General features: G+C 39.0%; 1 protein-coding gene across 1 annotated transcript; it reads left to right on the forward strand.

Annotated features, from left to right (window-relative positions):
- On the forward strand, nucleotides 1,811-25,518 carry SHFM1 (split hand/foot malformation (ectrodactyly) type 1). The gene is made up of 3 exons (XM_005678951.3): nucleotides 1,811-2,022; nucleotides 20,336-20,429; nucleotides 25,321-25,518. Exons 1-3 carry the CDS (start codon nucleotides 1,947-1,949, stop codon nucleotides 25,361-25,363), a joined length of 213 nt encoding a protein of 70 aa, XP_005679008.3. The 5' UTR covers nucleotides 1,811-1,946; the 3' UTR covers nucleotides 25,364-25,518.

Raw genomic sequence — 72,089 nt, forward strand, 5'->3', positions numbered from 1 at the left:
AAATTTTATAGCACTTCAAAAATGGAGATAGATATACATCCTATAACACAAAATTCACCATTTTAAAGTGTACACTTCAGTGGATTTTAGTATATTCACTATACTGCAACCATCATTACTATACAGTGTGGACTTTTATCATTCCACAAAGAAACCTTCCACCTATCAGCAATTAGTCCCAAATCTCCCTTATCCATTTCTTAGTGGTCATTAATGTTTCTATCTCTTCAGATATGACCTTTGGAATATCTTTTATCTATGCACAAAATGGCTGTCTCAGATATGTGATCTGGTTTTCATTCTTTTCTGCCTAAATGAAACTGCCTGCCCAAAACTTCACCTTGCTGTGTGGGTTGCCAGGGGCATATGTAATACGTATAACCGAGGGTACAATAGAGAGTATGAAACTCTAAGAGACCTCACTCTAAGAGACCTTTACTTCCAATTTTAAATTTTCCTCATCTTTTCTTTCATTAATTTGGTATTTAGTTATATAACATGCCAAATTACATACACTTTGAACTTAATTTGAAGACAACTAATGTTTTCAGTAATCAGTACAAATAAAAACAGTATTATAAGAACCGATTTAAAAAAAATTTACATCTAAGTTCCCAAATCCTGGTCCAAATATGTGCTCTTACTTCATTCCATTGTCTGTATGTGCACACATTCTGTTCAGTTCTCAGACAATTTTACTTTAAAATAAAGATTCAAATGTATTACATTTCACTATGATTTACCTGTTTACATGTCTCTGAATGGAATATGAACTCCTTGAAAGAAGGCCTTTATCTTTGTTTGATTTTCAGCACACTGCCTGGTACATGGTATAAAATACTGTTGAATGAAGGAATGAGATTTAAATACATTAACAATGCATCAAAACCTACAATAATACCCAATTATTAATTGGGTATTACAAAACAAGTCCTCTATACTACTACCTGTGTCAGTCGCTTAGTTACATCCACTCTTTGCAACCCCATGGACCGGGCTCCCCTGTCCATGGAATTCTCCCGGCAAGAATACTGCAGTGGGTAGTTACTCCCTTCTCCAGGGGATCTTCCCAACCCAGGGATAGAACCCAGGTCTCCTGCATTGCAGGCAGATTCTTTACCGTCTGAGCCACCAGGGAAGCCCAATATTGTATACACATATCATCATAAAGTTATATGTAGTTCACAACTATATTTAAAATAATACTCAATATTTGAAAAATTTTAAATGACATATTTAGAACACCATAAAATGTCACATGTATAGAGTTTTACATAGTATTCTAATACCTTGTAAATTAGTTATTACATACACATATACACAGCACACTGTTTAGCAGGGTATTTACCATAGCTTTCGCACAAGACAAGAAAACTGAGCAATGAAAAAGCTTGAAGATTAAAGGCAGGCAAACAAACTTGCCTTTGGATTGTTTAGCACTACCTGAGTGATGCAGGCTATTCTTTCTGAATCTGAATTTTCTGTGATGTGGAGACATTTCATTTCATGGTTAGGGAACTGGTTTAAGGATGGAGTTAATCTAATTTAAGAACCTGCACTCGGCCGACCTTTGACGAACTTTAGCCGATACTTCATCCCTCAGCCTAAACCAAGTAACGGTGTTTATTTTTTCCACACATTATGAGTCTTTTCCAGTCAGGGAGACCTACCCTGTTTCTCAATTTGTCAAGTCAGAGAGTCCTGGTAAAATGGTAAAGGCACAAAACAATCCATCTTTCTAACTCTGAGTAACTGCTAAACCCTCAGGAAGCGCTGGGCGGACCTCCAGTATCCCAGCATTCCTTGCGTTACCCGGTTGCTCTTCTCCCGTATCTCTATGGTAGAGTCAGCCTAGAGGCGGCAACGGCGGAGGCGGCTGTGGTGAGGAAGAACGAGGGCTCGAACTTTCCTACTGGCCTGAGAGCTTTTGGGCTCCTGGGGTCACGATGTCAGAGAAAAAACAGCCGGTAGACTTGGGTCTCCTGGAGGAGGACGACGAGTTCGAGGAGTTCCCTGCGGAAGGTAGGCCGCGGCCCCTGGGCCTCGTGGACCGTGACTCAGGCCTCCGAGTGGAGGCGGTGCGAGTAGAAGGGCCCGGCCGGGGGGCGCCGGGGGGAAGTGAGGACCGTGCTACTGGGACTCGAGGCTCTCTGCTCGCTCGACCATTCACGGCTGGCTTCGGGACGGAGTGTCACGGTGGGATTCACCTCAGCAGTGAGGCTAAATGTTCTGTTTCCTCACTGGGAGGAGCCCCAGTGGCTCCCCAGCCCAAATCCGGGGTGGTGTGTCCTATTACGCTTCAGCTCGGTTACCCGCCACCTCGTTCGTATCTACGGAATCTCTTTTCCCTTTATTTATTGTTGTCGTTACTGTTATTATTTGTTTTAGCAGTCTTCCTTTGCCTTGAACCCTTCCACAGTTAAATTGTTCCTAGTTAGACCAGTGCTGCTTACTTTCAGGATTTCACATATGAAGCCTGTTGAGTAGAATGGGAGGATCAGGTGTTGGTGCTTAATACCCGTCATTGCCTTTCTCTTGTTCCTCATTCATTTTTGATCACTTAAAGTTTTAGGACTTATAAAATCCTAAGCCGTCTGCATTTTTGTTAGCTTCTTGGTTGCCAAGAGGAACTTTAGTTATCTCATTGTAGGTAATAGCAAATAGGTAACAGTGATTGAGTGGTTGCTTGTCTTGAGTGTTTTGCTTGTATTAACTTAATTCATTTTCACAAGTCTAGTAAGTAGTAACTGTTATTAACATTTTTCAGATAAACGAACAGAAGCTTAGAAAAGTTAAGAAACTTGCCCAGTGTTGCATAACTGGCTCGAAAAAATGGACAGCTGGTTCAGTTGACACTAGCACTCTTTAACTCTTTAGCCCTATTGGTTCTGTTTGTTAGATCGTTGTTTCCAGTTAGATTTCCAAAATTAATTGGTTTTTATGGACTAATTGTTAGGCATAGGGTAAATATTTGTCTCCTAATGAAAGGAGTGGCTTTTCTGAAAGTGGTAGAGAATTGGGGTTGATGGTGAACAAATCTGTTACATTAAACAGTTATTGAGTCACCAAAATCTTCCTAAGTTGTACTCCTCCTGTGCATAAAACCACATAGCTGTAACATTTGTTATTTTTATTTATAGTGTGTTCTGTTTAGTGGAAGAAGACATTAGAGGCTATACTACACAAACTCATAAACTAAAAAGTACATTTATTTTCAGTTCTGGGATTCAGTTTGTATTGTTTTTTGTTTTGGTAGTGGATTTTTCTGTCCAGACATAGTTTCTTGATCTCACTTTCAAGTTGGTTCATAATCCTTAACTGTTAGCTGCCTGGTAGAAAATTGGCTTATTGAGATTAGTATCTGCTTATAACTCAAACTTAATATTTGATATAGTTAGCGTTTATTCATTGTTTATCAGATACAATATTAGGCACTTTATCTACATTTTATACTCTTAATTTTCACAACTCTAAGGAAACTGAGGCTCAGAGATTGTAAAAGCGTGTCATGAAGTGATTGTCAGGATCTGAAAGGTCTTTGAGCCCCCAACCCAAGCAAAGTTCAACCTAAATCTCTTGACGTTTAGCAAAGTGCCTGGGACATGGTAGATGGTCAGTAAATGCTTGTTGAATGAATGAACCTGTGTTTAAGATAAGTACTTGAGAATTGACTGCTTAAAAAGTATGGTGGCTCAGATATTAAAGCATCTGCCTACAGTGCAGGAGACCTGGGTTTGATTCCTGGGTCGAGAAGGTCCCCTGGAGAAGGAAATGGCAACCCACTCCAGTACTCTTGCCTGGAAAATTCCATGGACAGAGAAGCCTGGTAGGCTGCAGTCCGTGGGGTTGCAGAGAGTCAGACAGGACTGAGTGATTTCACTTTCACTTTTTCAAAGATAATTGTGTACCTGATGATACATATGATGTTTCAGCAACTTTGATCAGTTTTTGCAGAATATGTTATTCTTGTACTAAGTTTATGTTGTGAGCATCAATTTATCCAAAATATTGGTAGTTACATATGTTTAAAAAATCTTATTAAAGTTAAAAGGAAAAGCAAAAGAATTTTTTTCCCTCTAAACAGACTGGTTTTCTCTCTCACAATAGACTGGTTTGTTAGCATTAGTAACTCATCATTTATTGGTCACCTTACAGAAAATTTATCATCTTCAGGTTTGAATATGTAGAACTTAATTCATTCAGTAAACTTTCTGTTGAGAATGAGAAATAACATTTGAAATGCCTTTGCATGTTCAGATTTTTATATGTTCTCCAGCTTATATTTCAAACAGGTAAAGTTAGAGAAGTACTGTTCAAAGCAGTACTTTGAAACTGGCCCGCTTTCAATCTTTCAGTATTTCAGTTTTCAGATCAGCTACTAGTGCCCTGAATTACTTTCAAGTCTTTTCCTTTCTTTGGAGATTCTTTTCCTTGTGATTGTGTTTATGGTAAATATGCCATTGATAAACTTGCTAGCAGGTAATGCTTAAAATTGCATATAATCATCTGTGTGGTTTGGAGGAGGTCTTACTTTCAATGGCCTGTTGGGTTCTATGCTCCAGAAAGTGGATGATGTCCATTATCTAGGGTAGCTTTCAGTTAAGAGCCTGTTTCATGAAAGCCATTACTGAAACTGTATCTTTGGTTTGACTAAAGGATTGTAGGTCTTTTGAGGGTGGTGGTGTTTCATCTCATTCTGGATAAGAATGTGTTTGGTAGGGTGTCAATTCAATTATAAGGAAAGGGAATTTCTGTTCTAGAAAGGAAACTAAAATAAGGTGTTTTCATGGAGACTTCTTTGTTTCTTCTGAATAGGTCTTCTTCAGGGTGAGATGTAACATGTAGGGTGATTTTCTGAAGGTGCAAGGGAACAGATGCTCCTTTTTATAATTTAGAATGAAAATAAAAATAATCCAATGAGATCTAATTAAACTGAAAAGCTTCTGCAGCAAAGGAAACCATAAACTAAACAAAAAGATTACAGATGAGAAAATATCTATAAATGAAGGGACACACAAGGGATTACTCTCCAGACTATTTTAAACTTTAAAACTGTGGATCTGTATTACATTGTTAGTCCTCAGGATTCTAATTGGTGGATATGTAATCTGGTCATAAACAGGAACTGTTAAAAATCACATTTAGGATTTTTGTGAGTTCTGCAGCTTCTTGACTATTTAAACTGCTTGAGTATAGGCTTTATTGGAGGGCTTTCTACATTTTGAGAATGATCATAATAGTTTTGGAGGCTTGGAATGGTTAGAATTTTAGAACTGGAAAGCAACTTAAAGTCCAGAGAACCTAGCACTTGTTAAGATCTTATATAGCTAGGTTAGTAGTAGCAGGGTGGCGCCTAAAATTGAACTACTCTGTAATATATTTGAAATTTTAAACAATCTTGCAAATCAGACATAAAAGCTATTAAAATATTTTCATTAATCTCATTTCTCTAACAGTGAGAAGTGGGTGTGAATAAAAATGGGAAGAGCAAGTGGGCCTTTAAGTTCTTTTATTCACTTCTTCCTGTGCCAGAATTGAGAGGCTTTTTTCCCCCTTTTTTGAGGGAAAAGAATATTTAAAATGAACCTGATTTTGCCTTCAGAAGCAATGATGTTTATAAGAAAATACTGTTATGCTTAGTAGTCTGTACCTTTTCTATAAATCAGTGGAACTGCTGTGCTAGCTGAAGCAGACTGTGTGCTAAGTCGATTCAGTCATGTCCGCCTCTCTGCGACCCTATGGACTGTAGCCCGCCAGGCTCCTCTGTCCATGGGATTTACCAGGCAAGACGACTGGAGTGGATTGCCATTTCCTCCTTCAGGGGATCTTCCCAACCCAGGGACTGAACATGCGTCTGGTGGTTCCCTAATGCTAGTATTAGCATTGTGGAATAACTGAGGCACTTTGGCCTGTGCCTAACAAAATAGGATATCTTACAGTGTGGTTCTTAACCAGGGGAGTATTTTTGGATATCACATTCACTTGTCTAGTGAGAAAGTAAAATAACTGTTAGCATATAGTGGGTAAAGGTCAAGGATTTTAAACACCTGCTATGCATAGACCAGTCTTGCACAAGGAGGAGTTATCCTATGAAAAATGTCACTGAGAAATACGTATGTGAACATTGGATACCAACTGAGCTAAATCCTCAACAAGAAGGTTCCTTAAAATCTTAAATGTTACAAGTAGATACAGCTAGTATCATGCCAGTTACTATACTAGTCAGTTTACCTAGAACCAGAGGGGCTTTGGTATAGCGGACACATAAATTAAATCACATTTAAATTAATTGCATGGTAGTAGCAAGAAACATAGAATTATGTTAACTAAAATCTTCCAAGAAAAAAGATAAATAATAGTGAGGGACTTCCCTGGTGGCCTAGTGGCTAAGACTGAGCTCCCAGTGCAGGGGGTGTGGGTTCCATCACTGGTCAAGAAACTAGATCCTGCATACCACAACCAAGAGTTCCCATGCTGCAACTAAAGATCCCGCATGCAGCAACCAAGAGTTCCCATGCTGCAACTAAAGATCCTGCATGCCGCAACCAAGAGTTCCCATGCTGCAACTAAAGATCCCGCATGCAGCAACCAAGATCCGGCACAGCCAAAGAAATAATAATAATAAAAAGAGTGGGCCATGCCTCGGCCTTTTATATATATATATATATATATATATATTTTTTTTTTTTAATATAATACATGCTAAAGTATGTATGTGATTTCTGTACATGGAAATCATATGCAAGAAGAAAGTTTTGAGCCCCACGATGGAATCTAGGATCAGACTTAGGTTCAGAATCCACCATTCATCAACTTTTAACTTGTCAACTTGTAGTAGTTACTTTAATTCTTTAAAATATTTTTTCAGCAGAATATATAGGATGATTGTATAAGTAGCTATTTATTTAAAAGTTAAACCTATAGAAAGATATAAATTTAAAAGTGAAAGCACTGTTTCTCCTGCTTTCCCCAAAAACAACTCCCATGCTTCAGTATAACCAGTTAAACGGTTCTTTTAATATCCTTCTAGAGTTTATATATGAAATATATGTGTGTGTTTGTGTATTTCCTCACAAAGGACAGTATTTTATAAACTGTTTTTCTACTTGCTTTTACGTTATATATTTTGGACATGTGTCACATTAATATAAACATCTATCTCATGCTTTTTAATAGTTGTGTTCTACTAGTCCATTGTATGCACATTAAATCTATAAATATCTATTGATATCTAGTGATTTTAGGTTTTTTGTATGCTTGTTTTTATGTTGTTTTTTTCTGTTACAGGATATATTGAGGTAAATATTCTTACGTCTTTGCTTTTGTTCTTATTTGTAAGATAAATTCTTAGAAGTTGTTACATCAAATAATTCCTTTTTAATTTTGAAATATAATTGTTATTTTAAAAAATTACAAACTTACAGAATAATTGAAAGTATAACACAAACAACTCCCCCCGCCCCAGCTACTTGAGAGTAAGTTGCCAACCTGATGTTGTTGATCACCTCTACATATTTTAATGTGTATGTCCTACAGAGACATAACCTCAATACAATATACAAAATTGGAAATTAACACACAGCTGTATAACTATCATCTAATCCACAGGTACTTTTCAGGTTTCTCTAGTTGTAGTAATATTTTGATTAAAATCATGGATTACATTCAGTTGTCTCTTCTTCTGCGTACCTCTTTTTCAGTCTACAGCAGGTGTCTCTTTTGACTTTTATGATTTTGATATTTTTGAAGGTTACAGGCAAGTTATAATATGTTTCTCAACTTAGATTGGGCTCATATTTCTATATGATTAGATTTAGGTTCTATACTGTGGTAGGAGTATCATAGTAGTGATGTTGTGTTTCCATTCCATCCTATCAGGTGGAAAATGATAGTTATTCCAACTAACATGGAATAGTTGGAATAACTATCCAACATGATAGTAATCAGTTCTGTTCTACTAGTTCATTGTATGCACATTAAATATTCTATAAGTATTTATTGATATCTAGGTGGTTTTAGATTTTTTGTTTGCTTGTTTTTATGCTTTGTTTTTTCTGTTACAGAATATATTGAGGTGAATATTCTTATATCTTTGCTTTTGTTCTTATTTGTAAGATAAATTCTTAGGATAGTTGGATAGTTATTCCAACTATCATTCCAACTATTAACAGTGGAATAAATTAACACTCATTTATTCCATTGTTGATAATCTCTTTATTAAGTTAGTGTCTGTGATTCTTTTCTATTGTTAGATTACACATTTTCCCTTTGTAATTAATAGATATTTTACCGAGAGGGACTTTGAACCTATGTAAATACAGTTTTCCACTCATTATCAGACTTTCAGTTTATTCGTTTGTGTATTTGAATCAGTACAGATTCATGGATTCTCATTCAGTGGGTTATAATTTGTTGCAATTATTTATTTTGATCTTTAGATTGTCCCAAATTTGAACATCAGAAATCCCATCAAGCTGTCTTCTGTGACCTTTTGATGTCACCATCATTCTTTGTGTATTTCATAACATTCTGATACAACAAAGTATTTCAAGCTAATCTTATCTTTTCCTGTTCCAGTCCTGGAATCAGCCATTCCTTTAAGCTGCATTCGTTTTGGTGGAGAATGATACTTGGATGGCAAAGTCTTACCTCCAGTTGTGCTAATGACTTTTGAGACGCTCTCAATGGAAGGAGCTAGGAAATACACAAGTGTGTGTGTGTGTTGTGTGTGTGTGTATATATATATATATACACACACTCTTTTACATCTATTTGTAAGTATGTGCTTGTATAAAACCAGGAGTTCAGATAGATATCTCTAGTTTACAATTCAACACCATAGAGCTCATTCTAGTTTATTCCCTTTCCACATTTGTGACTTTCTTCCCCAGTAGTGAGAAACCTGGCTCCTGTTATCATAAATAATTGTCTCGTGGGTGATTATCATTCTTAACCAATGTTTGTTGCCCTCTCTCCACCCCACACATCCCCTTGTTCTCTCACTTGGGCTTCAACATTTTATGCCAGGCCACTGTCACCTCTCCTTCCTCTAGTCTTAGATGGTTTCTTTACTCTGTCTTGACTATGACACAGCAACCACACAACACTGCCCCTCCACGGGAATGCGCTCCTGGCTCTGCTTGGGCCCCGACGCCTTATTCAGAACCAGGTACCTTTTGAATTTTGACATAGTCTCAAATTGCCATTTACGAGTGTTAGTTGCTCAGTCGTTTCAGACTTTTGCAAACCCCCATGGACTGTAGCCCACCAGGCTCCTCTGTCCATGGGATTCTCCAGGCAAGAAGACTGGAGTGGATTGCCATTTCCTTCTCCAGCTATAATTCACCTTTTCCCTCAGGTTGCCTACACTCCATATTAAACATTTTAGTCTTTGCAAACCTGAGGGATGGAAATGGAATTGCATCATTTTGATTTGGGTTTATTTCTTTGAGTGACATTAACCATTGCATTTTTTCTTGAATTGTTACCTTCTTAATCCTCAGTTCCTTCATGTAATTTGTGTATAATAATTAGAGTCATGTAAGGATTATATGATTGTATTAGTCTGTTTGAGCTGCCATGACAAAATACTGTAGGTTGAGTGACTTAAACAATAATAATTTATTTTCTTGCAGTTTGGATTGTGGGAAGTCCAAGATTAAGTTCAATACCTGTTCAACCTGGCAGGGGTTCTCCTCCTGGCTTGCAGATTGTTGCCTTCCCACCATATCCTTACAGGATAGAGAGAGCGAGCTCTCTGGATTCTCTTCTAACAACACTAATTTCATTATGAGGATTCTACTCTCATGATTTCATACTACCCTCATTACCTTCTAAAGTCCCCATCTCCAAATACCATCACAATGAGAGTGATTAGGGCTTCAACATATAAATTTCAGGGTTTGACACAAGCATTCAGTCCATAAGAATGATATATTTTCTGTACAGCATAGAGTTTGGCACAAAGTTGGTATTCAGTGAACATTAGTCCCCCCTTTTTTTCTCCCTCCTAATCTTAAGGATTTGGATTTTTGCATGTTTGGTATTTATTTAACTTGAACCATTTTTGACAAATATTTTGTATTAGATGTATCCAAAATTAAGCTTGTTGAGTTTGTAGGGTATTTGATTATTTTTTAGTATTAAAAACTTACTAATTAAAAAACATTGTGAAAAGTTTTTCCAAAAATACTTTAAAAATAGTTGGTTATTTACATAAAATATGAAGATATATACTGGCACACATTGTTTTAAGAATGTGTACGGGAGATATAAAGAAATACAGTGGAATGAAAAAACGCCAAGTCAAGATACTAGTGCTTGCCAGAGCTTTGTGAGAGGTATGACTCAGGATATTAAACAGTAAAACTACTTGGAAAAACTATTTGCTTATTTATTTAACTTAGTGGAATGAAGAAGTATTAAGCAGTTGTGATTTAAATAGCGTTCAGTGTTACGTAGTAATGTTTTTAAGCATAATCCATTGAAAGATGTGATGAACAGTGAAAACGAGGAAAAAATAGAAGTTTCGAAAACTATACTTATACTCTTCTGAAGTATTAAAAATTCACCAAATACTTTTTTCCCCAAGTTTCTGTTCTATTATTGATGTAATGCTTGGTAGAAATAGTATTATCTTTATTCTGGACCCAGATTCTCTTTTTTTACCTCCATCACCCCTTAAGTTTCCTTGCAATGGTTAGCACGTAATAAATAACTTACTAATTGGATATATGTTTGTAGACTGCTTCCTATAAATCTGGCACTGAAAGGTGCAGAATGAGAATGATTCTAGCTGCCATTTATCAGTACAAAGTGCTTTAAATAGTCTTGTGTAATCCCCATAGCAGCCTAATGACAGTTTTATAATTGGGGTTCAGCAAAATAACTTAACCAAGGACAAAGTTAACTAGAAGCTGCACTGAGTCAAATTTGACTCTTTAGGTAGATATTTGTCTTTGAATTCAGTGATATAAATGTCAGTGGAGATACGGACCAGTAAGTTTTCATGCCAGGCTTGCGCTTTTTAGTATTTTGCAGGTGCTTATCCTGTGGGGAGGGCTCCAAGCCTTTCTCTCCCCACCCCCAATTAAACCAGAACACCTTTGCTTTTGACTGTGTTTATCTGTTGGATTTTTTTTTTTTGCTTCGTTTCCTTCCAGTGAAAGGGGAATTACTGGTGGTGTGGGGATTAAGCCATTGATAGTAAAGTGCAGCAGCAGGTTAAAAGAAGGAGAAATTATTTCCAGTTGTGTACCACGTGAGGCAGCAACATTTGAACAGAGCTTTCAAAATGTAGAAATGTAGGAAAGGGATTTCCAGAAAAAAAAGAGGAGTAGATACTTGGAGGTAGAAAATCAGTGTGTACGTGTGTTTTATTTGACTGTGAAGTAGTTACACATGCAGGTAGTTTGGGGCCTAATTGTGGAAAGCTTTAAGCCACATGACCAGTGTGGACCTGATCCTTAGGTAGATGAGAAGGGGGGAGGATTGTTTGTTTGATATGTTTAAGTTTCCTTAGGCAATAGGCAGTTTAGGAAAAATTAACCCAGCAGAATGAATTTGAAAGGATAGAAAGAAAGAGTCAGGGAAGCTAATTAGCAAATTGTTCAAATAGCTTAGTTAGGACTAAGGGCCTGTAGTAGGTTATTAGGAAAGAATGATGCAGAAATAGCAAGGAAGCTTTGGCAACTGGTTAGATACAGAGTGTGGGAATAGGAAAAATCAGGGATTGTGATTTTTCACTTCCATGACTAGTGGAAAGAGTGATAGTGGAAAAGATAAGACTAGTTAATGGCTTTGGGGAATTTTATAGAATTAAAGAGAAGTAAAGCACTAATCAACAAAGAGGACCAAAGTCAGTGTGTTTGTAGTGAATCTGATACACACACACACACACACACACACACACACACAACATAGATTGTTGTTGTTCAGTCGCTGTTATGTCTGACTCTGATCTCATGAACTGCAGCATGCCAGGCTTCTCTGTCCTTCACTGTCTCCCAGTGTTTGCTCAAACTCACGTCCATTGAGTTGGTGATGCCATCCAACCATCTCATCCTCTGTTGCCCGCTTCTCTTCCTGCCCTCAATCTTGCCCAGCATCAGGGTCTTTTCCAGTGAGTTGGCTCTTCGCATAAGGTGGCCAAAGTATTGGAGCTCCAGCATCAGTCCTTCCAATGAATATTCAGGGTTGATTTGTTTTAGGATTGACTGATTTGAACTCCTTGCTATCCAAGGGACCCTCAAGAGTCTTCTGCAGCTCCATAGTTCAAAAGCATCAGTTCTTTGGTACTTAGCCTTCTTTATGGTCGAACTCGCACATCCATACATGACTACTGGAAAAAACCATAGCTTTGACTATATGTACCGTTGTTGGCAAAGTGATGTCCCTGCTTTTTAATATACTGTCTAGGTTTGTCATAGCTTTTCTTCCAAGGAGCCAGCGTCTTTTAATTTCATGACTGCAGTCACAGTCCACAATCATTTTGGAGCCCAAGAAAATAGTCTGTCACTGTTTTCATTTTTTCCCCATGTATTTGCCATGAAGTGGTGGGACTAGATGCCATGATCTTAGTTTTTTGAATGTTGAGTTTTAAGCCAGATATGTTTAATTATTGATGAAAGGAATTATGTTTGAACTTCCTTTTTTAAAAAATGTAAGAAAAATTACAGATGATTATGTAAGTTATCTTGGGCCTCTGTTTCAGATTCTGAACCACAAACAGTTGAAAGTTCACCAGTAGTCTGGTAGCACCATCGTTTAAGACTTGCTTTTGGTTGTTTGCTCTGAAGTTCTCCACTGACATTTTTGATCCTTGTTGGAGAAAATTTAGATATAGTACAGTGGTACTATGCTGCTTTTGATTTCCTAGCTACTGGGTATGTAGATGTTTTTGTATCATGATAACCTACAGAACTGAAATTTTATTTTAAAAAGTTTGATACATTTTATGCAAGTTAAGCAGGAACATGTGTAAATTTATCTCAGAATGACTAGATATAGTGTGGCTTTATTATCATATTTATGACTGTAATGATGCCATTTGCAACTATTGGTGTCTCACCTATGGTGGTGAATGTACAATTTAAAACTTTTTTGAACTTTCCTTTGTTTCTTTTATATTTTTCTTCTTGTAATGTTCTGTATATACATGCACTTTTTTTATTTGAAGGAACTTTGTTGGAGATTAGTTTGTTTATATTCAGAGTAGTTTTACTGTTAAGGAATAAATGAGAGTTTGATGCTCCTGAAAAGTGCTGTAAAATAGAACATTTGCAACCCTCTTTGGTATAAATAGAATTTCCTCTTTACTTTTCTCCAAAGTGGTATACTTCATACTTTGAAGAAATGTCAGAATGTATGTTGGAGAGTGGGGAGAGTAAATACTTTTAAAAACATTGAGAGAAAAACTTTTTCATACTTAAATGTCAAGGTGATACGTAGATGAAGTATTGGGATCTTTGATAACTATGATTTTTGAAATCTAAAGCTAGTCAAAGATATAATTCTCACTGGCAACTGTGAACAAAGCCAAATTTGGGGCAAAGTCTCAAATAATTTAGGATTGCTAGAAACTTATGTATTAGGCATCTGTTATTGGTTATTTCCAAGTCTGACTTCTTAAAATATGGTAATTTTTTACCAGTACACATCTGGAGGTCTGCACACTGAAGTAAACACAGCTGAGGTTATTTAAATGATTAATCACAACCTTGGCAGTGCATTTAGTGTTGAAGATACAGTGTGTACTTTATAGTCATCTGCATAGTGAAGGAGGGCATTAGATATAAATCAGGTATCCTTGTTTAATTTTTATTATTTTGCCCTTAAAAAAAAAGTATTTCTGAGTTTAATGCTTTAAAAGTAGTTAAGATTGCTTGGTTATCAATGCACTGTTATAATGGAAAAGTAAACACAGTTCAGAGATGTTTTGCAAGAGAAGTCTGACAAATTCAGAGGTTAATCAATCACGTTTTTATGTTGCATACTCATTTAGTTGCACTGACATATATTGTAGTTTATATATATTGTAACATGTATAGTATGGAGGACTTATAAGAGTTGGAAATAAATTTGGGGATATTATACTCTAAATGTTTTATGTAATATAGTTCATTCAGTACATTCCTAGATAATAAAGAAAATCTTTATTTACAGTTTTTGTTTAAAATAGGTTATAGATTCTGGTTTGTCTTTGTATGCTCCCTAGTGTCATAATTATGAAGTACTATATAATAATACCTAAGAAATATAGAGCTATTGTCATGAGTCTTTTTGTGTGTGTGTGTTCTACCTAAAATCTTGCTTGCAATACTGTTTTTTCTCCATTCGTGAGCCAGTTTCTTTTTCTTGGGACTTTATTTCTACTTTCTTTCTTTTCCTTTTCTTGCCATTAAAGTTACATGAAAGGGTTGTAACAGAGAAAGAGATGTGTGACTCTTATGCTAAATGATCATCAGACTTCAACTTGATAAAGTGAAATTGTGCTAGTCTTAAAATTTTTTTAAAGACACTGTTCAGGGACTTCCTGGCAGTCCAGGATTTTAGACTCCATGCTTCCACTGCAGAGAGTGTTGGTTTGATCCCTGGTCAGGAAACTAAGATTCCTGCATGCTGCAGTGACGCTCTCCCCCCAAGAAAGATAGTGTTCAAACTAGTATTTCCCATATTATTAATATGTGAAAGAGTTAAGAATTGGACCTCCTACAAAATAAGTTATCAAATCTTTTATGTTTCTTATTCTAGATTGCTTCTTATCTGAAACAATAAAGTACAAATTAACAGTATTTTTTTAGTTGCTTAAGGTTAAAAGAATTAAAGCCAACTTGAAGATATTTTAATGACACAAGTAATAATAATATTAAAATCAGTGTTTTATTGTATTTATTTATTTTTTTTTTTTGGTCATACCTCACGGCTTGTGGAATCCTAGTTCCCCAACCAGGGATTGAACCCAGGCCTTTGGCAATGAAAGCATGAAGTCCTAACCACTGGACTTTCAGGGAATTCCCTGAAATCAACATTTTAAATCATCTCATAATTAGATTAAAAGTTCCTGTGGGCCCTGTATTTTAATTGTTCTCGAAAGGGTAAACTTACAAGAGGTTTGGTGTCTTGGAACCTTAAAGATCAGTTGTGACTTGAGCCTATGTCATCTCTTTTACTCAAGATCATGTATTGTATTCTAATTAATGTATTTATGTATCAAATTAATCAAATCATAATATACTCTAATTTTTGGAATATTAAACTATTAGATATCTTTATAAAGATTCTTTAAAATATTAGTAAAATAGATGCTTCTTTTGACAATTCCCATTTCTATGCTTAACTCAAATATGTTTAAAATCTGGAATTTGAGGTCATGAAATAATGTTAGAAAAAAAATCAATAAACATTTTCTTGTAAAATAGTCTTCTCTTTCTCTCTCTCTCTCTCTCTCTTTTTTTTGGTAGAGGTAATGGTGGTTTCCAAAGAGGGGTATACTATATAGTGATCTCTAAGGCTTTCTCTGTTTTCAAAACTCTGAAATTTTAAATAATCTTCAGTCATTTTATAAAAACTTCAGGTATAAAGCCAGACTTCGCTATTATGATTTAATGAAATGATTTTGTATGAATTTTTTATACTGGACGGTGTTAGTATAATTAAATCAAGAAACAAAAAATCCTAAGCCGTCCATTAGTACTATTAGATAGCTCAGGGCTATAGGTTATAGGAAGACTGGAGGGGATGAGGATGAATAACATTTTATAGTCATTATTCACTTGCTATAAAAAGGATTTTGGTGTTTTTTAGTTGCCAAGTCATGTACGACTTTTCATGACCCCATGGACTGCAGCATGCCAGGCTTCCCTGTCCATCACCAACTCCTGAAAGTGGCTCAACCTGATGTCCATCGAGTCAGTGAAGCCATCCAACCATCTCATCCTCTGTCATCCCCTTCTCCTCCTGTCTTTAATCTTTCCCAGCATCAGGGTCTTTTCCAGTGAGTCAGTTCTTCACATCAGGTGGCCAAATTATTGGAGCTTCAGCATCAGTCCTTCCAATGAATATTCAGGGTTGATTTCTTTAGGAATGACTGGTTTGAACTCCTTGCAGTCCAAGGGACTCTTAAGAATCTTCTCTAGCACCACAGTTCAAAAGCATCAGTACTTTGGCAGTCTGCCTTCTTTATAGTCCAGCTCTCACATTCATACATGCCTCCTGGAAAGACGATAGCCTTGACTAGATGGACCTTTGTTGGCAAAGTGATGTCTTTGCTTTTTAACACACTTGTCTAGGTTTGTCATAAAAGAGATAATGGATTGCGTTTTTCCATTATAAGTTCAACATTCAAGAATTTGAATTTCTGTGATTTGAAGTGGCTTATTGAATTTTAATTAAAAGATAAAATCATGAGGTTGACTTTTGGTGATTTACTATTAGAGAAATATATCTACTCTTGAGCTCCTTTTTAATTTAAAATTTGATCTCAGCCTGCAACCCATACCATCTTAATGTTCCTGTTGTATACTTAATGCTGCAATTTGTGTCCCCTTTATTTTTGCCTTAAAACAGCTTCCTTCTTTCTGAGATTTCTTTGCTCTTAGAAGAACAAAAAGAAAATTTTTATATAACAATTTAGAGAGTAAACAGTATATTATTGATTGCGATGACAGTATGAGAATAACAGTACTCTTTTATCCCTATACCTAACGATTAACTCTTAACTAAGTCAGTTTGCTTGTTTATAAATGTTCAGAAATGTTATTATTTAATCTTTAACCCTGGAAATAGATCGTGTTTTGTGTTTTTTTTTGTTTTTTGGCCAAACTGTGTGGCTCCCAGGACTTTGTCCTCTGACAAAGCATGGAATCTGTGCCCTCTACAGTGGAAGCACAGGGTCGTTAACCACTGGACCTCCCGGGAAGTCCCTCGATACACTTTTTTTTTTTTTTTTTTTCAAATTTGGTTGCATTAGCTTTCTGAGCACTCTTCCCATAGACTGAAGGAAATCCTGAATGTGATTTTCTTTTCTCTTAACTTCTTAATCTGTACTTACTATGAACTATAGGTGGATCCATAAACAGAATAAAAAATTTCAGTTTGAAAGGTACTTCTCTAAGAAAGGAGAACATGTAAGGGTATCTCAAGCCCAGTCAACTTAATTTTGAGGTGTAGTTAATATTTAGTATTGTTGTTAAGGACCTCAGAGAATAGTAATAGGATTTGAATTTAGATCATTAAAAATATTTCCTCCTTGAGAATAATAATTATTACTGGAATATACAAAAATGTTTATGCAGATAAAAATCAGTATTTTCGATTATTGAAAGTTTACTAATGAATGCCTTATTCACTACCCTATACAGATGATTGAAACACAAGTGAGCACACACATTGCCATTGCCAATACATTTGCCTAAGCTTCCTAGGAACCTGAAATAAATTGCCTGAGAGAAACTTCCATCTTTTCAGGCACTGATATCGTAAAGAAATTTCCCACATGATCTCTCTTCAGGGAGCACTCAAAGAGATGATCATGTATTCTTACAGTAAATATGGTTGAGAATTTTACATGACTCATTCACAATACATGATATTATTGATCTCTTCTGTGTTGAAATTTATACTCTTGATTCTACTGGAACCACCCACTGCCCTGAGATTGACCACTTGAAGGAAGAGAACTTGAGAAACGTAGTTCTACTTACCCAACATTTTTTTGAGTGCCTACTGTGAGTTTTCCTGGTGGCTCAGATGATAAAGAATCTGTCTGCAATGCAGGAAACTCGGGTTCAATCCCTGGGTCAGGAAGATTCCCTGGAGAAGGGATTGGCAACCCACTCTAGTATTCTTGCCTGCGAAATCCCATGAGCAGAGGAGCGTGGCGGGCTAGAGCCCATGGGGTCACAAAGAGTCCGACATGACTGAGTGGCTAACACACTATGTGCCCAGTACTCAGCTCTAGATATTAGAGTTCCAAATTTAATAAAATATGCTCCTACCTGAATGTTTTGAGTAGTTGCTTATGGAAATAGTGGTAGTCATTTTGGGCATCAGTGGAAGATAAGTATAGAGTAGGAAGGACAGAAAAAGACCACTAATAATTCATGATAGTAGTTACTTATTAGAAACATAGCTAAGAACATTTCAATCTTAAAAAAAAAATCAATAAGAAAAGGAATGAGTTAGGCTTTTCTTATAAAGCACATACAGATTTTAAGCTATTCAGCAATGGTTCATATTGATACTTATTTATCATATTATGTACCTAACAAAATATTTTAAATGCCATTTGTCAACATCATGAAAATCCTTTCATGATGAACAGAATACTTACATTTACCTGGTTTTCCAAACCAGAAACTTGGGAGGCATCTTAGCTATCCCTTCTCCTTCAACTCTCAAAATTATTCATTAAGTCCTTTTCATTTCAACTCAAAAATCTAGTTATTCTCCCCCTCCCTATTATTACTGCCATTATGTTAAAAGAGATTAGTCCCTTCATGAACTATTGAAAAGTGTTACTATGCTGTGTCCAACTCTCTGTGGCCCCATGGACTGTAGCCCACCAGGCTCCTCTGTCCCTGGCATTTCCCAGGCAAGAATACTGGAGTGGGTTGCCATTTCCTTCTCCAGGAGATCTTCCTAACCAGAGATTGAACCCAGGTCTCCCACATGCAGGCAGATTCTTTACCATCTGAGTCACCAAGGAATCCCTACTAGGACACATTTAAGCATGTGACACATGCTTACTGTTTTTGGAGGGGATGGGATCAAACAAAAATATGCAAGATCTGATTTAGTTCTTTTGAATCTTTCACAACCAGTTGTGCATATGCACAGCAGGTAATGTGTAGCTTAAGAGTATAGAGATAAATAAAAGTTTTTACTCTTAAGGAGCTTTAGATACTCGGAAAGGATATAGACATATAAACTGAGAATTAGATTGTACAGTATATAGGTGTTGTGATAGAGATATACATGTAAGAGGGGACCTTATATCTGAAGGAAGAGAAGACAGGGAATTAGGAAGGCTTCCAGAGGTGATATCCAGACTGGTTTTTTTAAAAGCTGTTTTTCTCAGATTTTGAAACTTTTAACCCTGTAGAAGTTTTTGAGGGCACAAAAAGGGGTTGTATAATGGGTGAAGGGATCAAAAGATACACATTTGCAGTTATTTAAGTCATGAGAGTGTCATGTATAGCATGCTTACTGTAGTTACTAACACTCTGTGGCATGTTTGAAAGATGCTAGGAGAGTAGATCTTAAAAGTCCTCATCACAAGAAAAAAGGTTATATATGCTGGTGATAGATTTTAATTCGACTCATTGTGGTGATCATTTCTCAGTGTATACAAATATCAAATAATGTATGCTAACACCTACTGTTATATGTCAATTACAATGTTACATGTCAGTTATACTTCAAAAAAAGGGCAGCAAACACCCACATTTCATCAGCTAACATTTTGTCATATTTACTTTGTTTCTATCAAAGCATGATATAATGTATATATGTGGATATATATTATATATATTTGAGAAGCATTTGCAAGTAAGCACAACAAAATGACACTTGGTTCTTAAATACTTCAGCTCTAAGACAATTTTACAACCATATTTAAGAAAATATTCTGCTTTTTACTATTTGTGTATGAGTTATCTTTTAAAAAAATAATGTTATTTATTTATTTTTGGCTTTGCTAGTTCTTCAGTACGCATGCCCTTTTCTCTGTCTGTGGTGAACAGGCTCCTCATAGCAGTGGATTTTCTTTTGTGGAACATGCTGGGGTGTGCAGGCTTCAGTAGATGCAGCTCCAGGGCTGCAGAACATGGGCTGAATAGTTGGGGCTCACTGGTTTAGCTGCTCTGTGGTATATGGGATCTTCCCAGACCAGGGGTTAAACTCATGTCTCTTTCATTGGCACTGGCTCACCACTGAGCCACCAGGGAAGCCCTGAGTTATCTTTTTTTTTTTTTCCAGCAGTTTTGAATTCCAGGCTGATATCTTCCTGCTGCTCAACTTACTTTAGTGTTATTGGTGCTGTTTTGAACAACTGTGTAATAGGCCTTATAAAAATAAGCCAAAGGAAAAATCAACAGTAAAATATCCTCCTGAAGTTATAATGAATTTTCATGGCAAATAGAATGTTTTGTATTAACTACTATTTTAGATTATCTGCAAATTAAAAAATTGAGAAGACAAGATAGCATCAATTGAGATGTAAAGAGGAAGATTAGATGTTTTGAATTGAGAGATTCTTAAGTAGCAAGTTTTCTGAAGCTTTGTCTTTATGGAAATAATGTATGAGAAATACTTAGCCTCTGTTTCTGTTTTTTAGACTGGGCTGGTTTAGATGAAGATGAAGATGCACATGTCTGGGAGGATAATTGGGATGATGACAACGTAGAGGATGACTTCTCCAATCAGTTAAGGTAAGTTTAAGTCAAAAATTATATAGCTTAGTATTGTAAGTACGGAATTTGTAAAATATATGACAATTGACCATTGAAATATTTTTGAATTATGGAAAATAAGATACATTGCCTTCATCTCTTGTGTTTCTAAACATGAATTCTTTGGGTAATTGCAGAGAACTTTTGTTCTTTCTGGTCTCTTTATAAAGGTAGTTAAATTGAAGCATATTTGTCTTTTTCATCCTGGTGGGTTAAATTCTGTCACTGTTAATTTTCTACCAATATTGAACAACTCAGCAGAAATTAGAATCGTGAATTACTCAGACTCAATATATTAGTGATTCTCAAACGGGGATGGAGATTGAGGTGTTGGGAATGTACTTTTTCATATTCATGTACAGTTCAGTTCGGTTGCTCAGTCGTGTCCGACTCTTTGCACCCCCATGAACGGCAGCACGCCAGGCCTCCCTGTCCATCACCAACTGCCAGAGACTACCCAAACTCATGTCCATTGAGTCGGTGATAACCATCCAATAATCTGATCCTCTGTCGTCCCCTTCTCCTCCCGCCCTCAATCTTTCCCAGCATCAGGGTCTTTTCAAATGAGTCAGCTCTTCACATCAGGTAGCAAAAGTATTGGAGTTTCAGCTTCAGCATCAGTCCTTCCAATGAACACCCAGGACTGATCTCCTTTAGGACGGACTGGTTGGATCTCCTTGCAGTCCAAGGGACTCTCAAGAGTCTTCTCCAACACCACAGTTCAAAAACATCAATTCTTCTGCACTCAGCTTTCTTTATAGCCCAGCTGTCACATCCATACATGACCACTGGAAAAACTATAGCCTTGACTAGACGGACCTTTGTTGGCAAAGTAATGTCTCTGCTTTTTAATACGCTATCTGCTGCTGCTGCTGCTAAGTCGCTTCAGTCGTGTCCGACTCTGTGCAACCCCGGAGAATGCAGCCCACCAGGCTCCCCCGTCCCTGGGATTTTCCAGGCAAGAACTGGAGTGGGTTGCCATTTCCATCTCCAGTGCATGAAAGGGAAAGGTGAAAGTGAAGTCACTCAGTAGTGTCCGACTTCTAGCGACTCAGTGGACTGCAGCCTACCAGGCTCCTCTGTCCATGGGATTCGTCAGGCAAGAGTACTGGAGTGGGTTGGTCATAACTTTGCTTCCAAGGAGCAAGCATCTTAATTTCGTGGCTGCAGTCACTATCTGCTGTGATTATGGAGCCCCCCAAAATAAAGTCAGCCACTGTTTCCAGTGTTTCCCCATCTATTTGCCATGAAGTGATGGGACCAGATGCCATGATCTTAGTTTTCTGAATGTTGAGCTTTAAGCCAACTTTTTCACTCTCCTCTTTCACTTTCATCAAGAGACTCTTTAGTTCTTCGTCACTTTCTGCCATAAGGGTAGTGTCATCTGCATATCTGAGTTTATTGATATTTCTCCCAGCAATCTTGATTCCAGCTTGTACTTCCTCCAGCCCAGCATTTCTCATGATGTACTCTGCGCATAAGTTAAAGCAGGGTGACAGTATACAGCCTTGATGTACTCCTTTCCCTGTTGGGAACCAGTCTGTTGTTCCATGTCCAGTTCTAACCGTTGCTTCCTGACCTGCGATCTGGTATTCCCATCTCTCTCAGAGTTTTCCACAGTTTCTTGTGATGCACATAGTCAAAGGCTTTGGCATAGTCAATAAAGGAGAAATAGATGTTTTTCTGGAACTCTCTTGCTTTTTCGATGATCCAGCAGATGTTGGCAATTTGATCTCTGGTTCCTCTGCCTTTTCTAAAACCAGCTTGAACGTCTGGAAGTTCAGAGTTCACATATTGCTGAAACCTGGCTTGGAGAATTTTTAGCATTACTTTACTAGCATGTGAGATGAGTGCAATTGTGTGGTAGTTTGAGCATTCTTCGGCATTGCCTTTCTTTGGGATTGGAATGAAAACTGACCTTTTCCAGTCCTGTGGCGACTGCTGAGTTTTCCAAATTTGCTGACATATTGAGTGCAGCACTTTCACAGCATCATCTTTTAGGATTTGAAGTAGCTCAACTGGAATTCCGTCACCTCCATTAGCTCTTTTTGTAGGGATGCTTCCTAAGACCCACTTGACTTCGCATTCCAGGATGTCTGGCTCTACGTGAGTGATCTCACCATCGTGATTATCTGGGTCGTGAAGCTCTGTTTTTGTACAGTTCTTCTGTGAATTCTTGCCACCTCTTCTTAATATCTTCTGCTTCTGTCAGGTCCATACCATTTCTGTCCTTTATTGAGCCCATCTTTGCATGAAATGTTCCCTTGATATCTCTAATTTTCTTGAGATCTCTAGTCCTTCCCATTCCATTGTTTTCCTCTATTTCTTTGCACTGATCGCTGAGGAAGGCTTTCTTATCTCTCCTTGCTGGAACTCTGCATTCAAATGGGTATATCTTTCCTTTTCCCCTTTGCTTCCCTTCTTTTCACAGCTATTTGTAAGGCCTTCTCAGACAGCCATTTTGCTTTTTTGCATTTCTTTTTCTTGCTGCTGCTGCTGCTAACTTGCCTCAGTTGTGTCCCACTCTGTGCGACCCCATAGATGGCAGCCCACCAGGCTCCCCCATCCCTGGGATTCTCCAGGCAAGAACACTGGAGTGGTTTGCCATTTCCTTCTCCAATGCATGGAAGTGAAAAGTGAAAGTGAAGTCACTTAGTCGTGTCTGACTCTTAGCGACCCCAGGGACTGCAGCCTACCAGGCTTCTTTGTCCATGGGATTTTCCAGGCAAGAGTACTGGAGTGGGTTGCCATTGTTTTAATCCCTGTCTCCTGTACAGTGTCACAAACCTCCGTCCATAGTTCATCAGGCATTCTTTTTATCAGATCTAGCGCCTTAAATCTATTTCTCATTTCCACTGTATAATCATAAGGGATTTGATTTAGGTCATACCTGAATGGTTTAGTGGTTTTCCCCAGTTTCTTCAATTTAAGTTTGAATTTGGCAATAAGGAGTGCATGATCTGAGCCACAGTCAGCTCCCAGTCTTGTTTTTGCTGACTGTATAAAACTTCTCCATCTTTGGCTGCAAAGAATATAATCAGTCTGGTTTTGGTGTTGGCTGTCTCGTGATGTCCATGTGTAGAGAGTTTATAAATCTAATTGGTCTCCACCTCCTGTCATGAAGGAAGAGAGACGCACAAAGCTGAATGAATTTGGTGACTTACTACCTAAATCTTAGATTGAATCTTGGGTGGTTTTTTTCTTGTTGTTGTAAAATAAGGGAGAATGAATAATCTACATTGATTTTGTTTAAAGGCAGTAGAAGTTACTGTTTAAGATACTACATCCATTTTAAATAGGAAACATGTGAAGGACAGGTATTACAATCTTCAGTTTCCTGGAGTGGGGGAAAATGGAAACATTTTAGTTAAATTTAAGGAAGGAAGGGATAGAATCAGAAACTTGTGCTGATCTCTTGACTCCTAATCCAGTGTTTTAGCACCAGCCCATACCATCCTCTACACCTGAGCAGAAGACAAAGATGATTCATATGAATAAGCTCTAGCGTTAATATTATTCATGGACGTTAGGTCAGTATTTATATTATAAATACCTAAAAATTTTTAAGAAGTGAAAGAGTTTGGGGAAATGAATAACATATATCATTCCTACCATGTATTTTTTTTTCCTAATATGTAATTTTTGCATTGCATTTACATTAGATTGTGTGATAGTGTCTAAGCTAAATTATGCTTGAGAACTAATGTCTTTTTATCTTAGATATAATGATATAGTTGTGCACATTAATCATACTTAACATTTATACAGTGTTTTATAAATTGGCCCTCACATAATTTTGTTGTGAACTTTTATAAAATCTAAATTGCAGCAGATCAGTTCCTGGTGATACTTGGAATGGTAGTTTAAATAACTGAAATTGATTATACGACTAAAAACCTTTTTATGCAAATGTTTATACAATGCAGATCAGCAGGACTGAAATTTCAGGCTGAAAAAATTACTTACAATTGTAAAAAGTATCTTTTAAAAGTGTTTGTACCAGTACACGTTTTTGAAATTTTTATCCGTATTTAAAGTTAGGAAAGGGAAAGGAGATGGTGGAACAAATGGAGTGAGTAGCATGGAAGCATGTACCATATGTAAAATAGATAGCCAGGGGAAAAATGCTGTATGACTTGGGCAGCGCAGACCAGGCTCTGTGACATCCTAGAAGGGTGGGAGATGGGAGGGGGAGGTTCAAGAGGAGGGGGACATATATGTACCTGTGGCTGATTTATATTGATGTATGGCAGAAACTAACAATATTGTAAAGCAGTTATCCTTCAGTTAATAATAAGTTAAAAATGAAGTCTTATTTAATATTTTGTATTACTGTATTTAGTTTGCTTACATATAATTAATACAGAAATTCTCACACACCCTTAAATTTGCTTAATAACTTTTGGTTAGGGTGATACATGTCAGTGTGAAAAGTAATCTCTTTATTCTTTATGTATAAATAACAGTACGATTATAAAAATACCTGAAAGTTTGGTAGCAGTGTCTCGTGTTCTTAGCCATATGGTTAATGATACTCAAAGTTTATGCTTTGTATTTATTATGAACAGAATAATTACGTAGTATTTGGAAAATATCACTAATTCCCTCACATTTCTTCCATAAATAGATTTATCAGAAAAATAAGGAATAAAAAACATAGGTTTATTAATGGGAAAGCAAAGTTTCATTGTCATTATGTTGATACACATCCAGTTTCCTTCTTAAGGACTAAAGTAAAACTATTTGATAGTATTTTAAATTGATGTTCAGGCTGTTAGCTCATTTATTTATTAATTGTGTTATTTTTAAAAATCTTGTTTCTTTATCATGAAGAATGCCTAGTGATATTGTTCTTTTGTCTTTCTTATAGAGCTGAACTAGAGAAACATGGTTATAAGATGGAGACTTCGTAGCATCCAGAAGAAGTGTTGAAGCAACCTAAACCTGAACTATTGACTAAATTCTAGAACAGAGAACCCAGGATGGGATACTTAAAAATGTTTATTTCATTACCTGCTTTGATTTATTTTTGTTTTTGTAACGCAAAAAAATAAATGTTTTGATCTAATTTTGGTTTGGTTCAGAAGTCTTCATCTTTTGACTGTAATTATTAATTTTCTCATTGTGCTTTTTTCAGAACTTTATTATAAACAGCAAGATTTTCTTGTAATGAATTTTTTTTTTTAATGTTAACTGAGGCTCTAAGAGGTTAAGTGATTTTGAGGCTAGAATTCATCTGATTGCCAATTCAGTACTTCTCTTAAACCACGTAGATTAAATGTTGGTCTTATTTATAAGGTACTTCTTTTAAGTTACATTTAACCTTAATTTCATCTTTATTTTGAAACCTTAGGCATTTACTGACATTTCTAAGGTGACCCTTCATAACCTGTGTTTTTAAAATATTAGTCATTTTAAATTGCTGTAATTAGTTTCTGAGCCATTAATAATATTAATAGTTGATAAAATATTATTAGTACTTAACATGCAGAGTGGTTTGACCACAGTTCTAAGAATGATGTCTCTGTCAAAACTGAGGAAGTGGACTCAAGATATTTTGTTAACATATATACATTCTTATATACTACCTAATAGATTCAGTTAGTACAATTAAATTTCTGCACGGGGTTACTATTGCCACATCAACTTTTGTGAGTGGGGAGATTTAATTTGGTAAAGGATTCTTATAACATTCAGAATGGAGCTAATATATATAGCTTTTATTAGGAATATTTTCAAATTTTAATGTGTTATTTGTTTATAAGTAGAATCATTGGTACTCTTGAATAGTTTAAAATCTAAAATTTATGTATCATGAGATAGTATTGACATGAAAAAGTGGGTTGGACACTTGAAATATCATTTGAGGTGTGCCTTGAAATTATTTTGGACATAGATGATTTTATTCTTCTAAGACAAGCATGCCTCTGCTTTGTCTACTAGATGGAACTACTAGATGAACAGATGGAATAAAGAATAAGAAAGAACTTTGGAAACTATTTTTCAAAATGATATTTTTAATCATATAATGAGGCACAGGCAGCCATACTAATGTAGCCTGTGAAGAAATATGATGTACGTGTTCTCAGTATTATGATCAGTGATTACAAGGGCATCATTAGACTCCATGTCACCCTGATAGTGTCAGATTAGTACACAGGGGGATTGCCATCTCCTATGCCTTGCATTTAAATTGGTGAGGTACAGTTTTGAAATTTCATAGGATTTGGACAGAGATTTTAAATGGGTTGCCTCTAGTTTCTCAATGTTTTATTCTTAATAAGTTTTCAAAATTCAGTTTAGGTGGCTTTCTCTGAGTACCTGATAATTGGTATTTGGCATCCGGATGATGAAGCACATCAGTGGTTGAAGATTAGACCAGCCAGACAGCTGAAGAAAGTTCTGTTTATGGATTTTATGGTTAGTTGATATTCTTTAACTTTGGATCTTCACAATGAGTCTGTGAAGCAAGCAAGAAGGGCCTGTTTATTGTAAACATTTTATCAAATAGAAAACTGGATCTCACAGAAAAATAAGAGGTGAAAGGGTCCAAGGTTGCTTTTGAATTGTCAGATATAGACTCGAACCCAGGTTTTTAACCTTATAATTTTTCATAATCACTTAATTCTAGTTGAATCATTTTAAATTAAAACTGTAGGTATAATAGTGGTCCGTTTTTTTGTTTGTTTTTTTAAAAGAGTTTTACTCTTCTATTTTTTCTAAATTTTATCTGTTTTTTGGCCACACTGCAAATCCCTGCGCCCTATAGTGGAGGGTGTTGGAATCTTAACCACTAGGCCACCAGTGGAATCCCTGATGGTCAGTAATTTTCATCAGGCCTTGGATTAGTCACACTACTACCACTGAATGTTTAACTTAGAGGGCTATGGTAATGAGCCCTCTTTTTTTAAAAATAGTGTGTTAATAATGCTTTTTTTGTGTTTCAAGATCTGCCTCATTTTTTAAAGGTACTTGTATCTTATCTCGCCCATGCTTAACCTTAAGTTAAATGATGGAACATTATTCACTTATTGGCAGTGAGCTGACAGTTTGCACTACTTATAGTCTACCCCAGTGGCTCAGCAGTAAAGAATCCGCTTGCCGCTGCAGGAGACTCTGGTTTGATCCTTGGGTCAGGAAGATTCCCCTGGAGGAGGAAATGGCAGTTTACTCCGGTATTCTTGCTGGGAGGAGAAATGCCATGAACAGAGGAGCCTGGCAGGCTACAGTCCATAGGGTTGCTAAAAGACAGGACTGAATACGCATGCAATCCACTCACATATATGACAGTAAGGAGTTGGGCTAGAGTTCCAGAGTTCTCTAGCTGCCTTAGTGGCTTCTGTTGCACTCCACTTTTAAATCTTGGTATGGGTCCAGACCCTGCCCTAGGTCCACTTCTTGCTTTATCCATAAATTAATAATCTCATCCCGTCTCAGGTGCTTAAAACAACAACAATCGCTCTGTGATTTGATTCTCTATTCTTGGTCTTGGCCTCTTCCTTAAGCCCCAAGCTCATATATTCAGCTGACATATATTCAAACTCAAACTCATATATTCAGCTGACAGCTGCATCACCTCTCCAGTGTCTAATGGGTATCTTAAAGATAACTTGGTGAAGAGAGAAGCCTTGATAATCTTAAACCTGATCTTTCCTCTAGTCTTCTGCATCTCAGTGGCCCCTTAGTCCCCATGCTGAAGCCAGCACTGTTAGAACTTTTCTTGAATCCTTTTTTCTCCCAGTATTCAGTCCATTGAAAAAAACTTGTCACTGTCTCCAAAGAATATCCTGTGTAGTTGTTACCATTGCTTGCCTACTAGCAGCGTCCATTTCCCTCTTCCTCTTCTAACAGATACGCATTTCCCCCTCTCAGATATCCATCCTTCATTCACAGAGACCATGTGACTCAAGGCAAGCCAACCCCAACCCCAGTTCATCTTCTGTATGAATGAATGAATGAGGGATGGACTGACTTTCCAAGTGTGAGCTAGTGAAACAATGGACCAGAGTCAAAATTGCAAAGAGGAATTCTGGCTCTTGAAATGGCACATAAAGGGAGGCTCTTCCTCTGCATATGAGTAAAGTGAAGTCGCTCAGTCGTTTCCGACTCTTTGTGACCCCGTGGACTGGAACCTACCAGGCTCCTCCTTCCATGGGATTTTCCAGGCAAGAATACTGGAGTGGGTTGCCATTTCCTTCTCCAGGGGATCTTCCCGACCCAGGGATTGAACCCAGGTCTCCCGCCTTGCAGGCAAAGGCTTTACCCTCTGAGCCACCAGGGAAGGGAGCATCTAATCTGTTGGAAGTGGCCGTCATCTAGCAACCATACCAGTTTGAGGGTTAAAGTGATTAGAAAGCCTGGAGAAAATGGTTCTTTGATGTCATTGAACCTGCTCTAGCACTAGGCTTCCTGTAAAAGAAGCCTACAAATTACCTGGACATTTAAGACATCTTAGGTTGGAGATTTGGTTTCTAATGTATGTCCAGAATCTTATCTACTTCCACTTACTAGTCTAGTCTACCACCATTGTTCACCAGGACTTACTGCAGTGGTCACCTAACTGGTCTCTGCTTCTGCTTTCTCTGCCTGACAGTCTTGTGGGGAAAACATCGTGGTCTTGTTAAAATTTAGATCATGCTACACCTTAAATACCATCAGGGGCTTCATAATTTGGCTTCTCCTTATCTCAACTTACATCACAATTTTCAGTAATGTCATATTTTGGTCACAATGAATTTTAAAAAAGCTCACCTTAGCAGAAAATGATTATACTACACGTACTTGGCTTGAACAGGGGAAGGGCCTACGAGCTGTCACCTGGAATGCTTGCCTTCATCATCCATACAAGTCAGGCCTTTCCTAGCCACTAAGTCTAAAGTTAGTTCCGTTACTCAGGAGTGTCCACTCTGCAGCTCCGTAGACTGCAGCAGGCCGGGCTTCCCTGTCTATTACTAACTCCTGGAGCTTGCTCAAATTCATGTCCATTGAGTCAGTGATGCCATCCAACCATCTCATCCTCTATCCCCTTCTCTTGCTGTCTTCAATCTTTCCAGCATCAGGGTCTTTTCTGACAAGTCAGTTCTTCGCATAAAGTGGCCAAAGTGTTGGAGCTTTTGCATCAATCCTTCTAATGAATAATCAGGACTGATTTCCTTTAGGATGGACTGGTTGGATCTCCTTGCTGTCCAAGGGAATCTCAAGAATCTTGTCCAACGCCACAGTTCAAAAGCATCAATTCTTCAGTGCTCAGCTTTCTTTATGGTCCAACTCTCACATGCATACATGTCTACTGGAAAAACCATAGCTTTGACTATATGGACTTCGTTGGCAAAGTAATGCCTCTGTTTTTTAATATGCTGTCTAGGTTGTCATAGCTTTTCTTCCAAGGAACAAGTATCTTAATTTCATGACTGCATTCACCGTCTGCAGTGATTTTGGAGCCCAAGAAAAAGTCTGTCACTGTTTGCATTGTTTCCCCATCTATTTGCCATGAATGATAGGACCTGATGCCATAATCTTCATTTTTTTGAATGTTGGGTTTTAAGCCAGTTTTTTCAGTTTCCTCTTTCACTTTCATCAAGAGGCTCTTTAGTTCTACAATAAGGGTGATGTCATCTGCATATCTGAGGTTATTGATATTTCTCTGTATATCCTGGCAATCTTGATTCCAGCTGTGTTTCATCCAGCCTGGCATTTCACATAATGTACTCTGCATATAAGTTAAATAAGCAAGGTGACAACAATATACAGCCTTGATGTACTCCTTTCCCAATTAGGAACCAGTCCGTTGGTCCATGTCTGGTTCCAATTGTTGCTTCTTGATCTGCAAACAGATTTCTCAGGAGGCAGGTCAGGTGGTCTGGTATGCCCATCTCTTTAAGAATTTTCTATAGTTTGTTGTGACCCACACAGTCAGAGGCTTTAGCATAGACAGTGAAGCAGTAGATGTTTTTCTGAATTCTCTTGCTTTTTTTGTGATCCAACTGATGTTGGCAATTTGATCTCTGGTTCCTCTGCCTTTTCTAGTTCAGTTCAGTTGCTCAGTTGAGTCCAACTTTGCGACCCTGTGAAGCACAGCACACCAGGCCTCCCTGTCCATCACCAACTCCCAGAGTTTACCCAGACTCATGTCCATTGAGTTGGTGATGCCATCCAACCATCTCATCCTCTGTTGTCCCCTTCTTCTCCAGTCCCCAATCTTTCCTAGCATCAGGGTCTTTTCAAACGAGTCAGCTCTTCGCATCAGGTGGCCAAAGTATTGGAGTTTCAGCTTCAACATCAGTCCTTCCAATGAACACCCAGGACTGATCTCCTTTAGGATGGACTGGTTGGATCTCCTTGCAGTCCAAGGGACTCTCAAGAGTCTTCTCCAACACCACAGTTCAAAAGCACCAATTCTTCTGCACTCAGCTTTCTTCACAGTCCAGCTCTCACATCCATACATGACCACTGGAAAAACCATAGCCTTGACTAGAAGGACCTCCAGTCTAAATCCAGTCTAAAGTAGTTGATCCATAAGAGGTTACCTGCTTTAAAAAAAAAAAGCTCTTCAATAATGATTTTCCATTAATGTTGCAATGAAAATGATTAGAAATGTGTGTTTTCAGAAAGTAATGGTGAACAATGACCAGAATATTGATTTGGCTTTGCTCTCTTATGTAGTTGCCTTGGGTGGGATTTCATTTTATAGTAGCTATAGTTTGAATCCACTTGTCAGGTGGAATCACTGTATTATTACTCTTTTTGTTCCACAGATGTCATGGAGTTAAATGAAGTTAATATTTCTGCCCTCTTTGTTATCCTTCGACTACTGTTTATTATTCAGGAAGTATTAGAACAGTATCAGTGATGGCAATAAGGTAGGATGACATCTTAGAGTAAGATGACTATTAGAGATAGTCTTGTGATTTTTTTTCCCCCCCATGGAGATTATAGTTGTAGGTAGGACCATGAGCTAATATGGCAGTGGTACATGGGAAATTGAAAACTCTAAATTGATATCTTCACCTGGGCCAGCACACCTTTATTTATAATGTAATATTGTGTATTTTTCCTCTTGTTGTTTTTGTCCTTTGTTTATTTTTGATCTCCTATTCTAGGTTGTGAATTCTTTAAAGATAGAACCCCTTTTGTATTCATCTTATACTTCCTTGTCTTAGTTTGGCTTCTCTCAGAAGCAGACCTAGAGATAAGGATTTGAATGTGAGTAGTTTATTACAGAAGTCATGAAAAACTGGGGGAGTAAGGAAAGAAATGGAGGGCAGCTAATAAAGAGTATTTATCAAGCAAATTACCACAGTGACCAAATAGACCTTAATTCTACCTGGGGATTTTGGGAGGCTGTTTACAACATACCTCAGTTACTTGAACCTGGAGGCTGCAGGCCAGCTATTTATCTACCAGCTCCAGTCCATCATTGGTTGAGGGTTAGTTGTTAGTTTCCCAGTAAATCATGGTTTAGCCCATGTGCATGTTGAGTAGATTTCTGGCTGCCAGGGAAAGATTTCAGGCAGAATCATAGCTGCTGACAGTTAGAAATGGGGCTGTCATCCCTGGAAATGGTAAGTGATGAAGGAATAAGGGTGGGACTTGACAACAACTGCACATCCCTCGGCTGTACCTAATGTGTCTTAAGAGATTTACTAAAAATCTTGAAAGCCATTGATTCCGATATCAGAAGAAGGATCGGCAGAATCAGCATAGACCAGGAAGTAGAGTAGAGATACTGTATCTTTTAACAGTAAGAGATAACTTTTGCCAGCCTTCTGGTTATCAGACACAAATCTTTATAATAAGTAAATAGACATTTAATTGCTACCTTCAGGAAAATACATTGCAGAAAAATTTTCATAACATTTTGCTTTGACTAAAATATGGCATCATTGAAACCCAGTAAGATTCAATAGATTGAACTGTGTTTATATTTTCAGGATTAATCTCTTGTTTAAGGTGAAATGATAAGCTTTTTTCTACATTAGTGTTAATAAGTAAATAAAGATTTTGCTTAGAATGTTTGAATTTTATGGTTGGCATTTTATGTGTAGAAACCTGTGGTCCAAGGTAATTGAAAGTATCTTCATGATTTTGATATATCTAAGTAGAGGAATGGACAGAACACTGATTTTATGAGAAGAGCAATTTTTCTTTGCTAAGGTCACTATCACTAACTACAAAGATGATTATTTGTTTATGTCATTTACTATTTGTCAGTAATTGCCCCTTTGGTAATTAAAAAATAGATAGATGCTAAATTACTTTAGCTTTGGAGACATATTTATCTTTCCTCTGAAGCAATTCTATAGAAAAAAATTATACAGGAGAAGAATGTCTTGCTGAAATTTATCAGTTATAAGCAAAATGTTAAATGCTATTGATTTATATATTGGAGAGTTTTCTTCATATTTTGCAATTTAGCTTGTTAAAATAGTAAAATGTTTTAGAAGCTAAATTTCCACTCTTTGACCCAGTAGTCTTTGTCTATATATAGTTACTAGTTGTCAATAGTGTAAGGGATTGATTTCTGTTTGATTTTATTGTTTTTCAAATTAAAATTGATTATTGATAGACTAATAAATAATCCAAGTATTTTTAAAGTCACTAGAAGAGAGCATATATGCTTTTCCTTGGGAATTTTTTTTCCCTAATTTTTCCTGTTTGAATGAAATTAGTAGTCTTGTTTTTAGAACTGTCACAGGGTACAGGTCCTGGGAGCCTGCGTGGTGTGAGGATGGAGATCCACACATCCCTCTTTGTTTCAGTCACAAGTTTTTTTACCTTTTCCGCTTTAGCCATTGGGATTCAATGTAAGATTTTACTTGGCAAAATTGATTCTGCTGCCTTTCTTCTAACGTTTGATAACAGTGATCTAGATTTTCTACAATATTGGCAGTTTCTCCTAAATACTACCAAGTAAGTTAGATTTTACTTTCTGTCCAGATTTAGGGTAGAGCCACTTCATACTGTGAAAATTATGAACATTTTTTCTAAGTTTGCTGAGTCTCTGTTATCTATATATTTGTGACTGTGATTTTAGGTCTGTAGAATTGGACAGATTCTTAAAGAGCACCTACCTCTACAATAGATGAAGATATAAACCCTAAGCAATTGTGACCTGTCCCCAAGGTCACGTTGGACAGAAGCAAGAAAAGATTCTGTTCCAATATTCTTTCCACTACATTGAATTTTCTCTTTTAGAGGTTCTATTTCATCAAGACTTTTTTTTCCCCCCAGTATATGTATGTTCTCGGTCATACCACAGGGCATGTGGAATCTTAGTTCCCTGATCAGGGATGGAAACCGTGTCCCTTGCATTGGAAGTGCAGAGTCTTAACCATTGGACTGCCAGTGAATTCCTGTGTGTGTGTGTCTGTATGTTGTTTAGTTGCTAAGTTGTGTCTGACTTTTGTAATCCCATGGATGGTAGCCCGCCAGACTCCTGTCCATGGGATTTTCTGGGCAAGAATGCTGGAGTGGGTTGCCATGTCCTTCTCCAGGGGATCTTCCCAACCCAGGGATCAAACCCATGTCTCCTGCATTGGCAGGCTGATACTTTACCACTGAATCACCTGATAAGCCCCTTGTTAAATATTAGGAAATATTAATGGCATACAGGGAAGGATGAGAGCAAATAATATTGCAGAAGAAATTTATCCATTCAAAAAATATTGAAGAGCTACCATGCATCAGGTTCAGTTCAGTTGCTCAGTAGTGTCCAACTCTTTGGGACCCCATGGATTGCAGCACACCAGGCCTCCCTGTCCATCACCAACTCCCTAAATTTACTTAAACTTATGTCCATTAAGTCAGTGATGCCATCCAACCATCTCATCCTCTGTCGTCCCCTTCTCCCACCTTCAATCTTTCCCAGCATCAGGGTTTTTCCAGCAAGTCAGTTCTTCACATCAGGTGGCCAAAGTATTGGAGTTTCAGGTTCAGCATCAGTTCTTCCAATGAATATTCAGGACTGATTTCCTTTAGGATGGACTGATTGGATCTCCTTTCAGTCCAAGAGACTCTCAAGAGTCTTCTCCAACACCACAGTTCAAAAGCATCAATTCTTTGGTGCTCAGCTTTCTTCACAGTCCAACTCTCACATCCATACATGACTACTGGAAAAACCATAACCTTGACTAGATGGACCTTTGTTGACAAAGTAATATCTCTGCTTTTTAATATGCTGTGTAGGTTGGTCATAACTTTCCTTCCAAGGAGTAAGTATCTTTTAATTTCATGGCTGTAGTCACCATCTGCAGTGATTTTTGGAGGCCCCAAAAATAAAGTCTGCCATTGTTTCCACTGTTTCCCCATCTATTTGCCATGAAGTGATGGGACCAGATGCCATGATCTTAGCTTTCTGAATGTTGAGCTTTAAGCCAACTTTTTCACTCTCCTCCTTCACTTTCATCAAGAGGCTCTTTAGTTCTTCACTTTCTGCCATAAGGGTGGTGTCATCTGCATATCTGAGGTTATTGATATTTCTCCCAGCAATCTTGATTCCAGCTTGTGCTTCCTCCAGCCCAGCATTTTTCATGCTGTACTCTGCATCTAAGTTAAATAAGCAGGGTGACAATATACAGCCTTGACATACTCCTTTTCTTATTTGGAACCAGTCTGTTGTTCCATGTCCAGTTCTAACTGTTGCTTCCTGACCTGCATACAGATTTCTCAAGAGGCATTGGGTAGCACGTTCCTTATTGAAATGAGGCTGTTAACTTACATATGAAAACTCTACATATGCTCTCTGCGGTGTGTAGTGTTCATGTAAGTTAAGTAGATGACTCCTGGCCTTGAGGGTTAAAATAATTTCTGTGTTAACACTGTATTGCACATTGATTTCATCTTGACACCTAGGATACCTTGCTCTTTGTATTGATAACATCCAGATTTTTTATAGGTAATTAACACCACCACCTCCTTACTCCATCTCTCCTCCCAACTCCTCCACCTTCAGAGGGCTAAAAATCAAAGTCATCTACCCAGTCCTAAGCAAATGGGTGAAAACATGCGGCCAGTTCTAAGCCAGTTAAACTCTTTATCCTAGGACCTTCTGTCTCAGAGAGAGACAAAGATGTCAGAATTCATTCTCTCCTGACCACAGAATAGTTCCTGTTTCTGAGATCCTTTCCTTGACAGAGCATCCAGATTCTATCCTTCTGAAGCCTGGCGTTTCAGGCTTATCTTTGATTCTCATAACTTTAATGTCCTTTCACTAAATTCCCTTGCATGCTAAGTCACTTCAGTTGTGTCAGATTCTTTGCGACCCCATGGACTGTAGCCCACCAGGCTCCTCTGCCCATGGGATTCTCTGGGCAAGAATACTGGAGTGGGTTGCCATTTCCTGCCCCAGGGGATCTTCCCTACCCAGGGATCGAATCTGTGTCTCCTGTGGCTCCTGCGTTGCAGGTAGACTCTTTACCACTGAGCCATCAGGGAAGCCAAACCTATGTTAATTAACCTATGTTAGTAAAGTTGGTTTCTAGTGCTTATAATTGTTTAACCCCAACTGATATCTTTGAACATGACAACGCAAATAGCTAGAGAAGAACAGGAGCTACGGATAGTTAAGTTCTTAGTCTCAAAGTCCAAATCCTGAGTCATTGTAGGAAGAAGTGACAATTCTAACTGCCTGAATGAACCATTTAGCTCTTTGTTACATTAACAAGCTTGATATCAGGAGAACTGTTATACAATAAAGATTATTCCCTTCTCTCACTCATCTCCCTTCTCATTTAAAGGCTGCTTCCTAAGGAGTGGCACTGGGCCTCTTAGGCCTGTGAAGCACTGTCATCCTTTTCTTCATTTTGATCTGTTAAAGTACCATCTCACCGGCCCTCTGCTGAGGGCTGTTGACTTTGTTCGCTGATTGCTTTTAGTGATTCCCTTCAGTGATTGATGAGATGACTGGACAGTAATGAAAACAGAGCTGATCCACTTTATCTTCGCAGGATTAAAGCCTGGAAACAAATCTAATTTTCTTTTATGGGGAGGGGAAATAGGAACAAAGATTTTGATCAGCGTCTTAAAGTAACATGAAAGGAGGACTGGTAGACTTCACATGGTAAAAGGAAACTTTGTAGAGGAAAGGGAACATGACTGTTAGGTTCCTAATGGAAGGAGTGGTGGTGGTCTAGTTTCCTTTCCAACAGTAAATGCCATTCACATGCTAGGCATGGTGTGCCTACTAGCTCACAGACCCTCCAGATAAATTTGTGATCCAAATTGGGAGAAAAAAGACATGTGGGAGACATAAAACAATGATGGAAAAATCAAAGAGATTAGAATGGAGCTTTTGTCAGCATAATTTGATCTTTCCCTCTCCATGATCTCTGTAAAACTGGGGAAATTAACTTGTAGGAAATTGAGATAGGTATAAAGTTCTCAAGTTCTCCTAGTCTTTCCCACCCCCCTCCCAGTGGTGATGAATATGAAGGGTTAAGTATTAAAAACTACATCGTAGCACAGAACGTTAGATATATGTACATATTCTTAAAATTCTGATCCTTTAATACTTAGAGGCAAGTTACAGGTACCCATGATTGTGTTAGGCCTTGTCATAGAAAGATGGACCATTACAAGAACATTCCTCATTTCAAATTTTGCAGCAGTAAATAGGTAGTTCAATCTATAGATAGAGAAAAGGGCAGCAGAATAGGCCAGTGCAATATCATTGCATTATTGTAATCACAGTTTACACGTCAATGACTTAGTCTCTAGGCCTCTTTTATAACTGAAGTAAGTTTGGATGTATCAGTCAGGTGCAAGGCCACTACCTGTCTCTACAATACCTCAGTGGAAATTGGAAAATGCTACCCTTTCCTGCAGTAGAATACAGCCCCCTGGCAAGTGGAACACAGGCTGGATTTCAGCTCTCCTGGTTTCTTTTGCTAGGTTCTTTTATACAAAGTTACAGCCTATATAGCTATATATAACAGCCCTGATTTGAATTTTTGGTTGCGTGCAACAGAGATTAACCCTAAATATCTTAAGCCAAAGGGGAATTTACTGGGCAGGATACCAGGGGCAGCAGGAATCTGAGAAAGTGACAAGAGTTAGGGCTTCTCTGGCATCAGGAGTTAAGGCTTCAACTCAGTAGCTTCCTGGTCCTTGGGTCCCAAGTGCTGCAATGAATTTGACCTTGGCCTGTGCGCTCTTCTTTTCTATCGCTCACTTGGGATTTACAACCCCAGGAGTGGTGTGTGATTGCCTGGACCCTGGGTATACCAGGGAGCTGGTGGAGGAAGGAGCAAGCTCCCCACTTCCTGAAATGGGAATTGGCAATGAGAGGTGGCACTTAGTGACCTCCCACTGATACTACATACCATTCAAACTATCCCCAAGGGGAGGCCTGGAGGCTATTAGGAAGGTGTGTTATATATGGAGAGAGCTGGGTGCTGGATAACTACAAAATAATATCTGGTGTAGGGCTTAGGTGATAGTATCTGATTTTTTTTGTTACCTAATAAAGTATTATCTAGACCAAGCAGTTACAAAACCGCTATAAGGACGGCCACATAAAAAGCTTGCTAACTAGAGGCACAGAGGTAGCTGGTTTTCCTGACCCAGTGTTGTAGTGCATGTCCTTGTCTCTGTGTATAGAAGTGATGGCAGAAATGGATGACCCAGAAGAGAAGAATCTCAGGTGAAAGTGTGTAGTGAAATACTCGAGAAGTAATCTTGTGAATTCATGATTCCTTTCGGGTCTTTGTTGTCTGCCTCAGAGGCCAGAAGACAATTATCTTCAAGAAAGATCCAGAATTTCTATTATCTCCTCTCTTATAGATAGAAATGCTTTTTTTTTTCCACCTTTCTTTCTGTTTTTTTTCCTTTCCTTTCTCCATCCCTCCCTTCCTCCCTCCTTACTTTCTCCTTTTCTTCATGTTCTTTCTTTTTTCTTCCCTTTTTACCTTTTCTTTCTTCTTTCTGCCATACCCATGAATAGCAAAGAAGTGTTTCTTATAATCAACAAAGTGATCTGCTGGCAGTGGGGTGAGACCATGTGTCCCTAGGCTTCTGGAAGATTCAGAGCCTTCTATGTGACCCTTCTCTGCTCCTTCCTGCTGTAGAGGATGGCTGCTGCTTTTAGACGAGGTTACCAGAATGGGAGAGAGACTGACAGTGATTCTGTTTTTCAGTTGTTACCTGTGACTCTCTGCTGATTTTTCTTTTAAACTGTGAATTTTTAATGCCCTTGAGTTTCTTGTGTGTACAAAGCCTTTTTGTAGTCAAGTCTCTGTACAAATTCCTGGCCTGGCACATAATCCAGTGGTTTTGTCTTTCTTCCAGTAATACCATTGTCCGTATTATGAAACAACAAAATTCCTGCTACTTTGTATATACTTCTTTTGATGGGTTGATGTTCATTTATTTAGAAAGAATAAAACACTGTCCTAAGACCTAGTGGTGTTCTAAGCCCTAGTTTACTGTTTTAGTGGAAAGTAAAACTTATATATTCTTATAGATTCCTTGCATATTTTACAGTCTAGTGGTGGAGACCAGGAAAAAACAAGTAGACAACTGTGTAAATATGTAATTCCAAATTATGAAGGAAATAATTTTAAAGAAAAACGGGGCTCAATAATGAAAATAGTAACAGTTGTTGTTGTTCAGTTGCTAAGCCATATCCGACTCTGCACCATGGACTGCAGCACACCAGGTTCCTCTGTCCTCCACTATCTCCTGGAATTTGCTCAAATTCACATCCATTGAGTAAGTGATGCTGGGACCTGCTTAAAAAACGATGAGTTTGAGGAAGGTAAATCATGATCTGAAAATTGACAAGGAACCTTTATACAGGTGGATGGGGAGGTAGGAGTCAAGGGTGGGGGAAGTAAGGTTGGTGTAGGGGTGGGATGTAAGTGGTATATATTATTCAAGACGGGCCAGGCTTAAGCTGTAGTGACAAGTAGTCCCCAAATCATCATAGCTGAACACTTAAGAGTTTATCTTTTGCTTACATAAAGTATGTTGTGTGAGACAGCTGTATTCTTGGTGAGTCAGGTCCATCACATGGAATCCCATCTCCACACACAGCTGCCACATTCTCCACTGAAAGGGGGGAAGGTTATATGGTACTTTTCTCCACTGTTAACAGACCATTGACCGGGTCTGAGTTGACAGCCTTACCTAAGCACACAGAGCTGGAATGCTCAGGAGGGAGTAGAGAGCTGTATATTGTTGAGCATGAATCACTTCCATCTCAGAGTCTGTGGGAGGGAGACAGGAGCTAGAACATTCTAGGCAGAGAGGGCAGCCTGGGGAAAAGTTTTGAGGTAAGATTTTGGTCAGTATACTGCAGAACTGTCGGGTTGTGAGAGATCGTGCCACTTCCTGTAGCTATGTATAAGACGCACAATTGAGGTGTGACACCATCTGCTGTTTCAGTTACCGGAGTTAATGCAAAATCATGTCTTTCATATAAAAACATGGCTTCAAAATCTTAGAGTCCTAGATGGGAAAGAGATAACTACTAATGATTACTAACATTATACTGTTAGTGATAAATATGTGCTCAGTCGTGTCCGACTGTTTGCAGCTCCATGGGATGCAATCTTATAGGCTCCTCTGTCCATGGGATTCTCCAGGCAAGAATACTGGAGTGGGTTGCCGTTTCCTCCTCCAGGGGATCTTCCCGACCCAGGGATTGAACATGGGTCTCCTGCATCTCCTGTGTCTCCTGCATTGGCAGATGGATTCCGAACCACTGAGCCACCTCATCTGCAGAATGGGAATAATAGTACTTAGAATAAACTGAGAACATGCATGTGCGATATTTGTAAATATATAAACGTATACATTTATATGAAGTATATATAAATATATATAGTTATACTGTCCAACTTGTGTTTTCTGTATCGTATTCTCCACCAAGCTGTCAGAATGAAACTAATAACACATAGGTCAAATTAAAATATATATATATATATATAGAGAGAGAGAGTACAGCATCATCTTTTAGAATTTGAAATAGCTCAACTGGGATTCCATCACCTCCACTAGCTTTGTTCATAGTGATGCTTCCTGAGGCCCACTTAACTTCACATTTCAGGATGTCTGGCTCTAGGTGAGTGAGCACACCACTGTGGTTATTTGGGTCATGAAGATCTTTTTTGTATAGTTCTTCTGTGTATTCTTGCCACATCTTCGTAATATCTTCTGCTTCTGTTAGGTCCAGACCATTTCTGTCCTTTATTGTGCCCATTTTTGTATGAAATGTTTCCTTGGCATTTCTGATTTTCTTGAAGAGATCTCTAGTCTTTCCCAATCTCTTGTTTTCCTCTATTTCTTTGCACTGATCACTGAGGAAGGCTTTCTTATATCTCCTTGTTATTCTTTGGAACTCTGCGTTCCAATGAGTATATCTTTTCTTTCCTCCTTTGCTTTTTGCTTCTCTTCTTCTCTCAGCTATTCATAAGGCCTCAGACAACCATTTTGCCTTTTTACACTTCTTTTTCTTGGGGATGGTCTTGATCCCTGTCTCCTATACAATGTCACAAACCTCTGTCCATAGTTCTTCAGGCACTCTGTCTATCACATCTAATCCCTTGAATCTATTTGTCACTTCCATACTAGACAGCATATTAAAAAGCAGAGACATTACTTTGCTGACAAAGGTCCATCTAGTCAAAGCTATGGTTTTTCCAGTAGTCATGTATGGATGTGAGAGTTGGACTATAAAGAAAGCTGAGCACCGAAGAATTGATGCTTTTGAACTGTGGTGTTGGAAAAGACTCTTGAGAGTCTCTTGAACTGAAAGGAGATCCAACCAGTCCATCCTAAAGGAAATCAGTCCTGAATATTCATTGGAAGGACTGATGTTGAAGCGAAACTCCAATACTTTGGCCACCTGATGTGAAGAGCTGACTCATTGGAAAAAGACCATGGTACCGGGAAAGATTGAAGGCAGGAGGAGAAGGGGACGACAGAGGATGAGATGGTTGGATGGCATCACCGATTCTATGGACATGAGCTTGAGTAAGACCTGGGAGTTGGTGATGGACAGGGAAGCCTGGTGTGCTGCAGTCCATGGGGCTGCAGAGTTGGACACGACTGAGTGAATTGAACTGAATATATAGTACATACATGTACTCAGTTTAAGTACTATTATTCCCATTCTACAGATGAAACAGCTACAAAAAGGCCAAGAGATTTACGTAAGGTCACACAGCAGGTAAGTGATGCAGCTGGTATTCAAACTCAGGCAGTCTGACTCAGGGCCCATTTCACCACTGCCTCTAATGCAGACTGAAAATGTTTTCTTGGTCTTGGCCAGAAAGGGCCTTGGGGACCAGGTGTCTGACCCTGTAGAAGAGGAAGTGTTATTGCACCTAGACGCACAAGATGGAGGACAGGAGGAAGGAATGAGTGTAAGGTGCTAACAGAGTTGCATGGCCTTTGGGGGTTAGTGTTTATCTTGAGAATTCAGTTTGGGATAGTGAGAATTCATTACTTTGTTAGCTTAACTAGATATTGCCCTGCTGTTCTTGTTGTTGGTCTTTCATATTGAGTTGGAGAACAAAAGGTACCCTGTACTGCTCTAGTGCCCAAGTCATAGAGCACCATCCAGGGACCTCTATTAAAGCACAGAAACCAGAGGGATGAAAATTCAATGGGGATGAAGCTGGAGGTTCTTGAACAATTGCCTTTCCCCACCTACTGTGTTTCCCTTCAATACTAAAACCTAGGTGGGTCTGCAGTTCTCCCCTCCAAAATTTTGCATAGTTGTCTGCTGAATTCAATAACTTGGCACCGAGTCGTGACCTTGGGGCATAGAGGGTATCATTCTTGGTTTTCTGCCCACCTTTTTTTTCCCACATAGTAAGTGACTGTGGGATAGAAGTGCAAAGTAACTACCTAGAAGCCCTGGGAAGAAATGCTGGGTGTGCAGGATATTCAGTAAATAACTCTCAGGGAATTATACTTGAGAGACCATTGAGTTTCTATTTGTCTTACCTGGAGTCAAAGCAAGTTTCACTCGATGAGGGCACTGACCTGAGAACCAACATGAGTTATATAACTGACCAGGAGACAGGGAGTGTTTTGGTTTTCTAAAAATAAATCCATTTTTATAAAAGATAGCTCTAGGACCAAATTCTCCCTCCTGATCTGGGCATCATATAATAGCTGTAGGTTTCTCAGCTTCAGTGTACACTGTGAATTTAAAGCTTTTTAACAGTATTATCCAGATAGTTAATTTTTTTCCATTTAGCACTAGTCATGGATTATAGTTTTCAGATTAGTTCTGCTCTCTATCCCCAGAGCATGTTTTCCCAGCATATTCCTGCCTCCTGGTTTTGCTCAGGCAGTTTCCAAAGCTGGGATGCCTTCTGGTTTTTCTCATGCAGTTTTCCAAGCTGGGATGCCCTTTCCTCATTTCTTCAATTGGTGAAATCGTTATTACTCTTTATAATTCATTTTAGGGCACTATCCCCTATTGGAAGCCTTCTTTTTGGACTCCCAGGTTGGGCTTGGTGCTTCCTGCTGCACTCAGTACCTTTATCTTATTTTTTAGCTTCATTGAGTTGAAATTATCTGCTTTGAGGGGTTTCCCTCCCTTCATTAAATTAAGTCCTCATGGGTGGGATCTGTCTTTGTTCAGCCTTTTCACCTCTCAGTTCAGTTCAGTTGCTCAGTTGTGTCCAACTCTTTGCGACCCCATGAATCGCAGCATGCCAGGTCTCCCTGTCCATCACCATCTCCCGGAGTTCACTCAGACTCACGTCCATCGAGTCCATGATGCCATCCAGCCATCTCATCCTCGGTCATCCCCTTCTCCTCTTGCCCCCAATCCCTCCCAGCATCACAGTCTTTTCCAATGAGTCAACTCTTCTCATGAGGTAGCCAAAGTACTGGAGCTTCAGCTTTAGCATCATTACTTCCAAAGAAATCCCAGAGTTGGTCTCCTTCAGAATGGACTGGTTGGATCTCCTTGCAGTCTAAGGGACTCTCAAGAGTCTTCTCCAACACCACAGTTCAAAAGCATCAATTTTTTGGTACTCAGCCTTCTTCACAGTCCAACACATCCATACATGACCACAGGAAAAACCATAGCCTTGACTAGACGGACCTTAGTCGGCAAAGCAATGTCTCTGCTTTCGAACATGCTATCTAGGTTGGTCATAACTTTCCTTCCAAGGAGTAAGTGTCTTTTAATTTCATGGCTGCAGTCACCATCTGCAGTGATTTAGATCTAGTAAAGTCCTTAATGATGTCCTTAATTCTCCAGGCCAGAATATTGGAGTGGGTCGCTGTTCCCTTCTCCAGAGGATATTCCCAACCCAGGGATCAAACCCAGGTCTCCTGCATTGCAGGCTGATTCTTTACCAGCTGAACCACCAGGGAAGTCTTTAATGATATCAGTTAGAGCCTAATTATGATGGGTAAAAGCTGGTGATAAGATGTAGGGAGAGTTCCACAATTCTTTTGGAGCTTTGGAAGTGAGAACTGATTCTATATAGCCATCACTGAAACAATGGAATCAAAATTAAGCTCCACAATTCAGTCATTCCAGAGAAGGTAAATAGAAAATACTCAAGCTAGATTTCAAACATATTGCTGACTTCTAACTTGTTTTGAAGCAAGATGTTTATTCCACGTGTCTTAATTTATACAGCTGCAAAATGACTGTGTTGCATTGATTGAAACTTGTGGGCCTGGAATTCTTATTGAACCATTGGCTATCAACCATTATGAATGCAGCTCATTATGCCAGAAACACCACTGCCACTTAACTGATGCAGAAGTGAAGACCAAGAGTCCTGGAGCAGTATGTACTGACTTGACATTTTCCTGGAATCGACAGGAGATATATTTCCATGTGGCAAGCTGCTGAATCCCCCTTCCCCACCCTCCCTGCTTTTCAAGTTATAAACACTTTCCCCATCAACATTTATTAGAAAGTAACACAAAGCATATTGTTGGGTTTGTATTCTGTGGATGTTTCACATTGGGCATATTGTAAGCTCCCTGTTTGCCAGGCATGATGGCATTCTTGGAGGTTAAGCTTTTGAATCCTGTTCTTTCATTTTAATAATTTCATTGACTTAACCTTTATATAGATGAACTGTATAATTTCCTCAAAGAATACTTTGGTGCTCCCTGCTTACCGAAAGAATGCTTTAGATTAGAGATTCAGTCAGGTGATGATACAAAAGGTTTAACTTAAACACAAACACTAGGTCACAGAGGGACAGGATCCAGATGGTTTTGTATTTGGTTACACCATCCTACCTCTCTCTGTCATCTCTACCCTTTCTTCTCTTTTCTGCCATCTGTCAATATACTTGAATGAGGAACTTAATCACATGTGCTATCAACAGGTTTCCCCCCCCCACCTTCTCTTTTATGATTTAGTAATAAAAGAGGATATCCTATGGGAGGAGTGTTTGGGGGAGAATGGATACATATATATGCATGGCTGAGTTCCTTTGTTGTCCACCTGAAGCTATTAATATCACAGCATTGTTAACTGGCCGTGCTATGCTTAGTGGCTCAGTTGTGTCCAACTCTTTGCAACCCTGTGGACTGTGTAGCCTATGAGGTTCCTCTCTCCATGGGGATTCTCCAGGCAAAAAAACTAGAGTGGGTTGCCATGCCCTCCTCCTGAGTGGATCTTCCCAAATTAGGGATCAAACCCAGGTCTCCCACATTGCCAGCGTTCTTTACCATCTGAACCATAAAAAGTTTTTGAAAGGGAGTATATCATAAGACAGCATCTAGTTTTACACTGTACTCAATCTTTACTCCAGAGCTAAATAGTTTAAGACTGCTGCTACTAAGTCGCTTCAGTCGTGTCCGACTCTGTGCGACCCCATAGACGGCAGCCCATCAGGCTCCCCTGTCTCTGGGATTCTCCAGGGAAGAACACTGGAGTGGGTTGCTGTTTCCTTCTCCAATGCATGAAAGTGAAAAATGAAAGTGAAGTTGCTCAGTCGTGTCTGACTCTTCGAGACCCCATGGACTGCAGCCTACCAGGCTCCTCCATCCGTGGGATTTTCCAGGCAAGAGTGCTGGAGTGGGGTGCCATTGCCTTCTCCAAGTTTAAGACTGAGCCATTAGTAATTCCAGTATTTGAGGCAAAGGGATTAAATGTTATATTTGATCCAACTTAAGGAGTGAAGTATAATTTTCTTCCATTATTTTGATCTTCTTTCTATCCTATCCATTCTTGCCATGCTATGCTGAATTATACATTTGATTATCAATGTTTTTTATTCATTTTGAATAAATGTTCATTTTATTTTGAACACCACAGTTCAAAAGCATCAATTCTTCAGTGCTCAGCTTTCTTCACAGTCCAACTCTCACATCCATACATGACTACTGGAAAAACCATAGCTTTGACTAGACAGACCTTTGTTGGCAAAGTAATGTCTCTGCTTTTCAATATGCTGTCTAGATTGGTCATAACTTTCTTCCAAGGAGTAAGTGTCTTTTAATTTCATGACTGCACTCACCATCTGCAGTGATTTTGGAGCCCAAAAATATAGTCTGACACTGTTTCTACTGTTTCTCCATCTATTTGCCATGAAGTGATGGGACCAGATGCCATGATCTTTGTTTTCTGAATGTTGAGCTTTAAGCCAACTTTTTCACTCTCCACTTTCACTTTCATCAAGAGGCTTTTTAGTTCCTCTTCACTTTCTGCCATAAGGGTAGTGTCATCTGCATATCTGCGGTTATTGATATTTCTCCCAGCAATCTTGATTCCAGCCTGTGTTTCTTCCAGCCTGGTGTTTCTCATGATGTACTCTGCATATAAGTTAAATAAGCAGGGTGACAATATACAGCCTTGACATCCTCCTTTTCCTATTTGGAACCAGTCTGTTGTCCCATGTCCAGTTCTAACTGTTGCTTCCTAACCTGCATATAGGTTTCTCAAGAGGCAGGTCAGGTGCTCTGGTATTCCCATCTCTTGGAGAATTTTCCACAGTTTATTGTGATCCACACAGTCAAAGTCTAGCATAGTCAATAAAGCAGAAATAGATGTTTTTCTGGAACTCTCTTGCTTTTTCCATGATCCAGCGGATGTTGGCAATTTGATCTCTGGTTCCTCTGCCTTTCCTAAAACCAGCTTGAACATCTGGAAGTTCACGGTTCACATATTGCTGAAGCCTGGCTTGGAGAATTTTGAGCATTACTTTACTAGCATATGAGATGAGTGCAATTGTGTGGTAGTTTGAGCATTCCTTGGCATTGCCTTTCTTGGGATTGGAATGAAAACTGACCTTTTCCAGTCCTGTGGCCACTGCTGAGTTTTCCAAATTTGCTGGCATATTGAGTGCAGCACTTTCACAGTATCATCTTTCAGGATTTGAAATAGCTCAACTGGAATTCTATCACCTCCACTAGCTTTGTTTGTAGTGATGCTTTCTAAGGCCCACTTAACTTCACATTCCAAGATGTCTGGCTCTAGGTGAGTGATCACACCATCGCAATTATCTTGGTCATGAAGATCTTTTTTGTAGAGTTCTTCTGTGTATTCTTGCCACCTCTTCTTAATATCTTCTGCTTCTGTTAGGTCCATACCATTTCTGTCCTTTATCAAGCCCATCTTTGCATGAAATGTTCCCTTAGTATCTCTAATTTTCTTGAAGAGATCTCTAGTCTTTCGCATTCTGTTGTTTTCCTCTATTTCTTTGCATTGATCGCTGAGGACTATGTAAATTGAGGAGTTATTGTAGGGTTAGTGAGGTAAGTCTTTACAGCATTTAGCAGAGAACCTGACACTCTGTAAGTACTCCATAAGTGATAATAGTTTTCATTTTCAATGTTTATTCTGTTAAACTAATTTTGACCACTAAAGAGATGAAGTAATGAAATGGAGTTTTTTTAAAAACCTCCTACTCTATTTTTAAATGTGATTCTCTGGTGGTTTTTAAAAACTATTTTTATTATATGTAGAGAGATATAGCTTCATGAATACAGTTATCATCTGCAGAAAATCATGCACTGCTTGACTCACATGTCTTGGGTCAAAGACTGTATATTGCTTTTCTCTCGTGCTTTCTACCAAGTTCATTGTACTAATATAAACAGCTTGAAACAGAACTCAGCAAACTGCACCCTGCAGACCAAGTCCAGCCCCTTGTCTGTTTTTGTGTGGTCTGAGAGCTAAGAATGGTTTGTATATTTTTAAGTGGAAAGTAAATTTTTTAAAAGAATAATATTTTATGACATAGGAAACTTATATGAAATTCAAATTTCAGTGACCATAAATAAAATTTTATTGGAACACAGCCACTCACATGTATTTACATATTGTCTGAGACAGGTTTTGATCATCAGAATTGAGTGCTTGTGAGAGAGACTGCATGACCTGCAAGGTCTAAAATATTATCTAGCCCTTCACAGAAAGGCCCTTTACTTCTGACTTCAAATAATAAAAATGTATTTATGGATAAAGCTTTCAGAAGTGAGTCTTCATTTAAAGACTGTACTTTGTTTGCTAAGGCTGCCGTGACAGAGTATCACAAACGTGAAACTTCGGGTGGCTCAAACAACCAAAATGTATTGTCTCACAGTTCTAGAGACTAGAAGTGTCAAATCAAGATGTGGGCAGCCCATGCTGTCTCTGAAACCTATAGAGGAATCTTTCTTGCCTCTTTTTAGCTTCTAATGGTTTGCTCACAGTCTTGTATCCCTTGGCTTACAACTGCATAAATGAGTCTGCCTTCGTTGTCACATGGCGTTCTCCCCGTGTCTGGCTTCATTGACTGTGTTCTTATAAGGACATACCCTACTCCAGTGTGACCTCATCTTAACATTTGTAAGGACCTTATTTCCAAATAAGTTCACATTCTGAGGTACTGTGGGTTAGGATTTCAGCATATCTTTTTTTAAAAAAATTAATTTATTTTTTAAATTTTTTAATTGGGGGATAATTTCTTTACAATGTTGTATTGGTTTCTGCTGTACAACATATCTTTTTATTTTGCAGGGTAGGTTGGTTGGGGAAACACAATTCAACCCATAACTATCAGAAAACTAGATTCCAAAAATATGAAGGGATTTACTTAAAGTTACAAGGAGAGTTAGTAGCAGAACCAAGACAAAACTTTGAAGTCATAAGACTAAAATTTTAATTAATGAATAAACTTTCCACTACACTATATGTTCAATGTGAATTAATCACCCACACCTAATGTATATGCAATATAGAAAATTTTTGAGTCCTGTTAGTCTCTCTCTATATATATACAAATATATATAAACATTATTAATGAAACATACTATTTAAAGTTCTGGATGCTTATTTATTTACACCTAAAAGAGAATAAGTGTGATGAATGTTTTCTGTTTCATTTGTCAGCTAACCATTCCAGAAAACAGAATAAAGTATTTATAATCTGTATTATGTACTGACACTTTAATATTCTGCTAAACTGTCAAAGTTTACTTTCTTATTCAGAAGTAACATGCATACAAAATAGTACTAAAGAGGAAAAATCAGTAATATAAATAATAATTTGTTTAAAGTTCTTTTAAAAATAACATATCTGCTAACTATATATTTTTTTTCTTTTCCAATGGCTATCACTTTTATCAACCATAAAAACTCAAGCCTAAAATTATTCCTCTTTCAAAACACTCTAAAAGTACTATTTGTAGATAGATTCTCACCTCCAAAGGTTAGTTAATGGTTGTATGCAAGGAGCTAATAGAATTTCTCAGTGTTAAAATATCATTAAAATATGGTGTATGGGGGGAAAAAAAGGATTCCTTTAGAACCAAAAAATAATAGAAATATGGGAAATAAGTATACTGGTGTTACCCAAGGGCAGAAAATAGAGCTGGGAACATTTTCACCAGACTTTGTTTACGTGTGAATACCAACTGTTCTTCAGAATATTTTTCATGTAGTATCAGGTACTCATGTTATGGGGAAGCCAGGGCATTTGAGATTAAAGACATCAACCTGTGTGATTTAGCACTGCTATTCCCTTGAGCTGAATTCAGGCTTTTGGTTTAATGTTTTGGAAGATGCTTCTGCCTCTGTCGGCCAGCACTAAGGCAATTGGGTACATGGCTCAGTAATCCTAGATATGAATACCCTAAATTAACTTTCAGGTGTAACATTTAGACACTTACAACCTATAGTATCTTATGATTAAACTACTGAACATTGAAGGAAAAAGCTGACAATAGCTTTGTTGCTGCACAGAAGGTTCCAGATTTAGTAGGCCATGGAGTAATTAATTGCCACAATGTGTGCCTTTGAAGTAGTTGGAAGAAAGGAAAAATTACCCCATTTAACTGATAGAAAAACTGAGATGAGGGCAGCTAACTAGCTTGTGGTTACCCAGGGAATAGTTGGCTGAGACTCCAGGATTCCTGACTCCAAATTCATTGCTGTAACCACCAGACTAAAACCAGCTGCCAAAGGCTGTAATTTGGTCTTGAAGCCGTGGCCATAGTTTAGAACCACAATAGTGAGGGAAACGCACTTAAAGGAGGACCTTGAAAATCTTTCAAGGGAATTATGCCTCTTTATCTACGTTGATTATGCAATGATTGGAATAAATGTGGGTTTTGGCCCCACCACATTTGTGGTATGGGTTAGGCGAGGGTCCCTTTTAGGAAACTGGGAAGTTTGCCTCACTCTTGGACCAAAGTTTTTAAACCAATTGTGTTGAGTTCATGATGCACAAATCAATGTGTTAACATTATGCTTTTTATTTGGCAGAAGTCATAACATAGGTTGCCATGGATATAACAAGATGGGCCAGAGAGGAGAGGATTGGAGACTTGGAAACTGAGAGAGCATACTTCTTGGGGCCACACGGTGATCTGGAATGGCCCTGAGGTGGGTGATCTGCAGGGAACTGAATGGGCATAGACTTTGCACTGAGAAAGCCTTCAGTGTCTCCAGAAGCAGTGACAGAAGTGGGTTCTGACATTGGGTGCCAGGCTGAAGCTCTGTAAGACAACCCTCAGACATCATGGAGGTTGGGATTTTCATCTTTGGGTTGAGGCTCAAAGAGTCGGATTCAATCTCAACATCCAAGTTATTTTTGTAAGAGTAAAGAAACACACTTACAACATTGGAATGGTGTACCAGGTAATAATAACCATTACATTAACATCAATAATAACTATGTAATATCTACTCTTTATTGAACTTCTATGGGATGGATGTTATGCTAGCTTTTTACATTTGTTATCTTGTTCATTCTTAACTGTAGCCCTGCAATATAGGTTTTATTTTTCATATTCTGTGAATGTAAATGTGTTATTGAGACTCAGAGGGGTTAACTGATTTGCCTAAAGTCACAGGGATACAGTAAGAGAGAGAAAAGATTTGAACTTAAGACTCCAGTACCACTGCCCATGCTTTGTGTTCGTCCTCACTGGAGGAGAGGGACATATCAGTCCATAGATATAAGATGGGAGCCTAGTTATGAAATCTTAGGGGCAAGGCTGTTGGATGCAATGTGAAAACTCTTAATGTGTTTTTTAAGAACACGATTGATTCTAGAGATTGAGCCTTGGCTGAGTTTTCAAGTAGGCATGAAATGGCTGTATAGCAAGAGACTGAGGTTACTAAGCAGGTCCTTATCCATATGCAAGTGCCCTTCCTCATAGTGACAGCTTTTCCTCACTTACTGGTTATGGGTACAAACTTTGAAGTCATACAGAGGCAATTTCAAATATTGTTTCAGACCCTTATTAGCTGTGTGGTTAGGGGTAGCACACAGGATTACTAAACCTCTCTGAGCCCTGCTTTCTTCATCTGCAGAGCCAGCAACTCACAGGATTGTTGGGAAGAGTCAATGAAGTCTTATAGACATGTTCAGCCTGTGACGCGTGGTCAATGGTCTTCAACATTACATTACAATAATTACATTAATTACTTTAGAATCACCTGGAGGCCTATGAAACCCCCGATGGCTGGGCACATTCCAGATCACTTAAATCAGAATCTCTAGGTATGGGATCTGGACATCAATCCAGATCCAGTTTTTCAAAACTCCCTACGTGATTACATTGTAGGCCAAGGTTGAGCACTTACATGTAAATGCTGAATAATACTTTCTCTCATTTAGGTGAGGGGTAGTTTTCTTCCTTAGTCTAGCAAAGAATTAGAGAAATTCCTGAGTGCAAGTTATGGCTAAGTTAAATATTAAACATAAAAAGTATTTTCCTATTTATAAATACAGAACTAGCTTTTCATGTTTACTCTCTCAGGAGTTCAAAGTTACTGTTCCCTTTATTTTAATAGGTCTCCAATTTTATCTATTAATTTGAACAATGAACAAGAATGAGAAACCAAGGGCAAGTTTTTAAGGATGGGTATATACCTCCACAGCAGATTGTCATACATCACTCCCCTGCCTGGAAACCCCACCTACACACATATATTTTCCCCTTTGGGAGCTCCCTGTGTTGTGGATTAGCAGTGTCTGTGACCACATCATGTCTGAAACCCATCTCTGGGATTTGGCAAGCCAGGGGGCAGTGCAACCTGAGGCCTGGGTCTGGAACTGGCTCTCAGAGGGAAGCTAATGTAGAGCTGCCTTTTTGGGGTGGGGGATCATGGACATGGCCAGTGGGAAGTTTGGAGGCCCGTGCCTGCAGGGACATTGAGAGTTTCAGAATTGAGAGCCCAGATGCAAATGCTGAGTCCACTGAGCAGGTGCGGGATTGTAAATGGGGGAGAGCTGAATGGAAACTGGATTGAATCAGGATCAGAGGAGAGGTTGCTGAATGATTGTCTCAAACAACACTGTGTATCCACTGCCCGAACTGTGAGTGTTGAGCTGATTTATTTGGTCAAGGTGGGCTTGTCATAAACAGATATATGTCATGATCCTTAAGTCACTCTATGACTAATACTTTTTTTCAAAGTATCATTTGGGCTAGAAAGAGTTGGCATGGCTGATAAAACAGACTAGTTGTTGAAAGAACAAAGACTAGAGTAAAAATAGGGTGTCCATCCTTGTTTGACAGGTATAACTTAATTATAAATAGGGCTCCCTTTCATTCTCAAAGCTGCCCTTGATTTGGCCAAAAAAATAAAAATAAAAATTATACAGCTTCCCTGTAAAAGAGTGTTGGAGTTCCATATTCTTCTAAATTGGAACTGGTCACACTAACTATATCAATAGACTTAGGTTAGAATTTCAAAAAATAGTGAGGATATATCTACCTATGAGGATAAAAGTAAAAATTATTTACCAAATTCATTTGTTACTTTGAGGGAACAGTTGTCCCACAAATGGAAAGCTCTTTATAGCCAGGTAATCACTTCATGGGAAATAGATGGGGAAACAGTGTCAGACTTAATTTTTTTGGGCTCCAAAATCACTGCAGATGGTGATTGCAGCCATGAAATTAAAAGACGCTTACTCCTTGGAAGAAAAGTTATGACCAACCTAGATAGCATGTTCGAAAGCAGAGACATTGCTTTGCCGACTAAGGTCCGTCTAGTCAAGGCTATGGTTTTTCCTGTGGTCATGTATGGATGTGAGAGTTGGACTGTGAAGAAGGCTGAGTGCTGAAGAATTGATGCTTTTGAACTGTGGTGTTGGAGAAGACTCTTGAGAGTCCCTTGGACTGCAAGGAGATCCAACCAGTCCATTCTGAAGGAGATCAGCCCTGGGATTTCTTTGGAAGGAATGATGCTAAGGCTGAAACTCCAGTACTTTGGTCACCTCATGGGAAGAGTTGACTCATTGGAAAAGACTGTGATGCTGGGAGGGATTGGGGGCAGGAGGAGAAGGGGACGACAGAGGATGAGATGGCTGGATGGCATCACTGACTCGATGGATGTGAGTCTGAGTGAACTCCGGGAGTTGGTGATGGACAGGGAGGCCTGGCGTGCTGCGATTCATGGAGTCGCAAAGAGCTGGACACGACTGAGTGACTAAACTGAACTGAAGCAAGGTTTAGCAGAAACTAAGTTCACCACTTTGGTCAAATGTGTCTATTTCTGGGACTTCCCTGGTGGTTCCAAATTTGCCTTGCAATGCAGGGGATGCAGGTTTGATTCCTGGTCAAGGAACTAAGATCCCACATGCTACTGGGCAACTAAACCTGTATGCTCTAAAGGCTGGGTGCCACAACTATAGTCAGGGTGCCGCAACCAGAGATCTGCATGACAAAACTAAGGCTTGCCACAGCCAAATAAATTAATTAATTACAAAATTTATCTATTTCTATGCCAGCCCCACCATAACCTAATTAATAAAGTCTTTATATCTTATAGAGCAAATCATCTCAACTTTTCTTCTTTTCCAGTAAGGTGTTGACATTATTGACCATTTGTTCTTTTCACATGAATTTTAGCATCACTTTGCTGAATTTCTTGAAGCAAGTTGTTGAGATTTTTATTGCAATTACATTGAATTTAGGGAACAATTTCGAGGGGGAATTGATATCTTAATGATTTGGGAGGTCTTTCTCATCAGAAATGTGGTATGTTCTTTGACTATTAGGTCTGAATGGCTTTCAATAGAGTTTTGTGGATTTACCCAGAAAGACCTTTCATGTCTTTTGAGAAGTAGTAAAGAATAGAGCCGTAGCATTTGAAATCTGGTACCAGACTCCCTGGATTTGAACTCTGTCATTTTTCACCTATTAAATGTAAACTTACATAACCGCCCTGTGCCTTAGTTGCTTCATCTTTAAAGTAGGGATATAATTATGCTCACTTCAAAAGGCTGTTTGGGCCTTCTTGGTGGCTCAGTGGTAAAGAAAGGGTTATTGTAAATAGTAAATGAATTAGTATGTAAAACATATAGTAACAAGTCTGGGAAATAATAAGAAACATAAGTATTTGCTGCTAATATTCCTAGGTTCCTTTTTTTTATAATTACATTTTTCTACATGAACATGTAATTGACTTTAATATTGATTTTAAACTTAATTATGTTGTGGTCAGATAACCATTTGTTAGAAATTTCTTGAGGATTGCTTTATGGTTTACATTCAGTTTTCCTAAATATTCCATGAGTTCTTCAGAAGAATATATATTCTTAAGTTATTGGGTACAGATTTCTCTATGTGATGATTAACTTGAGTTGATGAATTGTGTTGTTCAAATCTTCTACATTAATACATTTGAAGTGTTTTCAGTTTATCTAGATTTGTGAATGAAGTTGAGTTAGTAATATGGGAGAGTTCTAAGCAATTTTATTTATTTAAAAAACATGTATTTATTTATTTGGCTGTCCGGGTTTTAGTTGTGACACACGAGAACTTCAGATGCGGCTACAGGATCTTTAGCTGTGGCATGTGAACTCTTGGTTGCAACATGTGGGATCTAGTTCCCTGACCAGGGATTGAACCTGAGCCCCCTTCACTGGAAGCACAGAGTCTTAGCCACTGGACCACCAGGGAAGTTCCTCTAAATAATTTAAAATTTTCACAACACCTACTGAAAATCATACATACAATAGCCACGAGGCTTCTCGGCTTAAATAAAGCAGAAGGTTTCTTTGCTTTTTACCTGAATTAGATTGAGTCCTTATGTTCAGTTTTTGCATTTCTGCTTTCCGTCTTTCTTTATGTTCAGAGTAGCAGTTATTTATATTTCTGATTTCTAAAGATGAAATCATTGCACAACAAAATGCCACTGTGTTTCTACTAGTGTTTTTGTTGTTGTTGTTCTCTTAATCTCTCTGACCGATCCAGAATTGAGAGTGGTGTGTTGAAATCTCCCACTATGAGAAAGGACTTGTCCATTTCTCTCTATGGTTGTATCAACTTTTGATTTATAGCATCTGAAGCTATTTTATTAGTTATATGCAATTTTAGAACTGTTATATATCCTCCTGGGGAGGTGAAACTTCTGTTGTTATATTGGGATATTCTCTATCCATAAAAATGGTGTTTTTTTTTGTCTCAAAGTCTGTCGCTTCTGTATTATTATAGCTATCCCAACTCTATTTTGATTAGTATTTGCATGGCTAGTTTTTCCTGTCTCTTTTATTTTCCACTGTTTCATTTCCTTAGGTATTTTTTGGTGTGCCACTTATAAACAATAAATAGTTGGATTTTACTTTTCATCCAGTCTGGAAAATTTAATACAATTACACTTACTGTGATTATTGATGTATTTGGGCTTTTTAAAAAACCATCATACTTTGTTGTTTCTATTTGATTCACATTTTCCTTGCCTCTTCCAATTATCTTCCTGCATTTTGGAGGTTGATGGAATATGGTTTTTTTCATTCCATTTTCTTCTGTTTATCTGAAAGTTTATCATTGTACTTCTTTTGTTTTAGTGATCACCCTTGAAATTTGGAAATAAGTTTAAAGGAGTCAGTAATCAGTGCGTTAATCTCTCTCTTTGGAAGCATACACAGATCATTAATATGTTGTAATTCTAGTCACTCTCTCACCCACCTTTAGTGTTTCTGTCTTTAAGCCATCAAATTTGAATTCTTACTGTTTTATACAAATAAGTTCACTTTTCTTCTTGTGTCTCTCATATTTTCTTTCTTGGGATAATCCCTCTTCTTGATAAATCACCTTTGGAAATTCCTTTGTTGTTGTTGTTCAATCGCTCAGTCATATCTGACCCTTTGTGACCCCATGGACTACAGCACGCCAGGCTTCCCTGTCCTTCACCATCTCCTGGAGTTTGCTCAAATTCATGTGCATTGAGTTGTTGAAGCCATTCAACCATCTCATCCTCTGTCATCCCCTTTTCCTCCTATCTTCATCTTTTCCAGCATCAGGGTCTTTTCCAAATGAGTTGGCTCTTCACATCAGGTAGCCAAAATTGGAGCTTCAGCTTCAGCATCAGTCCTTCCAATGAATATTCAGGATTGATTTCCATTAGATAGACTGGTTTGATCTTGCTGTCCAAGGGACTCTCAAGAGTCTTCTCCAACACCACAGTTCAAAAGCGTCAATTCTTTGGCACTCAGCCTTCTTTATGATCCAAATCTAGTAAAAGTCTTTTAGTGATGATTTCAACTTTTGTTTGCAAAAAAAAAAATTTTTTTTTTTGCCTTTGTGCTTGGAAGACAATTGTTCTGAGGATATCAGTTGGTAGTTTATTTCCTATCAATGCTTTGAAAATATTATTTCAGTTTTCTGGCTTCTCTCATTGCACTGGAGACTATACCTGTAGTTTGTAGATCATTTTTTCCTGTTGCTTTTATGATTTTCCCTTTGTCTTTGGTGTTCTGTAGTTTCAATAAAATGTATTCAGATAGGGATTTCTTGTTTATTTTTATTTTATTCTTATTGTATTTGTTTTTTCTTGATGTGTGTCATATTTCCTCATTTCTGAAAAATTCTGAGACTTTATTTTGTATATTAACTTTCCTTGTCTCTTCCTGGTGTTTGTGTAGTCTGCAGGTACGAACAGGTACCAAGGCTTTCAATGAAGCTGCTGTGTTCCTAGAAGTAGTTTAGGGACAGCCACAATAATGCAACTAAGCACATCTGTAGGCTCTCAGTTGAGTGAGTTATAGCCTTTGTGCAAATTAGGAAAAAGTGCTCCCTTCAGCAGATCAGGGAGAAGGCAATGGCAACCCACTCCAGTGTTCTTGCCTGGAGAATCCCAGGGACGGGGGAGCCTGGTGGGCTGCCATCTCTGGGGTCGCACAGAGTCGGACACGACTGAAGTGACTTAGCAGTGGTAGTCAGCAGATCAGGGCAGTAGATTTAGTGAGCAGAGAGCATGGTCTGGGGAGCAGGGCTCAGGGTGGGTTCCTTTAACCAATTGCAGCACCCTTGAAATGGTAAGACCTGTGGTAACTGGGTGCAGGGTCAAGATCAGAGGCATAGGAAGGAAGCCCCAAAGGGCTACAGGACAACAGGGAAATCTTCATGTTGTGCAAAGGGAAAGATGGCTTGATGACAGAAAATAACATTTGCACACAGACCCTGCCACCTTTTATGGCTCACTTTGTCAAATGGGGACTATTCATTGGCCCTGTATCCTAGGAATTACGTTGTTTCTGTGTATGGATTTAACCTTTGTTTCTTTTTACCTACATTCTTTCTTGGGGGTGGGGGTTATTCAAATAAAAACAGATTATTTGGATGTTTCTTACTAATGAAAAAGAGCTATGTGATTTAACCATTTAATTAGTAAAGCAATGAAAAGACTGTACATTACAAATGTTTAGCCATTTTCATTATAGGAAATATATACACCAAGTGTTTCTGATCACCCAAACGGGTGCTTAGATACTAAGTAAACCCAGTGAAAAGAGAGGCATTGCGATTTATACTCAGCCACTTTTTACTGGGCACTAACTCTGTGTGTAGGACTGGACAGGTCCCAAGCACTGTACAACAAGAGTACAAGGGAAATATTAGCAAAATACTAACATGGTAACCCTTGGGCCTTGAAGCTGGAAAAGATGCAAGCCATCGAATCATACAACCCATCCTCTGGTTTCACTTGGGATTCATCAGCCTAAATAACCTAATCGAGTGTCATAATTGATTTGGGAGACTCATTTCCTTCCCTGCAAATCATTAAAGGTGGCCACGGCTTGCTGGAAGCAGCACTTTCTCTAATGGCATCCCCTGGACTCCTTCACGAGGAAGAAAGGCCCTGTCAGCAGGTGGCTGCTCAGCCCTGCTGGCCCAAGGCCTGCCCAGACCTGCCCTCTGCACAAAGGCGGCCAGTGGCTCCTCAGGCCGCCCCACTGGGCGCCTTTCAGAGTGAACAAAAAGGGCGCATTGCCATTCCTAATGGAGGCAGCCACCCTGGGCAAAGGGCAGGCCCTAGAGTCCTCTTGGCCACCACCCCAATTAGCAAGGCATGCTCCTTGCCAGTCAAGAATTTTCAGCAGGAAACTCTTTTGTGAGTGATTAAACTTCTCCCCTGTGTGAAATACTTAGAGATTGTGACTTCTTTTTCGAAGCCAATGCTAAATTCCTAATTAAATTCTTACCTTTGAGGTTTTCCAGCCAACTGAGAAAAACCCACTAGAGGTGGCCCTAAAGAATGTGCAATTCTTTCTGTTTGATTTCACTAGTGAGAGGTGAAGCTGGGAGCAGCCACCCAGCTCAGAATACCTTTGGAGTCACAAGAGGTGGTTCTCCTTTCCCAAGGTTTTAATCCTCTTCTATTTAGGGTGGAAATGGCCTAAACTAAAATCTGAAAGACTGGCATCAAGTCCTGATAAAGATGCTGAGTTTTAAGGTCACAAATTGAAAGATGTCAGAGATAGTTTTAGGATGTTCATTCATCTCTATAGGTACCCTATTCTTAAGCATGCCTCTCCATCCACAGTGGAAATTTCCATTTGAAATACACCCGCTACAAGTATAAGACATACCCAGTTTAGAATCACCTCCAGAGTGCTGAGCTAACCTCGTCTATAAATGGCATTTCTAAAATCAACTAAGAAAAAAAAAATGCCCATGTCATTGGTGAGATAGAAAGGGTACCCTAACTTGCTCCTTGATATAACCATTATTACTGTTCTTCCATGTTCTCCATGATCCAACTTAAATTTTCTTGTTGCCGTTTAAATTTCTTGTCTCTGTGGAGATGAATAACAGATGTTTCATATTTTTCAGGGCTTAAAAACAATATTTCTATGGGGTGTATAATCAAAATTTAATATTGTAGATTGCATATTTTATAGTAGCAGATACTGCCCATAAATTGGCTCAAGCTGTAAATAAGCCAAACTTATATACTATATATATTATTTAAATTTCCTTTTATATTTTATATGTTTTTAACATGCACTCTTAGCTATTGAAGAGCACATGTTAAAAGTACTGGAGTGTGGCATTCTTATTCATCCCTTTCTTACAGATTTTATGGGACTCAGAGGTTATTTTTCCCACTTGATCTTGCATCACTAGATAAGTAAATATAGATTATTTTTGATGTATAAAGATAGATTTGTAAATAATGATCCTGCATTTAAATGAAAGAATTCTACTTATATTTTGCTAGGTCTAAACTGACTCTTGAGGACTAAAAAAAAAATGTATAATTTATTAAGGAAGTGCTTAAGTGCAAAATGAATTAGACCAGAGGAGGTTGGACAGGGGGATTAAAATGTCATGCTGGGATTTGGATGGTTGGTGACAGATCAGATGGGCCAGGGAGGCCATGTTGGGGTGGGGATTCGTGCGTTCGGTGTATCAGAGATTACAAGAAAGAATTCAGCTGAAGTAATGATGATCAGACAAGAGAGTCAGACTTGTGAAGATGAGTCAAGCTGAGAGGGAAGAATGCTCAGGAATGAGGGGCTCAGACTGCTAAGACTATAGGAATGGGGGAGAGACTGGGGATGGCTAAGAGACTGGGGATGAGTGGGTTTGGGCAACCAAAGGCCAGGAACTGAGACCAGGAACTGAGACCAGAGAAATTAGGCTCCTTCTTGCATTTCCTTCCCTGGAGAAAGAAGTGGCCACCCACTCCAGCATTCTTGCCTGGAGAATCCCACGGACAGAAGGGCCGGGTGGGCTACAGTCCACAGGTTTGCAAACAGATGGACATGACTTAGTGGCTAAACAACTTGTATGTGTAGCAGATGCTAGCACCACCAGCAACAGTGGAATTTGATTTTGAGCTGTTAGAGTGGAGGGAGCATTTATTAGCTTCTATCCAAGGGAGAGCTTGTCTCTGAGAGAAGTCTAGTCTGAGCCTAAGGAAGCAAGGAGACTTGAGATGAGGAGCAAAAGGACAGGGGGCTGGAGGTACCCTCCAGAGCAAGTTTCCTTACTGAATGAGTCCATTAAAGACTGTGTAGAAGCAGCTGTGGGACTCTGGCCCGAAGTTTCTGTCATCAAGATTAATTGCTGGTTAATAGGTAGCCAGTGTGGCTCAGATGGTAAAGCGTCTGCCTACAATGGAGGAGACCTGGGTTCAATCCCTGGGTCAGGAAGATCTCCTAGAGAAGGAAATGGCAACTCACTCCAGTATTCTTGCCTGGAAAATCCCATGGACAGAGGAGCCTGGCGGGCTACAGTCCATGGGGTCACAGTCAGATACGACTGAGCACGCACACACACACTAGAAGTAGAATTGCTGAATCAGGTGGAAAGTCTGTGTTCTTTTTTTTGTGGGGGATAGGGACTGCTGTGCTATTTTCCTCAATAAAGGTCCACAGGATTTTAATTTATCCATATTTTCACCAACACTTTTTAAACTTTCTGTTAAAATATGATAGTCAACCCAATGACTGTGAAGTGATATCTCACTGTGGTTTTGATTTGCACTTCCCTAATTTATATGCAGAGTACATCACGAGAAACGCTGGACTGGAAGAAGCACAAGCTGGAATCAAGATTGCCGGGAGAAATATCAATCACCTTAGATATGCAGATGACACCACCCTTATGGCAGAAAGTGAAGAGGAACTAAAAAGCCTCTTGATGAAAGTTAAAGTGGAGAGTGAAAAAGTTGGCCTAAAGCTCAACATTCAGAAAACGAAGATCATGGCATCTGGTCCCATCACTTCATGGCAAATAGATGGGGAAACAGTGGAAACAGTGTCAGACTTTATTTTTGGGGGCTCCAAAATCACTGCAGATGATGATTGTAGCCATGAAATTAAAAGACGCTTACTCCTTGGAAGGAAAGTTATGACCAACCTAGATAGTATATTCAAAAGCAGAGACATTACTTTGCTAACTAAGGTCCGTCTAGTCAAGGCTATGGTTTTTCCTGTGGTCATGTATGGATGTGAGAGCTGGACTGTGAAGAAGGCTGAGCGCTGAAGAATTGATGCTTTTGAACTGTGGTGTTGGAGAAGACTCTTGAGAGTCCCTTGGACTGCAAGGAGATCCAACCAGTCCATTCTGAAGGAGGTCAGCCCTGGATTTCTTTGGAAGTAATGATGCTAAAGCTGAAGCTCCAGTACTTTGGCCACCTCATGCGAAGAGTTGACTCACTGGAAAAGACTGTGATGCTGGGAGGGACTGGGGGCAGGAGGAGAAGGGGATGACAGAGGATGAGATGGCTGGATGGCATCACCGACTCGATGGACGTGAGTCTGAGTGAACTCCAGGAGTTGGTGATGAACAGGGAGGCCTGGCGTGCTGCGATTCATGGGGTCGCAGAGTCGGACACGACTGAGCGACTGAACTGAATGATTAGTAGGGCTTCCCAGGTGGCTCAGTGGTAAAGAATCTGCCTGCCAATGCAGGAGACATAGGAGATGCCGGTTCAATCCCTGGGTGGGGAAAATCCCTGGAGGAGGAAATGGCAACCCACACCCGTATTCTTGCCTGGAGAATTCTATGAACAGATGAGCCTCACAGGCTTTCGACTGAAAGCATACACACATTGTCATGTTCTGTATTTTGAGAGGCAGAGAGATGTTATGGTCAGCACATGGCTCTGGAGCCATTGAGCCCTGCATCGGACTCATGGCCCTGCCATTTATAAGCCATGTGACTTTGGTCAAATGACTCTTTAAAGCTCTGGTGCCTCCATTTGTTCATGTGAAAGTGGAGCTAATTACAGTACCCACCATCATAGCATTGTTATATTAAGTCAGATAAGGCATATAAAGTATGCAGTCCAATGCTTGCGACCTTAGCCATTTCTATCATTACTGTTATTAGAACCGAGGAATCTCCAAAACTGTGGTTCTGTAGCTGCTAGAAAATCCACCTGAATTGTTCTTATAGGTCAACAAGTAATGGTGCTGTCAAAGTGAAAGTGAAGTGGCTTAGTTGTGTCTGACTCTTTGTGACCCCATGGACTGTCGCCTACCACGCTCCTCCGTCCATGGGATTTTCCAGGCAAAGGTACTGGGGTGGGTTGCCATTTCCTTCTCTAGAGGATCTTCCCAACCCAGGGATCAAACCTGGGTCTCCCGCATTGTAGGCAGACACTACTGTCTGAGCCACCAGGGAAGTCCTGTCAAAACTAGAGTGGAGATAAAAAAGAAAAAAGAGAAACATATTTATTCTGTTCTTAGACTCTCTTTTCAGTGCATACTTGAATGATCATCTGTATGAGTATGTGTGTTTTAAGTTTAATTCATACAATTAGCTTTTTATTTCACATCTCAAGCAATTAGAGTACAAAGGGGAAAAACACTGCACTTTCTTTTTTGGAGAAATACAACTGAAGATGAAAAAGAACATTTTCTAAGGCAGTTTAAATTTCACGGAGGATTTTAAATGCTATCATACACAAAATCTTTTTTATTTTTTTTAAAGGAGAGGATTTTTTTTTCTTATACTTGGTCTTTGTTGCTGTAAGTGGGCTTTCTCTAGCTGCAGTGAGCAGGGGGCTACTCTTCCTTGTAGGGCACAGACTTGTGATGGCTTCTCCTGTGGCAGAGCACAGGCTCTAGACATCTGGGCTTCAGCAGCAGCAGCAGTTGTGGCACACAGGCTCAGTACTCACAGCTCATGGGCTTAGTTGCTCTATTTCATGCAGAATCTTCCTGGAACAGGGATTGAATCTGTGTCCCCTGAATTGGCAAGTAGATTCCTATCCACTGTGCTACCAGGCAAGTCCTACACAAAATTATTATGCTTGCAAAGTAGTAAAAAATGGTATTTGATTACCATAAAAATTGAAATAACCCTCATTAAATATAAAATCTACCCTCTTCTTTTTGTGTTGGTGATTATTTTTTGTGATTTTCCTCCATTTTTAGCAAAAAGAGAAGATATTTCGTCATGCCTACAATATGTTCAAACTGCTTTACCAAAATATATGCAACATGTATAAAATGCAAAGGATTACTAACCTTATTATAGAATTAGCTCATAAAAATACAAATACTCACATGTAACAAATGGGCAACAGACATGAACAGGAAATTCCCACCATAAGAAATGCAAATGTTCAGTAAACAATAAAGTAACAAATACTATTTTAACAGGGCTTCTGTGACAGCTCAGTTGGTAAAGAATCTGCCAGCAATGCAGGAGACTCCAATTTGATTCCTGGGTTGGGAAGATCTGCTGGAGAAGGAAACGCTACCCACTCCAGTATTCTAGCCTGGAGAATTCCATGGACTGTATAGTCCATGGGGTTGCAAAGAGTCAGACGCGACTGAGGGACTTTCATTGATTTTAACATAAGAAGCTTATTTGACTGGCGGGTATGTATTTTACCACAAAATTTTTTTTTTAACATAGCGTGTAGTTATATCACTATTAAGCTTGAACCGGTATGCTTTTTTACCTTTTTTTTCAGATTTCTTTATTTATTATTTTTGGTTGCACTGGGTCTTATCACCTTTCTAAAAAACATTTATTTATTTTTTATTTTTGATTGCGCTGGATCTTTGTCGTTTTGTTGCATGGGCTTTCTCTAGTGTCGGCGAGCTGGGGCTACCGTCTAGTTGAGGTGTGGAGCCTTCTCACTGTGGTAGCTTCTCTTGCTATGCAGCACGTGGGCTCACGAGCTTCAGTATCTGTGGCAATGGTCTAGGCACACGGGCTTCAGTACTTGTGAAGTGCTAAAGTACTTAGTTGCCCCTCAGTATATGGGATCTTCCCGGACCAGGGACTGAGCTCATGTCACCTGCATTGGCAGAGGGATTCTTAACCACTACACCACTAGAGAAGCCCGCCACAAAGTTCTTCGTGATTCAATTACATTGAAACCAAACCTGCAGATTAAGAGAGATTCCGTCTTCTCAGACAAGTTTATTATGTCAGTTTTACATGTTGTTTGAAACCCATGAAAAAAAAAAGACATGGGAAGAGATATGAAATGAAATAAAAAGTAGAAACTTTTACATATTCAAACATGAGGTCTCTGCTCTGCAGTTCCTGAGCAAAGTTATTTTCAGTCTCTTCCCATGTTTTGAGTTTGGTAAAACCTTTTTTTTTTTTTTAATTGAGTTTGATAAAAGTTTTGACCTTATCTTTTTGCATCCTAAAACCATTTTGCCATCTTGTTCTTAATCAGCCTTGTAGGTTGAAGCTTCTTTTTTGTTTTTGATGATCATAAGTGCCATTGTCTATGAGCAGAGACCTTGGTCTCTACTGTGACCTAATTCTTGACAGTGTCTGTGGTTCTTTCTCTCAAATCCACCCAACATGAATTATATTTGATAGTGTGGCTATTCCTGAAAGACTTCCTCAGTTATTATATTGTACTTATTTTTAAGTAATAATAGTTGATCTTTGAAAAGTACCACCTGCCACTTTAATCATATATGGGAACTCGTATACATAAATATTTTAAATAGGGATCTTAAAGGAAGAGCCTAACACCTTTTTTCAGTGTGGAATTTTAAGTTCTCTTAATCCCTAATTTATTACACTCTGGCCACAGAGGTGACATTTCCTACGAGGTTTGGGAAATTTATGGCAATACTAATAAAAATCAGTCCTTGACTTGCCACCCACATGCTGTTTGAAGCTGTTCTTTTGGAAGACTCGGAGACTGTGGCATCTTAGATTCTTGACTTTGTTGTCATTCATCCCACCCACCCTTCATTTTTCTCCCTTAGTAACTGGTTTCCTCTCAGTCCTAGTAACCCAGAGGCATAGAAGTCCAAAGGCAACAGTCAAATGGAAACATAAATCCCAGACCCTCACACCTGAACACACCACAGGCAAGCTGACTGCCAGACTAACTCTGAGAAGCAGCTGCTATCAAATTTCATGGATGAGACTTACCTTATACCAAAAAAAAAAGTCGCTGCCTAAAAAACAGGAAAACAGAGAAATTTATATATTTTGAAGTGGTTAATAGCTGTCAGGCCAGTTTGTTGTTTTTTTTTTTTTTATGTCGTGAAAACGTTGGATCTTATCTGTAGTTCTGAGTGTGTGAGTGGTATAAGCTCTTCCATTTGCGTTTTTCATTTAGAAGTTAGTGGTTCTCTTTGGAATTCTAAGAAATGCCGTTCAGAGACAGAAGAGCCCTTACAATGTTGTGCTGTTATTTATCATTTCAGATTTTTTAATCTTTGCATTCTTTCATGTTAAAACTGTCAGAACTCAGTCTCTCCTAGCATCTACTTGATCAAACTGATTCAGTCAAAGGACCTGAAGGCAAGGTGTCTCCCCCACTGCTGGGAGACCATGCTCCGGAGTTTGGGAACCACTGCCCCTCAGTAATGAAAACTTGTCTTCTTATCAGTGTAATATACCAGGCCAAAGAGAAGTTTCTGATATCTGGCTGAGGGAGGGCTGCACAGCAGTTTCCCATAGTTTGTGCTGTGGACCCTTAGTTTTTTGCAAGATGCCCATAGGAAAGATTTTTGTGGTCAAGTCAGTTATGGAAACCTCTGCCTTTGAGCTGTTTATAGATTCACAGTGCACATTAGCATGAACATGCTCTGAGACTTCCTGTGTTTTTATTTTAAAAAAAAAACTCTGTTTAACTGTTTAGCTTAGTGATTTCCAATTTTTTTTTGACCACAGAATCTTGTTGGGAGGAAAAAACGTTATTAATATTTCATAGCACTGGTATGCTACGGCAAACACAAAGAATGTACTGATGGACAGTGTTAGGAGGATGGATTAGTTTAACAATAGGAAGGATAGATGAGGAGTTACAGATCTCTATTCACATTGAACTGCTGCTTACCAAAATATATATAATATAATAACTGATCTATTACTTTTGGTGGCACTGGGTCTTCAGGGCTGTGCCCAGGCTTTCTCTAGCTGCAGTGAGCGCTACTCTTACTTGTGGTGCTTGGGTTTCCCATTGTGCTGCTCTCTCTTGTTGTGGAACACAGGCTCTCAGGTCACGGGCTTCAGTAGTTGCGGTGCACGGGCTTCGTTGCTCCACGGCATGTAGAATCCTGCTGGACCAGGGATCAAACCAGTGTCCCTGGGAGGCAGATGCGTATCCACTGCACCACCAGGGAAGTCCCAACAACTTTAATTTTAGATCTCCAGACCTCTCTCATCCTCCATTGGGGAAAAAAAAAAAAGGGAAATAGCACTACTGTTGATCACACAGACTGCTGGTGAGATGAAAGAAGGCAGTGTGTGGGAGGCTGTGGGACTAGTGCTTGGTACAGTTTTGGTCAAATATTGACTCTTCTTGAGGAATGAACACTGGGACTGAATGACACAATGGGGTACATGGCACACAGTGATTGACAGAGGCCCTGCTGCCGTCTGACATGCACATACATGCTGTGTGGGATGGCTTCAAGGCAGGGTTGAGAAGAGCAGCTTATTGATGAGCTTGGTACAGTTGAAAGGGATACGAGCATTTCTATGCCACCAAATTGACCTTCTTCAGTCAAGACTGGCCATCTGGAAGTCACAAAGGATCAGGACAACCACTCTCATAACGCTGAATCAACTCTATTTTTCTCAAAAGACAAGTAAGATCATTAATTGTGGAGATTTAGTAGACTCTTTCCTCAGAAGGAAAAACACAAATCTTTCAATCTCAGCTTTGGCTTGTGATATGTTCTCCATAGACAACCAAGCAGCTAACATTAACTAAAGATCTTCAGTGGATGACTTTAGATCTTTTGTGGATGATTTTGAGACATTTTTCATAGACCGGGGGAATATTTTCATCTGAATATCTTGGCATACCTCAGAAAATTATGTTTGTTAAGCTCTAGTTTAAATGAAAACACATTATTTTTTAAATAGTCTTTTTTTTTTTCCAAAAAATTTTTTAACTTTTTTGTTTTGTATCAAGGTATAGCCGATTAACAATGTAGTGATAATTTCAGATGAACAGCAAAAGAACTCAGGCATACATATACATGTATGAACTTTCTCTACAGTAAACTTTCTATATACACATGGTACCCAGCAGTATATAGTTAACTCCTCAGGAGTTCATTGCTAGCTCTTTCTGCTGAATTTCCATTTATTTCCATTAATACATTCTTTAATTAGAAGTTCTCAAAGAGTCTTACAAATGAACTGTGGTAGGCATGGAGCTGCTCCACCCATAGCTTCTTTACAGTGTGCTCTGCTTCCCAACATCTAGGAGGTCCATCTGCAGAGACTTCAGTTCTCAGTTCCTGAAGGATTTACCTCAGTTGCCCACCTCAGGTCACACCCTCCTCAGGATTGTCCACATCCAGTGACTGATCCAGGCAGAAGTAAAAATGCTCCCCATTTTGGTCCAACATGAGATAGCTCTATTGGCCAATATACGCTTCAGCACCCCTCCCTGGGTGGGCCATGGCTTTGTCAGGCCTGAATTGCAGTTGGACCTGCAGTGGTCTGCAAAAAAATTGACCAGCCAAAAAAAAAAAAAATGCAATTTGCACCTTAATGCTGGGAAAGATTGAGGGCAAGAGAAGACGGTGACAGAGGATGAGATGGGTGGATGGCCTCATTGACACAGTGGACATGAGTTTGAGCAAATTCCAGGAGATAGTAAAGGACAGGGAAGCCTGGCATGCTGCAGTCCATGGGCTTGCAAAGAGTCAGACATGACTTAGCGACTGGACAAGAACAATTTGACCTTTGCTTAATCCTACTCCCTTTACCTCCTTTTTACAGATATTGATTCCAAAATCTTAGCATCTGCTTCTGGAGAAGCTAGTCTATGCCAGAGGCTGGAGCTTCTTTTTACTCCTACATATCTAGGCTGTAATAATGAATACTGCATTCTTTCTTTGATTGTAAGTTCTTTGTGAGCAAGAACTATATAGATACTTCTATATCTATTCACAGTTTCTACAGTTGTGCCATGGACAAAGAAGACAGCTGTTAAACATGTTATGAATGAAATGATGTTTTTTATTCAGGTGGACAGCATGCTTCTCTTTTTGAAATCCGTGTAAACTGAGAAAGTGGTCACAAATTAAGAGAGCCATGTTGGAAAACTGAAATTTCTGTCAGCCCTTTCAGCTTTTTTATTGAGTCTCTCAGTGTCCTCTTACTCTGGAAATTTTCAGGATGTAGTTTTCGCTTCCTTCCCTTTTTCCTTCTGTCTGGGTCCAAAGTTAACACTGACATCCAGAATTCTTCCACCTATATCCTTCCACATTCTTCCATGATAGCCGAAATGATATTTTTCTTTATGAATTGTTATGCACAGCAAAATTTTGACTAATGCATTCAAGAATTGTGAATGCCATTTTCCCCTTAAATAGGTCCCTTTAGACAAATAACTGCCAAGCATTTTTTCCTGTGAATATGTAAATAGGTTAAAAATGAAGATGCAGCCAGTGTTGTGTGAATATTATTCCAACATTACACTTAAGATCCTTTCAGCCCCATTTGCTAACATTTTGTACTCCCAGCCAAAGTGCCAAAAATTGCTCTCTCCTCATGCAATTTTCAAAAATTTTGCTGGCACAAAATGAAGTAAAATCTCTATCTGCAGGAGAGAGCAAACTTCATTTAGTGTGTTTTACAAAGTGCTAAATAGGTTTTCTATTTTGGGAGTCGAGTGGCAGAATGTGTGCTTCCTGCTATCCTGATCAAACATTTGCAATTCCGTTCCTGCATAGATCACACATTCCAGGTTGGCTTTGGGTGTATTAACATAATACTTGTTATTTTATTCAGAAGAAAAGAAAAACAATTACAATGTGTTCAAGGGATGTGATGTCAGTCCTGGAAAGTTATTTTTCCTTGCTGTTAATTTTTTTCCCCATTATTTAAAATAAAATAGTGGTTACAGTCCCTACAAGAGGCTTTTCAACGGATTTCAACTGAATTCAAGTGATTTCAAAATTAGAGCTCTTATTTCCTATTTTCTAGTGTATCCTCCAAAAGAAAAAAAAAGTGTCATGGTCTCACTGCTGATAAATTTAGGATCCTGGATCCCCAGCTTTATTTCAAGTAGTCCATCAAATCGGTATCTGGCAGAAACCATACATGACTAAACAGTCACAGAATATTTCTAGAAACAAAGTGCTTGTCTCATAATAAAAACAAAAATAATAATGGCTGATATTTATGGGTTGTTTAAAGTGTTTCGGAGTGTTTAGGGCTTCCCAGGTGGCATTAGTGATAAAGAATCCACCTGCCAAAGCAGGAGATGCAATAAATGTGGGTTTGATCCCTGGGTTGAGAAGATCCCCTGGAGAAGGAAATGGCAACCCACTCCAGTATTCCTTTCTGGAAAATTCCATGGACAGAGGAGCCTGGCAGGCTACTGTCCATGGGGTTGCAAAGAGTCGGACATGACTGAGTGGCTGAGCACACACACATAGAATGTTCTAGGCTTTATTCTGAGAACATGACCTGTATTATCTCATGGAAGTTCATACCCACCTTCCGAGATTTGTTGTTATTTAGTCACTAAGTCATGTCTGACTCTTTGTGACCCCATGGACTGCAGCATGCCAGACTTCCCTGTCCTTCACTATCTCCCAGAGTTTGCTCAAATTCATGTCCATTGAGTTGGTGATGCTATCCAACCATCTCATCCTCTGCCCCTCCTTCTCCTTTTTGCCTTCAGTCTTTCCTAGCATCAGGGTCTTTTCCATGAGTTGGATCTTCACATCAGGTGGCCATAGTATTTGAGCTACAGCTTTAGCACCAGTCCTCCCAATGAATAATCAGGGTTGATTTCCTTTAGGAGTGACTGGTTTGATGTCCTTGCAATCCAAGGGACTCTCCTGAGTCTTCTCCCATTTTTTTACTATCCCCATTTTTCAGATGAGGTATTAAAGGAAGTTAAGGAATCTGGGCAAATTAGTGAGCATATGAGCTGCGACTTAGAACTTGGTTTGGTTCCAGACCCTGCATTCTTTGTTAGTATGCAAAACTGTCTCACAAATAAAGCGAGTGTAGAGTGAGAATACCTTACACCCCTAGTGGGGTTTGCCATTTAGTCCATGAGGAAACTTGACTGAGAGAGCATGAAAACAAAGAAGTAGGGGAGGAAGCAGAACACCACACAAGAGGTTAAAATATGTGACTTCTTTGTAAATGTCTCCATATGACAGCCTAAAACACATATGTTGAGTTTAGTTCAGTTCAGTTCAGTCGCTCAGTTGTGTCCGACTCTTTGCGACCCCATGAATTGCAGCACACCAGGCCTCACTGTCCATCACCAACTCCTGGAGTCCACCCAAACCCATGTCCATTGAGTCAGTGATGCCATCCAACCATCTCATCCTCTGTCGTCCCCTTCTCCTCCTGCCCTCAATCTTTCCCAGCATCAGGGTCTTTTCAACTTAGTCAGCTCTTTGCATCAGGTGGCCCAAGTATTGGGGTTTCATCTTCCACATGAGTCCCTTCAATGAACACCCAGGACTGATCTCCTTTAGGATGGACTGGTTGGATTGCCTTGCAGTCCAAGGGACTCTTAATAATATTCTCCAACACCACAGTTCAAGAGCATCAATTCTTCGGTGCTCAGCTTTCTTTATAGTCCAATTCTCACATCCATACATGACCACTGGAAAAACCATAGCCTTGACTCGATGGACCTTTGTTGACAAAGTAATGTCTCTGCTTTTCAATATGCTGTCTAGGTTGGTCATAACTTTTCTTCCAAGGAGTGTCTTTTAATTTCATGGCTGCAATCACCATCTACAGTGATTTCGGAGCCCAGAAAAATAAAGTCACCCACTGTTACCACTGCTTCCCCATGTATTTGCCATAAAGTGATGAGACTGGATGCCATGATCTTAGTTTTCTGAATGTTGAGCTTTATCTGTATACTTTTCCAGTTTCTCCCAGCGCTTAATGTGTGGCTTTTGTCAACACCCAGCTGTTACCTGAAAGGAAGTTCCCTTGAATGTCAGTGAAGGTTGGAGAATTGACCTAGGCAATTAATTTTTGGAGAGTTATGATACTAGTGAACACTATCCTTTTTAGATATCTACTAATTCACCTTTTTAGAAGCCGTTAACAGTAAAGAGATAAATTGCAAGGTTCTTAGATGGAACTCCAATTGCATCACTAATCCACAGAATCATCTTCCAAGTATATCTGCCTTTGTGTGGAAGTATCCTAAAGTCGTATTGCCCATGTCATCCGGGGCAAGGCTGGCGGTGAGGATGTGTGTAGGCAATGGCATTCCCCACATTACCTAGAACTGTGCCTTGAATATCGTAAACTACCAGCAAGTATTTTGTATATATAGTCCTTGTTTTCAAGAAAGTTCACATTTATAGGACTTCCCTGGTGCTCTGCTTGTTAGGTCTTCACTTTCTAGTGCAGGGAGTGTATGTTCAATCCCTGGTCAGGGAGCTAAGATTCCGTATGCCTTGTGGCCAAGAAACCAAAACAGGGAACTCAAACCTGGGCTATGTAACAGCCTAGAGGGGTGGGGTGTGGAGGGAGATGGGAGGGAGGTTCAAGAGGGAGAGGATATATGTTTACCTATGGCTGATTCATGGTGATGTTTGGCTGCTGTTGTTCCTGCTGCTAAATCACTTCAGTCATGTCTGACTCTATGTGACCCCGTCCCTGGGATTCTCCAGGCAAGAACACTGGAGTGGGCTGCCATTTCTTTCTCCAATGCATGAAAGGGAAAAGGGAAAGGGAAGTTGCTCAGTCGTGTGTGACTCTTAGCGACCCCATGGACTGCAGCCTACCAGGCTCCTCCGTCCATGGGATTTTCCAGGCAAGAGTACTGGAGTGGGTTGCCAGTGCCTTCTCCATTGATGTTTGGTAGAAACCAACAAAATTCTGTAAAGCAATTATCCTTGAATTAAAAAATAAATTTAAAATTAAAAAACATAAAACAGAAGCAATATTATAATAAAATTCAATAAAAGCTTTTAAAATGGTCCACATAAAAAATCTTTAAAAATTTTTTATATTTGTAATTGGTATATATAAAAAAAAAATCTATGCTTATAATTTTTTTATAAGAGAAGAAACTCAAGA

Source organism: Capra hircus, chromosome 4 (assembly GCF_001704415.2).
Source record: "Capra hircus breed San Clemente chromosome 4, ASM170441v1, whole genome shotgun sequence".
NCBI classification, from domain to species: Eukaryota; Metazoa; Chordata; class Mammalia; order Artiodactyla; family Bovidae; genus Capra; species Capra hircus.

What these genes read in the sequence shown, in the direction of transcription:
- SHFM1 (XM_005678951.3), top strand. Translation starts at nt 1,947, where the DNA reads ATGTCAGAGAAAAAACAGCCGGTAGACTTGGGTCTCCTGGAGGAGGAC. An exon ending in CGAGGAGTTCCCTGCGGAAG is followed by an intron (nt 2,023 to 20,335) that starts GTAGGCCGCGGC and finishes TCTGTTTTTTAG; the next exon opens with ACTGGGCTGGTTTAGATGAA. An exon ending in GACTTCTCCAATCAGTTAAG is followed by an intron (nt 20,430 to 25,320) that starts GTAAGTTTAAGT and finishes TCTTTCTTATAG; the next exon opens with AGCTGAACTAGAGAAACATG.